General features: G+C 40.1%; 1 protein-coding gene across 1 annotated transcript; it reads right to left on the bottom strand.

The window, feature by feature from the left end:
- Positions 1 to 4,257: 4,257 nt before the first annotated feature.
- Positions 4,258 to 33,135, bottom strand: CDC7 (cell division cycle 7). The gene is made up of 12 exons (XM_081087766.1): positions 33,043 to 33,135; positions 32,144 to 32,321; positions 25,808 to 25,891; positions 23,581 to 23,716; positions 19,306 to 19,399; positions 19,079 to 19,221; positions 17,358 to 17,610; positions 16,393 to 16,488; positions 15,475 to 15,653; positions 14,701 to 14,783; positions 12,236 to 12,385; positions 4,258 to 6,579 (listed from the first exon to the last, which is right to left on the bottom strand). Exons 2-12 carry the CDS (start codon positions 32,256 to 32,258, stop codon positions 6,185 to 6,187), a joined length of 1,728 nt encoding a protein of 575 aa, XP_080943892.1. The 5' UTR covers positions 32,259 to 32,321; positions 33,043 to 33,135; the 3' UTR covers positions 4,258 to 6,184.
- Positions 33,136 to 72,089: the final 38,954 nt, after the last annotated feature.

The following is a 72,089-nucleotide window of genomic DNA, read 5'->3' on the forward strand; positions in this document are numbered from 1 at the left end:
GAGTATACATTTTTATGGACATCATTTATATATGGAGTTTTAAAATAAGAAATTACAAGGACACTCAGAATACTAGGCATTCATATCACAAACCTTGGGGGAAAGTGTGAAGGAGCATTCCACTACTGGCCTAACGATTTACTCACATACACACAAATATGGAGGGACTGGTTTTGTTTTCAATCAGAACATTTGAGTGTAGGAAGACCAGCAACATGCCAGGAGAAATAAACTTCTACTGGGTAAAAACATTGAGTGTCTAGAAAAATTCAGAGGTGGCTGAATTTCCCAGCCTCCTGCTCTCTTTGCTTATGGATGGAGTTAAAATAACAATGTGAGGCTACAGAGCCCTACATCTGTTTCTAATTACTGTCTTGGTCTTGTCCTAGTTGGAGTAATTTCTAGATCATATGCTACGTCCTTCAGAGAAGTTACAGAGGGAATTTACACAACAGGCAAATACATAATTAAACACACATAAAAACCCATCGAATGTAGATAAGAAACATATGCAAAAATTCTGATTACAAAGAAATTACTAAATGGCTCTTTTATTTTCTGATTTGTACTACTTACCCTCTCTCCCCAGCTGACAAAGCCCATCATCCCTGGTTCCGAAATAGGGTGAATGATATTGACCTCCTCTAAATTTGCATCTAGAGGTAAATCTAAAACAGTGGTTCTCAACCTTTGCTGCACATTAGAATCACCTGGGAATCTTTTTTAAATCCTTATTTCTGGGCCTCACCCTCCGGAAATTCTGTTTCTTTGTTACTACTGTTGTGGCCCCACCCCATAACAAACAGAATTTCTGGAGGATGAGGCCCAGAAATCAAGATTTTAAAAAGATTCCCAGGTGATTCTAATGTGCAGCCAAGGTTGAGAACCACTGATCTAGAAGCTATTTATTCTCAATTTGCCTTCATAAGATAGCATTAAATTTTCTTGTGCTATAAACCTGTTATTCTCCTCAAAGAACTGCTTCAGTAGGGTCCAAGATGGAATCTGCTTAAGGGCTCAGACAGCATTATTCGTTAAATTTATTGTTTTAAACGCTTTAAAAAAAAGTTTTTATTGATTTTAGAGAGGGAGAGGGTCAGGGTGAGGGAGAGGGAGAGAGATAGAAACACCAATGATGAGAATCATTGTTCGGCTGCCTCCTGCATGCCCCCTACTGGGGATGAAGCCTGCAATCCAGGCATGTGCCCTGACTGGAAATTAAACCGTGACCTCCTGGTTCATGGATCGACACTCAACCACTGAGACACACTGGCCTGGACGTAATAATGTATTAATTTAAAAGGACATTTTATCCATGGTGCATGCTTAAATTACAATTCTAAACCACTGACATGTTTTCTAGTCATCTTTCTTGCCTTATAAAAGCTATGTACACACTTGCCAAATAAGTTTTTGCTTATCCTCTTGAATTCTTTTCCATATATTATTCGTTAAAATTTTAAAGCATTCAAATTAGACATCAAAGACAGCATATTATTTTAGTTCACTTTCTTCTATTGAGGAAAAAAATGAGCATTTCAAACTGAGTTCAAACTATTTTGCAATCGCTTTTCTGAACTTCATCTTTATAATTTTCTCACCCAATTGCTTTCCTAAGATCATGCCTTTTCACTTTAGATATCTAAAATGTAATTATTTACTAAATACTTGCCTTAGCACTGACCTCTGTGGTTACTCTGTTGAAAATCTTGCTGTAATCTGACACAGCATTAACTACTTCCGATTACTTATCTGGTACGTGGGTGATAATAACCACCTTTCAAGAAAGGCAGGCAGTTCAAACACAACTTGACAAAATTACGATGCAGCTACATCAGTTCTAAAAACATAGGAAACAATGTGAACAGAGTTGATGTTTCTGCCTAGGATTGGTGTTCTTTAGACCACAGACAGCACACACAAATGTAGGCGGAAACAATATATCTGCAGACACTGCAGACAGCATTACCCGCCAAATTTGGCCACAGTTTAAAATACATAACTTTTCAGTGACAAGTAGAGCTGAAATTACATAAACAGCAGAAATTACGAAGATACGAGCCTATGAGTTTTGTGGGTTTCAAGATTTTATGCAATCGGTATGCTGACATCTGTAACACCATTTTATTCCCAAAATGAAGATGCCAGAAACATAAAAGATTAGCATCACTTGATGACTTTTGTTCTGATTTTGAAATAAACTAAGTTTACTTCTTTGGAATAACCATTCGTGAGCCACATTTTTATTCAGGTCATTAAGGACAACTATAATCATCTCCTTAAAAGGAAACGTTTCATTAAGAATGCAAAGTGGGGAACTGGAAATATCGAGGGGAACACTATAAAAAGTATATGATTGTCTAACCACTAAGCTGTACCCTCGAAACCAATTAATAATAATAATAGTTAATAAATAAGTGGGGGGGGGGAGCTAGAGCTGCAGCCCATTTTGAAAACCAATACCTGTTTTTTATTTTTTAAATAGATTCTTATTGATTTCATAGGGGGGAGGGAGATATAGAAATATCAGTGATGAGGATCATTGATCGGCAGCCTTCTGCACGCCCCATACTGAGGATCGAGCCCGCAACCTTGGGTATGTGCCTTGAATTGAACCATGACCTCCTAGTTCATAGGTCAAAGCTCAATCATTGAGCCACAGCAGCCAGGCTAAATGTCTAAGGTTTTTTAAATGAAAACACCCTTAATGGTTTTATCTTAAGTTTGAGCAATAAGAATTTTAAAAAGCTGAAAATGAAAAATAGCTGGATATTCTGGTAACTTCCATATTAGTAGGTAATGGCATTAACTACTTACATTCTCAATCTTTCCCTAAAAATAGCTATTTTACCTAATCAAAATATTTTAGAGCAATCTCTGTCATTATTATAAAATGGTGTTCAAGAGGCTGAAAAAACCTGAATAATATGCATATGGAAGCTCCTAATTTTTATCTATATAGCACCTCAAATTGAAGTAACATTCTCTAGTGAGACTGAAATTCCTCAAGAACCAATTTACAACACTGGATATTTTTTAAAGCACTAGATCCCTTTACCTCCCCTTGCACATGAACCAAGTTCTATTCTAAAAGTGAAATTAAAAAAAGTTGAAACAACCCTGAATATTAAACTTTCTTAAAGAATGTCTCCATCTCTGTCCTTCTGGCAGTTAAATTTTTCTTCTTAATTTTCTGAGGACATGTTAACTTTAATCACATTAAGAAACTTTTTTAGCTAAGACTTCATTTTAGTTATTGAGATGCTTTACAACTTGTGACAAATCTCTTTATATAAAAGCCTAAGCAACCATTATGACCAAACGACTGGAACGACCGGTCGACCAGTCGCTATGATGCGCACTGACACCAGGGGGCAGATGCTCAATGCAGGAGTTGCCCCCTGGTGGTCAGGTCAGTGTGCTCCCACAGCCAACCTCCCGTGGCTGGCCAGCTGCGGCAGCCAGGGGCTGTTCCTTTCACGCCTGGCCTGGTGACCACTGCCTCCTCTCCCAATCAGCCTGGGGCTTTCAGGCTCCGGGCTGGGATGGGGAACCGGGGGTGGGTGATGGCAAATGTCGCCCCTTTCCCAGAGGGCCTGAGGGCTGGCTTCCTCCTTGGGGTCGGCAGCCAACCTCCTGCACCCTATCTCTCCCCACAGCGGCAGGCCCTGATGATTGGCCCGCCACCCACCTGTCACGGTGGCAGCAAGGGAAGGAGGGGGGAGGCGGGAAACTGTGCAGTGGCGGGGTGCTGGCGTTGGCATGTTCCTTCTGCTCCCGGCCCAGCAACCATTGCCTCCTCTTCCAACTCCCTGGGGCCTTGGGGGCCCCGGGCTGGGATGGGGAACCGGGGGTAGGTGGTGGATGCAGCCCCTTTCCCAGGGGGGCCAAGGACCCGCTTCCTCCTTGGGGCTGGCAGGCAATCTCCCACGCCCCATCCCTCCCCTCCGCTGGCAGGCCTGACTGACCCGGCCCCAATTGGCCCTAATCGACAGCTAGGCTTAGAGGCCCACCCGTGCACGAATTCATGCACTGGGCCTCTAGTATCCTAAAAATGAAGTCAATGAGCACTTTTCTATTAAAGAAATAAACCCTCCTTCTATCTTTCATATAGTATTACTTGAGCCAGGGGCTTTTTTTTTTAAATCTACTATCTACTATTGGCTGGAGAGCATTCATAGATCTCAGAAAATACTCAGTGGTCAATACTGGGTTTTTTTTTAGGCATTTTTCAAATGAGTAGATTGGCATACAATTTATAAAAGGATAACTTTATTAAACATACCAAAAAAAAACACAAGTTTTTTTTAAGATTACAGAAGACGGAGCAGATCAATGATAATGGTTTAAATACACACTATACTTACCAAATAGAGTAGGTAGATGTACTACTAACTTCAGTGTTCAAAATAAAATGAATGTCATATGTCCCTAAGCTGGTTCTATACTCTATGACTTCTAATGATGGGAAACTTCTTAACACATCTGCATCCTGACTTATTTCCTATAGAAAGTTTGATATACTGTCATTGATAGATATCAGTTTAGAATGTAGTAATACATAAACCTCTCTTCGGTCCTTTTTTGCTTTGCCTACTTCATTATCTCTCTTCCCATCCATCAAGAATCAGTAATCAACCTTCTCTGAGCAGGACCAATTCAGTTAAAACAGGATATCGAGATTGGGACGGATCTAGGCAGATGAAAAATCTCCATAATAGTCTGTGTTCACTCTTCCTTTTAGCACCTATCTAATTATACCTAAGATCAGGGGTCCTCAAACTTTTTAAACAGGGGGCCAGTTCACTGTCCCTCAGACCGTTGGAGGGCCGGACTATAGTTTTTAAAAAAACTATGAACAAATTCCTATGCACACTGCAAAATCTTATTTTGAAGTAAAAAAAGAAAACTTAATGGCTCTCCTAACTTCAAAAAAAAAGGCCCTACTAACTGCAAAATAAAAAAAAAAATAGCCCTCCTAACTTCAAAAAAAAAAAAAAATCCTAACTTGTTCTTACCTCGGTCCTCAGGCAGCAGCAGGCTCTGCATAGGCAAGCTCGTGACTCCTCCGATCACACGGAGGAGTCAGAGACAGAGAGGAGGAGGGGAGTCGGAGGGTGCGGTGCACATTCCACACATGCGCACTGCGGCCCGGGACCAGTCGGCTGCTAAGCAACAGGCAGCGGGGGCAAAAACACCCAGCAGGCCTTTCGGTGGGCCGCATGTGGCCTGCGGGCTGTAGTTTGAGGACCCCTGCCTAAGATGGTTAAAAAGGGCATACACATTGAGAGAAAAAGAAAATACTTTTGCCTGAGGCGGGTGGTGGGTGTGGGCTAGAAGGGGTAGTCGGGGGGAAAAAAGGAGGACATATATAATACTTTCTACAATATTTAAAAAAAAGAAAAGCATGCTGGATTATCTTGGTCCTGTAGCTTGGACCTGTAGCTTCCATTTATCAACCAGTATATGCATTATTTTAAGTTTCTAACTGTAAACATATACAATATTTAACAATGCACCCAGAAACTTTGTGGAAATCACCATATAATTTTCAAGAAGAATGTGTAAGGTGGGCATAGAGAAGGCATAAAAATCAAGGGAGAAAACTTTTTTTTTTTAAAGGCAATTCATACAATAAATGCTTCCACAGAATACTTTAACAGATAAATTCAATTTTAAGTGATATCTCCCTTAAACATTTTCTCGTTATTTCTTTTAGTGTTCATAAAAGGCATAATATATGCCTCGAGGAGGAAACTGTCTTAACCTACAGGATGGAGAGAGCACCAGTGCCAGGCTGAGTTTTCCAAAAGGACACATGGCTCACAGTATGAAGACGCCCATTTAATCCCTAACACACCCACCAATTTTCAGACTTGCACCCTGAACTGCCAAGTACTATGCTCCTTCAGCATAAGTCAATGACAGTTACAGAAATTAAAAAACTGATTCTCCTGGGGGTAGATCCAACTCAAAGATCATGCTGTTTGTCCAAAAAAGTACCCCAGGCACCTTAAAGAATCTTAATCCTTATTTTAGAATTTCCAATAGAGGAAATACTAAAATTTTTAAATAAATTATTCATCCTGCCCTGGTCTCTAATCAAGAACTTACGGCTCTACAAAGATCTCTTTACCCCACCTCACAATCCACAACAGCAAATCGTAAGTGAAGAACTAAGTAATCATAAACTCAGATCTTTAAAAAAAGGATGCAACAAAGCTTCTTCTGCTGTTATCCTTGAAGCTGGGTTTAGATCCAGAAGTCTATCAAGCAGGTCATAAGCTTCATCAGGTACCGCGTCCCAGCCTTCTAGATCGGTAGTGTGCGCATCCAAACACCCCCAACAGCCACTCCTGTTCCCTTTACACAACAAGTTCCCCGAGTGCTGTGCTTGAGGTGTTTGTATGAAGTGAGCAGCTTTACGCTCAGTCTTCTCTGAAAAAGCTGGGTCATGAGAAGCAGGCCCTTGTATATCACTTGTTAATTTGGGAATGTTAGCCTCTGAGCCTCTGAGCTTCTCACAGAGTTTTCTCAAGTCTTGTGCTGGGACTTCTTTGCTACACAATATTGATTTGCCTGGAAGAGAAAAATGACACATATTTTATATTATCTGAGTAAACCAGAAGCCTCTCACAAGGAACATGCAGGTCCAACGATTGCTACTTGGATATATTTACACTGAGCATGACAAAGAGTGTAATTTACTTGTCATTGGCATATTTTAAGTTGTGTTTTGCACTACAGAGCTGAAGGTCAAATCATAAAGTGGGGGATCGTAAGTAGAAAGCAGTGACTTACTAGGCTAAGGACTCACTTGACTCTGCCAACATCTCCAGCTTCATCGTATCCTTCTGTAATCGTTAATCAGCTGCAGCATCTATATGAACTTGACTACGTGGTCCTGTCTTGGCCAGGATGCCCTGCACTCCCCCACATGCCCAGATAGTCCATTCAGCTCAAGAATTACCTCTGCGAAGCCTGACACTCTCAGAGAGCTGATCATTCTAAACTCTTATAGAATCCTGTGAAGATTTCTACTATTACTTTGCTATCTTGTGCTGTCACTGATAAAATATGTCTGTCTCACCTATTAGATTATAAGCTCTTTGAAAATAGGGACTATCTTATTTATCTGAATTCCCCAAATTCTAGACAATGTTTGGTACATACCAGATTCTCAATTAATACCTGCTGGACTGGACAAAAGGCATTATTCGGCCTCTCATGTCACTGTTCCTTACAGAGGCTGTCCTTGAACAACCTATCCAAAACAGCTGAGCCCTCTTTACTCCCCTTCCCCTTTTACCTTTCTCAATACTACTGAACTGTATGGCAGAATATATTTATTTTGTCTTCCCCTCTAGACTTTAAACTCTATGAGAACAGAGACTCAACAATAGTAGCTGGCACACATAAAGTACCAATAAATGTTTCTGAATGAATGAATGATCTTGTTGGTGATCTCAGTTTTTAAAAATATAAATGTCTTTAAAACAAATTCCCAACAGGATTATTATCAGCGAGGCCTGCACCCTCTCGCAGTCTGGGACCCCTTGGGGGATGTCCGCCTGCCAACTTAGGCCCAATCCGGCAGTCAGACATCCCTCTTGCAATCCAGGGCTCTCGCACTCCGGGACCCCTCACTCCTTGCCGCCTACAGCAGAGGCGGGAGAGGCTCCCGCCACTGCTGCAGCATTTGCCAGCCATGAGCCCAGCTTCTGGGAGCACATTGACCACCAGAGGGCAGCTCCTGCATTGAGTGTCTTCCCCCTGGTGGTCAGTGTGCATCAGAGTGACCAGTCGTTCTGCTGTTCAGTCGATTTGCATATTATGCTTTTATTATATAGAATAGGCAAAAATAAATTAAGCATACAAATGGGCAATAATTTATTCTTTTTGCTTTCTAGTTCCTTATTAGATAGAAATGTGATTAAACAATGAGTAGCACAGTATATAGATTGCTTTCTGGGGTATTTGTTAACAATGTGGATTACTAAAGCAATTAATTAATCTAGCTTTGGCTAATACAAAGTTATTTTTACATATTCTGATCTAACCTAGTCAGGAAAAAAGTAGGGTTGGCATGGCAGACAGGGAGAAGAAAAAGAAAACAAATTACTAAAAACTAAGTTGGTTGAGGATACAACATGCCAATCTCTTTTTACTTTTAATTCTATTTATCACTCCTATTCTCTCTAGAAAATTATAGCCAGATGAGAATAGTCATATAATTGTATTCCTTAATCTACAGGCTACTCTGAAGTTATGAAATAACGCTATGTGCTACAGCATCTCCCCAAGTTACACAATATGCCTAAATTATTTATATATACATATCCAAAGAGAGGACTTATTATTCAGATAAAATAATTTAAACTAATACATTCAGTAAGAAAATACTTTGTTGCTCTAGCTGTTTTGTCTCAGTGGATAGAGCATTGGCCCACGGACTGAAGTGTCCCAGGTTCGATTCCAGTCAAGGGCATGTACCTAAATTGTAAGCTCAATCCCTGGCCATGGTCGGGCGTGTGCAAGAGGCAACCAACTCTTTCACATAGATGTTTCTCTCTCTGTGTCTCCCCCTCTCTCCCACTCTTTCTAAAAAATCAATGGAGAAGTAACCTCGGGTGAAGATTAACAACAAAAGAATTTTTTTTTGTCTTTTGAATTTATTTGACACAACTCAACAGGTACTTAAATGAAAACTTATCATGGGGCCTGATCTAATGGTTGAGGACAGTGGGGCAGGTTACACACAAGGCAAGAGAATTAGAAGTATTCTCACTGATAATCTTAGGAAAGTCATTTCTTCAAATCATAAAGAATAACACAGCCATGGTTGCTAAAGTTTTGAGTACTGTATTCAAGTTACAGTAAGATTTGACTGACATATCTACAGAAATCATATTAACAAAACTGAAACAAGTGCTATCTATGTAACACTATTTTAGTAGTAAAAGCATTACAATAATAAATCTCTAAAAGCTCTTGCCTGCTATATGACACTTGCCCTGGAATGTTTTTGTGTCAGATGTTGTATTTCCATTGTTGGGCCTCATTATAACTGCGATTACAGATGGGGGAGATTTAACTCTTCAACAAAATGTTTTGGTTTTCTCTAATAAACACCATGTTCAAAAACTTCTCATGAAGTTGTTCAATAGTAGATGAACGTTTTATTAATCAGTTGAGAATAAACATACTTATGTAAGAATACAATTTTCAAGATATCAACCTTGCTTTCCATTCATGGTCACTCTTCTCTCGTATGTATGTATTGCGTCATCCTATTTTCCTTAGATAAAATTTTCTTTTACAATCCAATTAAAAAATGGACAAAGGATCTGAACAGACACTTCTCCAGAGAGGATATACAGAGAACCCTGGCTGGTGTGGCTAAGTGGTTGGAGGATCAGCCCAAGCACCAAAGGTTCTCGGGTTTAATTCCTGGTCAAGGGCATATACCTGGTTACAGTTTCCATCTTCAGTGGGGGCACGTGCGGGAGGCAACCAATCGATGTTTTTCTCACACATCGATGTTTCTCTTCTCTCTCCTTCCCTCCTACTCTAAAAATCAATGAGAAAAAATATCTTTGAGTGAGGATTAACCAGCAAAAATAAGATATACAGAAGGCCAACAGACATATGAAAAGATGCTCAACATCACAATCATCAGAGAAATGTAAATTAAAGATACAATGAGATATCACCTCACACTTGTCAGAATGGCTATCATCAATAAATCAACAAACAATAAGTGTTGGTAAGAACGTGGAGAAAAGGAAACCCTCATGCACTGTTGATGGCTGTATATTGGTGCAACCACTGTGAAAAGCAGTATGGAGTCACCTCAAAAAGTAAAAATCGAACAGCAATTCTACTTCTGGTATATATCCAAAGAAAACTGAAATGCTAATCCAAAAGAATATACGCATTTCTATTTCACTGCAGCATTATTTACACAAGAGCCAAGATTTGGAAGCAGCCCAAGTGTCCATCAGTAGATGAGTACATAAAAAAGCTGTGGAACATTCACACAATGGAATACTACTTAAAAAAGGAAATCTATCCTTTGCAACAGCATGGATGAACCTGGATAGTAGTATGCTAAGTGAAATAAGCCAGTCAGAGAAAGACAAGTACCATATGATTTCACTCATATGTGGAATGTAATGACCAAAATAAACTAAAAAACAAAATAGAAACCAACTCATAGATACAGAGAAGAGACTGACAACTGTCAGAGGGGAGGGAGTTGAGGGGCTGGGTAAAAAAGGTGAAGGGCTAAAAACAAAACAAAACTCATAGACAACAGTATGGTGATACTAGAGGGAAAAGGGGGAAGGGGAAGATAGAAGAGGAAAGAGGAAAATATTTTTTTATTTTGATAGATGCAAGAAAGGTACACATTGTGGACTGGATGGACTTTGCTACAAAAACAATGTTGATAAGCCTCTATCATAAGGCTTTCTTTTTAACCACCACTAAGTTTTTCTGGTGAATCAGAACATGGCACTAGTGCCTAAGCAAGGGACAATTATTTTCTTAAACAGAAGTAGGTCTTGGTCCAAACCACTTGTTGTTGTTTTTAACTAACAAGCCTGGACCCTTCCTATGAATATTTATCTGAATCATACTTTTCAGGAAGGTTGGGTGAGACAAGCGTATGTATTTTTTGAAGTTCCTCAGATAATTCTGATTGCACCCCTGATTAAGACCCAATTTATAAATTTCTCTTTAATGAAAATAAAATGGCAGTTTATTAAAATTCTGGTGTATTTTCATAGTAGCCATTGATAGATGTAACGAATATTAGTAGATGTGGTTGAAATAAGTCTTCAGAGACATATCTGAGATAGTATAGACAACTCATCACTGATTGAATAAAATTATTGTATATCCATGCTTACTAAATAATTAGCTTCTATTCTGAAAACCGAAATAGTGCAACTCTCAGATAATTATATCAGAAGAACAGGAATACTTCTTGAATGTCTGTCATGTGTATTTTGACAAATGGTCACACAGTGGGCTTGTCATGCTTTATTTAGGCTATGTTTGAACTTATTATTTTCATTAATAAAGCTGAATGAATTTGAATGTCCAAAACAAAACAAAAACCCCCCAAAATACAAAAGGCCCATTGATCCTTGGGCTGGGCACAAGGCAGCTAAGTGATTCTTTTTTTAAAAAAAAATATATTTTTATTGATTTCAGAGAGGAAGGGAGAATGAGAGATAGAAACATCAATGATGAGAGAGAATCATTGATAGGCTGCCTCCTGCATGCCCCCTACTGGGGATCGAGCCCACAACCCGGGCATGTGCCCTTGACTGGAATCGAACCCGGGACCCTTCAGTCCACAGGCTGACCCTCTATCCACTGAGCCAAACCAGCTAGAGCAGCTAAGTGATTCTTGAAGTAGTCTGACTGAAATTCTGTCACAAAGGGCTGTTTCATATTGTGTGGTAATAAATGGACTCAATCACATCCACCCACTTTGGAAAGTACTAACATAATTGTGCATGAAGAGCAAACACAAGGTAGGCATTGAGTTTGTGTTTGGCCAGAGCAAAGCTGAGATAATTCTCAGGTGGCCTATGATGTACAGTGTATCTCCCAGTCTAGAACTATAAGAACTAAGAACTTTGTGTAGCTAAAGAGATGATTTCCCATGTCCAATATATGCTTACAATAATACTACATCAGTAAAGGTGTTCTGTTCATTTTCTTCTCTGCTACAACAACCCTAAGAAACTTGACAACTAATACACATTCTATTCTCGTCCCTTCTGTTGTCCTCATTATCCCATATTATAATTAAATGATTACCTGTTAGTACAGACTAAAATCATTTAAAGAAGACCCAAATGCACAATAAACACAATTTTTAAATATTATTAAAAATATTTATGAAATAAAGTCAAACCACAACTATAGGGAATTCAATTTTGTTCCTTATTCTTATGTTTAACATTATAAACTTTAAATATTGGAGAAGTGTGGCATTTTGTGCTTGACAAGATTAAATAATATGTATAGAAGAGAAGTGATGAAACTTTTTCTTATACAATGCAATTAATTTTTAAGCATCTGAGAATATTTCTAACATGAGAGAACTTTATGAATACAGAATGTTTATATGCAAAGAGAATTTCATAATAATTTATAACATAATTTGTGGAAGAAAATCAAAGGCATTTGTTTTGTTCTATAATATAAAATTGCTTACCAAAAGTTTTAGCAGCCTGGATAGTTTCTCTGGATCCACGAATTGTCATAATTTGAGCCAAAGCAGTTAAATCATCACTTGCTTTATAAAATGGATATCGTCCACTGAGCAAAGAAATAAATATGACACCTGCAGACCACATGTCAATAGCTGTAACAGAAAACAAACTTTAAAAAAAATTCCCAAATCAATAATTTTATCATCTACACCAGTAATTCTCAACCTTTACTTAGATTTAAATCATCTTGAGAGCTTTAAACATTCTGATGCCCAGGCCCAATCCCTCAGATATCCTGATTTAATTGTTCTGGAGTAGGGCTCACGCATCAATGTTTTTAAATGTTCCCCAGATGCTTTTAATGTAATTTCAGATTGAGAATCTTTTGTCTAATATCTTTAATACACAATGCAATGTTATTTTTTTCTTTAGCAGCATTCTTGGTAAATTTAAAAGGAATTTCACCATTAGAAAATACTAAGTAAATGCACATTTTAGAAGGTCAAAATAAATCCAAAAATAGCTGTGTGGGGGAAATATCTAGATGTTCCTCAAAAACTATACCACAGTAGCAAAAGTGGTCCACTTTAGTGAAAAGTATCGAACAGTAGTAGCTCTTGTTCAGCCAGGTGCTAACCCTAACTTTCATTATAGAAACTTTATTCTCCAGAATTCTGGCAGTTAAAATTAAGACAAGCTCAGCCTCATGTCCAGAAACTTTTTTTTCTTTTAGGGACATCTCCAAATTGTGGACCTCTTAGTATCACCAAATTAGTTCTCTATTCCCTTGGCCACTGGATCATCTGCCTTTCTTGGTTCCCTTTGTAACTCTGCCTACTCCGTCAGTTTTCTCCAAGCCCTAAGTGCTGAGGTTCCCCAGAGCTCCAACCACTTCCCCGTTACACTTTCCCTTATTGGCCCATCCACTTCATGATTTCAACTACCATTTATATAACAATGACACTCAACTGAATTTCCAAACCAGACTTCCCCGAGCTTAAGGATGTACTTTTATTCTGTTAGCCATTTCTACCTGAATGTCCTAAAAATATCTCAAACCAATTAACACCCCTAACCTTATCCTTCCTTGTAAATCAGCTTCTTCATTCTCCACCTTGGTTACTGGTTCCCATCCCAATCCCCCAAGCTAGGAATCTGATAAACATCTCAGAGGCCTTCCCCACTTATCCACCAAGCTTTGCCTTTCCAATCCTCCACTTTTCCTTTCATGCCTATTACTAATGCTCTCATTCAGGTTTTCATCCTCTCTCACTTGTAGGCCACCACTCTCCAAAATCTATCTTTTCTGCACACATGCCAGAAAATTTATCTAAAAAAAAATTAATACCATCTCTTTCTTGACAACTTTCTAACACCTGAAGGATACAGTCCAAGTCATTTAACAAGTGTGATCTGACCTTGTCCCTCTTCACATGTTGATTTCTCATCATTCCTCAACTTCCATCTTATATTCTAGCTACACTAAATTTTTCTTTCCTGTATGACAAGATGATGCTGTTTGTTGAGTTCCTTTGCTCATGCCTCAATGTCAACCCTCACTCCAATTTACGATAAACCCTCTTAGAGGTTTTCTCTTCATAAAATTTCTTCCAAAATCCCTTCATGTAGGATAGTTTGGTATCCCTAAAATACCTTGTATAAAGTTTTATAACCATACTTACTGGGTTATTTTGTAATTATTTGAGAGTGTGTCCTCACTGGAGTATAAGCAAATAGTTTCGTTTTTTTTCTGTATCATTAGTAAGCACAGAATACACACAATGAATGAATGCATTTAACATGCATAATCCAAGTGTATGGCAGGATTCATCTATTCAAAAAGATGTTTCCAGGTTCCAGCTCCATAACAAGTTTCTTATTTCTCAAAACATCTTTTTAATGCTATTACATTGTTCTTGCAATAACAAAATATAATTTTAATGAAACACAATCACATGTGCATCACAGAAAACTTTTGAGGTATTCGGCAAACAGATAAAATTCTACAAGTCTTAAGTTATCAAAGACTACTAAGCACAATTTATTCCCCACAAAGATGATGTTAACAAAATTCCTGGCAGACCACCTACAATCACAGGTGAAAAAATAAGCAAAATGTGATCTATTAAAAAAATTGTGTATCAGCTGGTGTGGCTCAGTGGTTGAGCGTTGAGCATCAACCTATGAACCAGGAGGTCATAGTTTGATTCCCAGTCAGGGCACATGCCCAGGTTGTGGGCTCAATCCCCAGTGCGGGAGGTAGCCGATCAATGATTCTCATCATTAATGTTTCTCTCTCAAATCATTTTTTTTTTTTAAAAAATGGGAATACCACACTGCTAGAACTATTTACATAATTTAATTAAAAGCAAGAGCTCAAAAAAAGTCAGAAATAGATAAGATCACAAAATAAAAGATACCCGGGATGAAATTTTTAATTGGGTTCTATATTTCTAGTGCAACATACCTGTAGTTTGATTGGGGCACTTTGTCAAGACCTCTGGCGCTCTGAATCCTGGTGTACCTGCCCTAGGGGCAACCTGTTGCTGCCTTATGATGACAAAATAAGATTTTTCTAGTTAGAGTTTAATTATTGAAGACCAAAAAATAACACATCAATTTAGTTCACAATAAATTCCACCTTGATATCTATATAAATAAAAGTCATTATAAAGCAAATGATAATCCAATGTGATGAAAATTCTAAATTTACTTCTATGGATCCTTCTCCACCATCTCTACTAGTTCCCAGGCCTTATTCCAGAAAGGTTTTAGGGTAACTTCCAGATATAGAAAGAGGTAGTAGATGATAAGAGCTATAACAGAAAAACAGAATTCAATACGAATTCCTTATTCCAAATTTCCTTATTCAGTAATATATTTATTAATTATTTGATTCTGGTTATTCTACATTGGCAGGAGTAAAGAAAGAACACAAAAGATTAAATCAGCAAGCAAAAGGTGCAATTCTAAGATTCTGGAAAGGCTATTCCCCCACCAAAATTATTTGCAAATAAGAGCAAGTGTGTTTTCCAAAGTGCACATGATGTCAAATGAACAATATATGACAACAGTTATCATTTGCTCTTCAAGGTGTCACTCTGCATCAGTGCCCATATAGTTCACAGAACTGTGTTGCTCTCTTTCACTCACTAAATCAATTGACTCACAGAATCGATGCAATTTCTAATCTTGCCTAGCAGCATGCTGGTGATTTTATAACACTGTCAAAACACATTACCTTGAAAGGCAAATACTGCAAACTTTATCTGTTGCGTAACAGTCACAGGTCAGGTTAACTGGGCAAGAACTGGTAGTTTTCTTCATCACACCACTATTCATAACTTTGGCAGAAACAGCCTTCTTTTTTGTTGCTAACTTTCTGTAGAATACATCCACAGCCTTTGACTGCTTCACAGGCTGTAAAAGAAAAGTCAAATTTTCTATTTTCATGACATTTAACATGATGCTTCAAATGCTAGTATGGCAAAATGCATAACTTTTAAAACTGCTGAATGTACTATTGGATTATAAGCAAATAGTTGTCTATTAAGACATGTAACGTCTTTTAGATTTTTCTGTTGAATAAACTTATTAAAATTTACTAATTAGTCCTAGTTTGGTAAATAGTTAACTTCTACTTTATTTGAACTTTTTCTGATATGTTACAAAAATATAAAAGGTATGTTCTAGTGTCTAACTCCATTTCAGAACTGTAAACTGCACCATTACACTGGCTAAAATCAAAGTTTTAATTTGTTGCTCACTCTAGCTAGCTGTGGCAGGATAGCTTAAGTCACTCTAAAACCTTTTAACATTGGTGACAGTTTATAAACTTTACAAACATCTTTACGTTATCAACTGTGTCAGAAATGTGTTAGCTGCTGCAAGCTCACATTCCAGCCAGTGAGAGAAAAGGTCTTAACGATCCAAATGTTCTTTTAGAGAAAGAACAGTCAGCTAATGAAAAATTCCACCAGAAAAGTTCAGAAAAAAATGGAAAAAATAAAAGTGCTGACTAAATACTCAAAGCAAGTAATACCTTCTGCCAAAGCAAAATTCTGCTTTTAAAAAGTTCCTGACAATAAATGCTAATCTAACCATTCCCTAAATTCTCTTCAATGTACGACTGATTGCACTAATAAGCTACATTACTTACTTTCACTGTAGGGCTCTCATGTGAAATGGAGCTGTGTATATTGAAATTTCTTTCTCCAAAAACAGAGCGCTGGACAGAAAGGCCTACAGAGCCATCCTACAATACCAACAAAAACAAGGAAAATAAGGATTATATCTGTAACACTTTCTGCCAGCTGTACTCTGCCATAGTTTTGAAAGAGTTAAGTGACATGAAACAAAAACAGCTGCATCCAAGTCATTTTCAGGCACCAAAACACTTCTGTGAAAGGAGAAAATAGTCTAGACAGAACTCTTAACACCCATACAATGTTATCATAGTCCACAAATATACGTAACTAAAAAAATTCAAAAACCACCTGCATGGTTGTTACATTTGGCATTGCAGCTAAAATGGAGATAGACACTTCAGAATTTTCCTCCTGTAACTAATGCTTTCTTGTAAAAAGGCTAATTAATCTTAACTTTAAAACATGCAGGAAAAATTTATTATTTTCCATTTTTGCTATATAACGTAACTGTAATGACAGACATCATAAATCTACCACACAAACTTCAGTTTCAAAATGGGAAAACAAGTCATTACAAATCTTAGTAAAAATCTAATCAATTGGATATATAACAACTGTAAAAATTATTTTAAATTGCAAGTTATGCCGAAACCGGTTTGGCTCAGTGGATAGAGCGTCGGCCTGCGGACTGAGGGGTCCCAGGTTCGATTCCGGTCAAGGGCATGTACCTGGGTTGCGGGCATATCCCCAGTGGGGGATGTGCAGGAGGCAGCTGATCGATGTTTCTCTCTCATCGATGTTTCTAACTCTCTATCTCTCTCCCTTCTTCTCTGTAAAAAAATCAATAAAATATATTAAAAAAAAAATAAAATAAATAAATTGCAAGTTATTAGTCTAGTACTATATCTCCCTCTGTTGGATGAAGAAATACATTTCTAAAACTGTGTTAGTACTTAAGAAATAAAAGAGGTAGAACCTTTCCATCTTTTCCTTGTTTAATCTGAACCTGCGCATGTGTGTAGGGCCTTTTAACAGAAGTTCTTGTGGTAGGCTGCTGATCTAGCTCCCTAGGTGCTGCGGAGCCACCTAATGAAATCTTGTTTCCGGTGATTACATGGACTTTATTTTCTGAACGACTTTCCTGCTGAGCTTCAGACTGGACAAATTTGAGAAGTTCTATTTTCGTATCATGGGTTCCTTGGGCCAAACCAAAGTCTACCAAGGCATACCTACGAAACAAAAGCAGGTTTTTAGTTCTCTGTAACAATTAAAGCTTATTAACATCATAACTATAGTCATACAGAAACTGCAATTCTTTTGGTGACAAATTAAGAATGTATAACATTCTTGAAAAAAGAAACACAAGTTTTACAGACAAGGATTTAATAGCTAACTAGGACTGAAAACTAAGGAAAGATGTATCACACACCCCCCCACACACACAAATCTTTTATCCTCTTTTTCCAATGGCTTATACTGGCAAGAAAGACTAGGAATAAAGTGTATAAAAACAATTCTTTCTTCTCTAATTGTACCAGAAATGTCATCATAGCAAATAATTTTGTTGCTGTTGTTAATCCTCACCCAAGGATATTTTTTCCATTGATTCTTTGAGTGGAAGAGAGGGAGGGAGGGAGGAAAAGAAGAAGAAAGAGGAGAGAGGAGGAGAGAGAGAAATACTCATGTGAGAGAGACATCAATTGGTTGCCTCCTGCATGTGCCCCGACCAGGGCCGGGGATCTAACCTACAACCCAGCTACATGCCCTTGACTAGGAATTGAACCCACAACCCTTCTGTGCTTGGGCTGACACTCTAACCACTGGGAAACCCTGGCCAGGGCAGCAAATAATTTTTAACATATTGTGTACCGCATAGAAATCTCTAAGACATACGCCAGGGACTGCATGTTTCTGGGCAAACTGCACGTTATTTAAATCATCATAATGCACTTTAGGTGTTGTTTTTCAATAATTATAATTATTTACAAAAACAATTAAACAATTAAAGTTCCTAGTACTTTTTTAACATATGGTACTGCGTAAAACATTTTCCTCTATGAAGAGGGACCAAACAAAATTTACATAACTATCTAGATTTGCTCCTTTTTCCATGGGCGTGAAAAACGAGAACACTCGTGAGCGGTCCTTAACAGATGGCGGGCGAAACACGAGAAAACTCCTGAGCGGTATGAAATGTGTTAATTGAACAAATTTAAAAGATAAAAGTTACAGTCCTATTCTCCTTACCACACTTAATATGATCCATTGAATGTAGAGTAATATTTTAAGTTCCAATGCCTCTATGTATACGTATAATGAGCGCAAAATTATAAACACAATAATTAGTGTTGGAACAGGAAATGGCTATCATGTGGTCCAATCCCCTCATTTACTAGAAAAGAAAAATGAAGCTCAGAGATAAAAAGAAATGTGTAATGTCAAAAAGGACGAGACCCTTTCTAAGTTTTTTAGCTGAGTGCCATTTCCACTGAGCAATGGAACAGCTAATGATGCACATTGCTTTACTAATACAAATTTACCTTCTTCACTATATTTCCCTTCTCTGATCATAATGAAAATCTGAAACAGGCAAAATCTGTGCATGGCTGTTGCAGTATGTTCTAAGTTCTAGAAGATAGATCCCATAGCACAAATTCATTCAAGTGTAAATGTTTTCTGGTAACTTTCCATACTTACTTTTTCAGGCGCCTATTATATAAAAAATTGCTGGGCTTAACATCACGGTGAACAATACCAAACTGATGAATGCGTTTCAAAGCTTTGAACAGATTGAACATATATTCCCGTACTTCTTGAAAGGAAAGGGAATTCAAGATATCCTAAAATAAAGTTATAAATAAGGTCATAACATTTTTTAAATTAAACATTTAGTTAATAAAAATTCAAGAAATATTAAAACCTACCAAAAAGGATTCATGCTCCAGATATGGCATAGCAATAACCACATGATCATTTTTCCTAAAGCAGCATTTAACTCCCATGACATTGTCTTGCCCCCTAGTGGAAAAATGCACATTGAACTTTAGAGGAAAGGTCAAATAAACTGAAACTTTATGCCTATTTTTTTAATGCAATTTTAGCAATGCATAAATAATGCTAGAAAACTAACTTAAAACTATCATCATACAGGATAATATACACATTTAACTGACTTGTACAAGACAAAGTTTTTTAAAAAACAAAAATAGCACCAGTTATAAAATTACTATAATTCAAACATGAGATAATTATAGTTTTAATTGGATGGCAGAATGAAAAGAAAAAGATGAATAAGAATGAATTAACAAGATTAGTAGCAGATAAGATAATGGTGATAAATAAATTAAAAATAAATAAATTCAAAATAGCTAACATTTATTCACTATATGCCAAGCTCTGATTTAAGCACTTCACAACTATTAACAAATTCACTTAATGTCCACAACCCTATGAGGACGGTGATTTTATTTCCTCCCCCTTTCTACAGGTAAGGAAACTGAGGCACAGAGAGGTTAAGGAACTTCCCCATTAAACTAGGACGTCATGGGGCCAGGATTTGATTCCAGGCAGTCTGTCCTGATCTATGCTCTTAACCACTATGCTACCCTGCATCTCATAAAAGGGTAAAGATGATTTCCATGGCTATGAATCTAAGTGAGTAAAACAGCATAGATGCCAATAAAATACAAACAGAAATCAGGAAAAGAAGCTTCAAAACCAAGACCTCATTATGTTGATAAAGATATTGAGATATAGAACTAAATCTTAAGTGAACGGTCAGTAAGAGTTCTTGCAGAGAAGTGATACAGGCAGCAGTGAAAATTATTAGAGAGAAGAGAAAAGTAAACTTTGGAAAATTCTCAAGTTGGAGGTCAAAATAAGGAGGAAGGGGCAGAAAGCCCAGACAGAAATATCACCCAAGGGAGGAGCTTTGAAATAAGGGGTGGTCAGCATGGAGGTCAAAGAGAATAAATAAGAACAGAGGGAAGGCTTTTAGTTTGGCAAAGAGGAATTAACTGGTAATTTTTCAGAGAGCAATTTAAATGGAGAAGAAGAGGTAAAACAGGTTTTAGGGAAGGAAAATAGATGGAATTAGAACACAAAGACAATTTGCCTGAAATATCTGGCAAAGAAAAGAGAAACCAGTGTGGGAAGCTAGAAGGGAACCAAGATCAGGTACTTTTTTAGCATGCACTTTTGAAGTACAGGGAAAGAAAAGAAATTATCTTATTCAAGGAATAAGAATGCATACAATAAAAAAGCAAAAAACAAACAAGAAGAATGTATATCATCATGCCTTGGAGAGGCCATTTCATCCTCTTGTCTTCTATAATAAACAGAAGAAGGATGAAACAAAGAAATAAGCTTGTTCATTTATTCTATAAATATTTAGTAGGCACTGTTATTTGCTAGACACTATGTTAGACATTAGGGATGCAATGGTGAATTAAAGTTAACACCACTTCTGCCCTCATGGAGTTTATTATCAGATAATAAACAAGGTAACAAATAGTGACAGATTATGAGTTTTTAAAGAGATAAAAGGAGCTGTGACAATAAGAAACAGGAGAATCTAATTTAATTCAGGGAAGAACTTGAAATGGTGCCCCTCTTGCTGAGATGAGGAGTCAGCACTGTGAGGAGTCTTACTGAAGGAGCAAACACTATGGGTAGAGGCCCTGGTGAGGTAAGAAAGCTCTTGAGACAAATTTGAGGAACTAAAAAAACCAGAGCACAGTGAGGGAGGTGGGAAGATTGGCATGAGACAACGCTAGATTTTTTTTTTTCAAAGTACACTAGGAAACCACTGAAGGATTTTAAGTGGTAAAGTAACAGTACCCAATTTATAACACATACATACATATTTTTATATTTTAAAGATTACTCTGGCTGTTTTGCAACCATGGGATTAAAAGGGAAGGGGGACCCAAGTAGTGGTTGAGAAAACAGAAAGATGTTGGATGAGTTTTTAGATATATTGTGGAGGCAAAATGGCCAAGACTTGGTGATGACTGTGGTTCAGAAGAAAAATAGAGAAACTGTGGATGAGTACTAAGTTTCTGGCTTAAGCAACTGGATAGAGATGGTGGTACCATTCACTGCGATTGGTAGAGGAAAACCAGTTGTTGCAATACGATTTTTGTTTTTTGGCAGGCAAAGATGGATTAAAATTTAGTTTTTGGCATATTACGTTTGAGATGTTTATTAGGTACCCAAGTGGAAAATAAATGAATGGGACTATATAAAACTGAAGAGCTTCTGTACAGCAAAAGAAACGGACAACAAAACAGACAGCCAACCAGATAGGAGATGATATTTGCAAACAGTAGCTCCGACAAAGATTTAATTTCCAAAATATGTAAAGAACTCATAAAACTCAACACCAAACAAACAAATAATCCAATCAATTAGTGGGCAGAGGACCTGAAAATACACTTCTCCCAAGAAGACATACAAACAGCCAATAGATATATGAAAAGATTTTCAGCCTCACTAGCAATTAAGGAAATGCAAATTAAAACGACAATGAGACACTACCTTACACCTATTAGAGTGGCCATTATCAACAAGTCAAGCAATAACAAGTGTTGGAGAGGTTGTGGAAAAAAGGGAACCCTCACTCACTACTGGTGGGAATGTAGACAGGTACAACCACTATGGAAAGGAGTCTGACGATTCCTCAAAAAGTTAAGAATAGAGCTACCATATGACCCAGCAACCCTACTCCTGGGGATATACCCAAAAAACTCGAAATCATTTATTCACAAAGATATAAGCACCCTTATGTTCATTGCAACCAAAGTGTCCTGCTATAGAGGACCGGAAAAAGAAGGTGTGGTACATATACACAATGGAATACTACTCAGCCATAAGAAAGGATGAAATAGCGTCATCTGCAACAACACAGATGGACCTTGAGAACACTATGCTAAGTGAAATAAATCAGACAGAAAAAGCTAAGAACCATATTTCACTCATATGTGGGGTATAAAACTGAAACTTAAGAACACAAACAGCAGTGTGGCAGTTGCCAAAGGGAAGAGGGGAGAGAAGGGAGTCCTTATATGAGGTGACAAGAGAAGATGTGACTTTGGGTGGTGGGCACATGGTGATATATACAGAGGTTGTAACTTAGAAATCCACACATGAAACCTCTATGTTCATGTTGACCAATGTCACCCCAATAAAATGTAATAAAAAAAGAAAATTACAAATAGGCAGGTGGATATATACCAATCTGCAGTTAAGAGGTCTGAGGCTAGATATATACTTAAGGGAATCATTACAATGTATTTAAAGTCATGTGGAAATAACATGATCCTAGAGAGGAGGCAGATTCTAGAGAAAGCCCAGGATCAAGCACCGAGGAACTGCACCACATAGGGGTCAGGTAGAAGAGGAAGAGCTGGCAATGGACATTGAAACCGATAGGCCAAATAAAGCAGGAAGAAAAAAAAGAAATATGTAGCAGTATAGAAGTCAGAATATAGGTTCAAATCAATTATGTTAAACACTGCCTAGAATTCATGTGACCAGAAACAGGAATTGGCAAAATGAAGTTATGGGTGACTCATTTAAAGGAGTTTCAGTTTAGCATAGAGAAGAGCAGCCACACTTTATGTGTAGTGAATGGGGGTTGGAAGTGAAAATAGCACATGCAGATTAATTTTGGGGAAGTCTGACTATGAAGGGGAGCAAAGAAATGATGGAGCAGCTAGAAGTGAGATGGCAGTACAAGGGGGATAAGTGATACTATATCATGTCCATAAGTTGGTATGAATAACCTAGCATAGAGAGAGATCAATGAGAGAGACATGCCAGGTGATTCTGTTGCTCAAAATAAAATATGAGATGAGGCTGTCTATAGCAGGGGAGATGTGAAATATAAGTTCCCCACATTTCAAAAAATAACTAGATCCTGGATGCCAAGCTTTATGATTTGGCAAGAAGGTGAGAAAAAATGTGGTAAAAGAACTGGAAGTGAAGCTTACCTCAGGGAAATCCACTGCAAAAATTAGTATAAATGTAACTAACCATTCCAAGGTTAGAGGAAAAGTACTAGCAAATTGCAAACACCTGACTGAAGAATATGTTTATTAGTAATTAATGGACAATCTCACTATCCCCATTACACAGCTACTTAGAAATCTTAAAAATTTATACAGCCAGTTCAATTAAAATGTCTTTAAACTGCCTACCCAGCCACCGTTAGGCACTGAAGTTCAGCTGCAATTCTTATAGGATGACTTGTTGGAATTAAGTGTTTTAGAGCAATTTTCTCTTCAGGTCCTACTTGTAACTGTGCTGTGGCCAAATAAACAGTGCTGAAAGTGCCTGTAAAACAATTTATTAGGTTTTTCAATTTTGGTTTTAAAAAATGTTAATAAAGCAATGCTAAAATACATCATAAAACTACTTAGAATTATCATACTCATTAATATTTTTTTATATTTTATTGATTTTTTACAGAGAGGAAGGGAGAGGGATAGAGAGTTAGAAACATCGATGAAAGAGAACCATCGATCAGCTGCCTCCTGCACACTCCCTACGGGGGATGTGCCCGCAACCAAGGTACATGCCCTTGACTGGAATCGAACTTGGGACCCTTGAGTCCGCAGGCTGACGCTCTATCTGCTGAGCCAAACCGGTTAGGGCCCATTAATATTTTAATAACAATGAACACAAAGACCAGACACAACTGTGAACACAACTTATTTTCAATTTTTAATAAATTCTTAACGGTCCTCAGTTTTTTAGGGAATACTATATTAACTTTTAGGGGACACTATAGTCAGGGGTCCTCAAACTACGGCCCGCGGGCCACATGCAAATACAAATATTGTATTTGTTCCCGTTTTGTTTTTTTAACTTCAAAATAAGATATGTGCAGTGTGCATAGGAATTTGTTCATAGTTGTTTTTTTTAAACTATAGTCTGGCCCTCCAACGGTCTGAGGGACAGTGAACTGGCCCCCTGTTTAAAAAGTTTGAGGACCCCTGCTATAGTAAATCTGTTTGACTGGGTTAGCATAATGCCATAATCCATTCTAATAAGTATTTTTCTGTAATACTGTCATTTTAAACTACTTTCTTAAGATTTGGATACTGGTCTGTTAGAAGTAGAAATTATAATCATCTTAGGGGAAAAAACACACCTGGGCTTTTAAAGTTAGCATTAAACTAAAGAGAGGAAAAAAATTGGTGGCCAATTAATCTTGAGAAATACTGAGTTAAAACAAATTGATAGATTTTTTTACTAAAATGTTTTCCAGAGCTGTTAATGTATTCATCATGAACAATCAAAAGGGAACTATAGACACTGTATCTCTCAAACTTATTTAGTAGAAACAGCTATCTATCTGTGAGGACACTGTTGTTTTCCAGAACAAAGTTTTTGCACACTAAGCCAGTTTTCAAAAAAGACAAGGAAAAACATGTAAAGATCTTACATCCCAAATAATCTCATCTCATCTTCTAATTCCTCTGCCCCCAATGACCCAGACTTTTCTCTTCTGACATTTTTCCTTGTGAAAAGCAAGCAAGGAAATAAATACATGGAAGATTTTTAATGTTTAGGGATTTCTCTACATAATCACCAAAAAACTCCATTACCTTTTTATCCTCTCATTCCTCAATCTGTCTGCCAAATTCACCCTTCATTAAATAAAAATGATTGTCAGTTTTTCCTTTTTTTAAATTTTTAATTTAATCCTCACCTGAGGATATGGTTTTCATTGATTCTAGAGAGAGGAAGGGAGAGGGAGAGAGCAAGAGAGAGAAACATCGATCTGTTGCCTTCTGTACATGTCCCGAATAGGGATCAAACCCACAACCTGGGTATATGCCCTGACCAGGAACTGAACCCTTCAGTGCATGGGATGATGCTCCAACCAACTGAGCCACACTGGCCAGGGCAACTGTCAGTCTTTCAATATTTATGTTAATACTGACCATCCTATAAATATTGTATCATATTATTTCCATCTTATGTTTTCATCTTATTATTTTCATCTTATTTGCCATCTTATGTTTCATGTATGTTTCAATGTACAATTCTACCTAACTGCAAATGAGAAAGAGGATAAAGATTTGGCTTTTTGTATCAAATATCTCCATTTTTCATTTTTAGTAATTTTTCATTTTTAGTAATTATCACTAATAATATATTACTAATACAGCAATATTTTTAATAGCATAAAAGTTTTATAAAGTTTAAAATAGGGCTGTTCATTTTTCTGTCATTCTTTCAAGGGAAAAAAAAGCTGTTTCCTTTATATTACTACTAATAACATAGTAATATAAACATGGTCTTAATATTTTTTAAAGGAGTGTTTTTCAATAAGAAATAATAATGAACATCAAGATTAAACAAGGAAAACAGAAGAGGGTAAAAAAACTTAAAAAAATAAGTATATCCCCAAATTACCTTCTCCAATTTTGTCCTTTATCTTAAACACATTACGGAGCTGTGGTACAGCTTCATAAAGCTTCTCAATATCTTTTTTAACACCTATCAAGAAAAAAACAATTTACAGTTAAGATTAATGAGAGTATATTTTACACTTTTTTGTTTTTTAAAATGTCTTTATTATTTTCAGAGAAAGGACGGGAGAGAGAGAGAAACATCAATGATGAGAATCATCCACCAGCTGCCTCCTGCACATCCCCTACTGGGGATTGAGCCCACAACCTGGGCATGTGCCCTGAGCAGGAATCGAGCTGTGACCTCCTAGTTCACGGGTCAACACTATCACTGAGTCACACCAACTGGGCATACACTTTCTTAAGTTAAAAAACTCAAAATTCTAAAACATGAATTAAGTTACAAGTATATAGGTATAATAAGCCTTAAAAATCATAAGAATAATTATAATCCCATCCAGTTGTTGTAAATCACATACAATTCCATCAAGCTATGGTAGCTCACATACATCTCTTGAACAGACAAAATTGATAAGCCCCAATATCACACACATAGAATTTCTACTATTCTGGAATTACTACATACTAACAGATACACTGTCTCTGCCTACAGTACAACACAATGAAGAAGCTAAATTTAAAAAATAACAATTTTTTCTATGATCACTAGATGGCATGACAAGGATATAATGCAATCTCCTTGGAAACTACTTCCTTCCCCCAAAGATATAAAATCTTACAGACTTGGGAAAGTTTTGTGTATTATATATTCACAGTATTGCCTTAGAGAGAAAGTCTACTAAGGCTCTGGGGAATGTTAAAAAATATTTTTTAAAAATTATCCCATTAACAACGGTATCCTCTATCCTTAACAGCAGATAAATTGTTACTTTTAAATAAATACAAGTTCTTTACAAAAATATACATGATTAAAATAAGAGAAGCTATAATACAAAATGAGATAAACTACTGGATACAAAAAAGAACTACATACTTGAGTCATCAGATTTTATTCCAGTATCTACCAGTGATGGCGAACCTTTTGAGCTCGGCGTGTTAGCATTTTGAAAAACCCTAACTTAACTCTGGTGCCGTGTCACATATAGAAATTTTTTGATATTTGCAACCATAGTAAAACAAAGATTTATATTTTTGATATTTATATATTTAAATGCCATTTAACAAAGAAAAATCAACCAAAAAAATGAGTTCGCGTGTCATCTCTGGCACGCGTGTCATAAGTTCACCATCACTGAATTCTAGGCTAACCATCAGCTACTTTTTAAGTTATCATATTAATCCACAAAGTCTAACAGTTTAAGACATTCCAAAGCACTTTCACATGTATTATCTTTTCAGATTTTCACAATAGCCTTGTGATATTGGCAGAACAGGAATTATTTATAACCCTGACTTTTCAGATTAAGAAATCCTATTCAGGGAAGTTAAATCATATGCCCAATTTCACAGAGGTATTGCTAATAAGTCTCTAGACTAGACTCATTCATTTAACAAACACTGTGTTTTAACAAATGCTCAGCAATGGCTATATTTTTAAAAATGAACAAATTTGGTGCAGTCCGTTCTCTAAGAGCTTAATCTAGTGTAAGAGACCGATGTTAAAAACTCAATCTCAATACAAGATGATAATTGTAATAACAGAGGAATGCATATATTACTAAGTAGAAGCGGGGGGGAATAAATACTTCAGGAAGCTTAAGCTGTATTTTGAATTACTTACCAAGTAGCAAAAGTGGAAGAAGGTGTTTTAGGAAGAAGGAACTACGTATGCAAAGATGTGGAAAAGGAAAAAGACATAAATTATTAAAGGGGGAGGAGTAGGGTAGGGAGAGAATTAAACTAAATGTGGCCCAGGGAGGGAAAGGCAGAGAGTGCAAATGAAAGACATACAGTTTTTAAGGAGGAAGCTGACAAGTGGGTAATTTGAAGGGGAGGAAGAACAATAAGAGCTGGAGAATAAATAAGAGGGTTAGTTCAGTATTCTTTCCACTATATCAGCCCATTTAAGGAAATAGGAAACTTACTTAAATTACCCTCACCTTCCCATCTACTTCATAGGTGCAATGGAGAAGCTTCATAGTTCAATACAAGAGGCAGTAGTTAAGAGTACCAGTTTTGGAGATGGGAGGTCTAAGTTAAAATCCTGGCCCCACTATTTACCAGCTGGTGTGACCTTCCTTGAGCACACAGCTTATCTCTGAGGCTTAGTTTCCCCATCTATAAAAAAGGGGAGAATAACAGTACCCATGCCATTGGGATACTGTGAGGGTTAAATAAAATAGTATACATAATGTAAGAGAAGCTTTTAACACAATGCCTGGCACATAGTAAATAAATGATAGTGGTAATTCTTATGTTTAGTTGTTATTAACATTATTGCTTTAGGGCTTTTGCTCTTATTTTATTCCTTCTGCTTGAAATCCTCTTCCCTTATAACTTCATCTGGCTGGCTCAATTGTCAGTCTCCTCAGATATCTATTTAAATTAGCACCCCTCCATTATTCACACTATCCTGTTTATTATTTGTTTGCTGTCTGCCTCCTCCCACTAGAATATGAGTTCCACCAATACAAGTTCCCTGTCTGTATAATTCACCACAGCACACTCAGCTCTTAGTACAGTGCCTGGCATGGTTGTTCAACGAATGAATTATTACCATCATTAGGGCCTTTCAGAGGTAGCTGTAAACAAAACAAAACAAAACAAAACAAAAAGGTTTAGAAGTTACAAAAGAATGAAACCAAAGACAGAAGCAGCTACCTCACCGTCAGCTACCACTTCACTCTAGAAACCAAAACGAAGGCCCAGGCGGGAAGAGCAGGCTTTGTAAGTCTTGTTTGCCACAGTCCATTAGAATCTTTCCTGATGAGTATCAATTCCAACCAGCTTCAAATTCGTGTCACAGGAAAGGCACCATATGGGTGCCTTTCAATTTGATAGTACATTTCTTTGATTCTAAGACATATTTTAACAACTTTGAAATTAGTATGCAACTCATGGCTTCCCATTAGTTCCACATTTTGGAATTTCCTTTGCATAAGCATGAACTGGCAATAAGTAGTAGAGATGCTGGTCAACTGATAGAAATCACCAGGAAGAAAATAGTTGTAATAAGAAAACACTATAATGCACAAGCCATGTGAATGACTATGTAAGCTTAATGTACTTCCGTACCACTACTCACTATGGACTTACCTACCATTACAAAACTCTAAATATGTTTATATTAAGGTTTCCTGTCACAACAGAACAAATTTGACATTTTCAAACAATAGTAAAACTTCCTGACAACCACAGTGAATGCATAATCCTCAAATTCTGAAGGGGATGAGAGCAGGCAGCAGAAGAGAACATTCATCTCACGCTAGAAAATACTAGTAAAGGTAGAGACCTTGTTATATATAATTACATATTTACTTTGAGGATTGGAGGAAGACCCTGAAAAGTCCACAAGCTAAGAAAGCTATTTAAATGTCCATATTTTATAATGAAGATCTCGGCTTGTTTTTTCTGCCTCATAATATATCCAAGTTGGTTTTAATACAACAGCCTCCTTAACTGTGCTCCCTGCTTTCACCCTTGTTGGCCTATACTTGCTCTACATAAAACCCAGAGAACTACCTCCTCTCATACTTCACTTGCATCACCCACCCACTTCGTCAAAATAACCTCCTTGCTATTCCTAAAAGCTAGGCACACTCCCATCGGAGGGTCTTCCAGTTTGCTGTTTCCTCTGCCAGGAATGCTCTTGGATGATGACAAAGTTTCTTACCTAAATTGCCTTTTATTTTCTATCCTCCAGTGCATCTAATACACTGCTACTAAAATAGTCTTACAATGCCACTTTCATCCAGTTTCATGGATGCTGTCCCTCGTCTTTTTCATTCTGTTGCAATTACCTGTTTTTCATGGTCCAGCTTTCCCTTGTGTCACTGGACACATAATACGGTAATGCAATTACTGTATTATTTTTCTTGTAGTTTAGCACTCTGTATTTTGCCTCTTCAATTATACTATGAGCTCCTTGAAGGCAGTCTCTCGTATAGCTCCGAATATAGGGTGTACATTGAGTCATGAGATAGTTGTACGTGTGGAACCCATCAACTTTACTTTCCTTACTGAAGTTATATTTTCGATATAACCTTAGCTTTTATTCAGGTTCATAAAAAAAGAACCACATGTAAAACATTTCAACATGCCCTATAAATTACCAAAGGCACTGTTTATAATGTTCAATGTTCTGTTACATAAAAGCCACAAAACTTTAAATATTTAGAATAAAATTCGCCCTACTATTTATTTCTCAGATTTCCAGAAGATTAAAAGATTAGCTTTCACCTGAACATAATGCTAGAACCTGGTAGTTTAAAATTCTGCTCACATTTTTTACATCCATTCTGCCTTATGTATACCATATATTATGTCACACATTCTTAAAAAAGATAAGCCCAGCCAGCGTGGCTCGGTGGTTGAGCATCAACCTATGAATCAAGTGGTCACAGTTCAATTCCTGGTCAGGGCACATGCCCAGACTGTGGGCTCAATCCCCAGTGTGGGGCATGCAGGAGGCAGCTGATCAATGATTCTCCTTCATCATTGATGTTTCTATCTCTCTATCCCTCTCCCTTCCTCTCTGAAATAAATTAAAAAAAAAAAATCTTAAAAAGAAAAAGTAAAATATGCCCTAGCCAGTTTGGCTCAGCAGCTAGAGCTTTGGAGCTGGCTCCTCCCTGGCCAGGCCCTGGTCGGGGCACATGCAGGAGGCAACCAATCGATGTGTCTCTCTCACATAGATGTTTCTCTCTGTCTTTCCCTCTCTTCCACTCTCCCTAAAAATCAATGGAAAAATATCCTTGGGTGAGGATTAACAACAAAAAAAGTAAAATGAAGCTGGGTGACTGAATATGGGAAGCAAATATAAAGCCTAATTTGAAGACAACAACTCTAAAGTTTTAAGCATAAATATATAATAGTGGCTTTTATCACCAAAATAGGGACATCAGGAAGGGTACTCATTTTGACAGGGAAGTTTAGTTTGGGTCAGAAATTAACAGCATGTGATGTCAGCCCTGGCAGGTGGCTCAGTTGATTAGAGTGTCCTCCCAATATGCCAAGGTTGCAGGTTCTATCTCCAGTCAGGGCACATAAAAGAAGCAACCAATGAATGCATAAGTGAAAGAACAAGTCGATGTTTCTCTCTCTAAATTAATAAATAAATAAAATATTTTTAATTGCCCTATTTCAAATTTCGTATTTTGTTTTGTTTTTTAAAGCCTGTGATGGCCCTATCTGGTTTGGGTCAGTGGATAGAGTGTTGGCCTGTGAACTGAAGGGTACCAGGTTCAATTCCAGTCAAGGGCACATGCCCGGGTTTCGGGCTCAATCCCTAGTAGGGGGTGTACAGGTGGCAGCCGATCAATGATTCTCTCTCACCACTGATGTTTCTCTTTTTTAATATTTCTTTTTTCCTCTCACTGATGTTTCTATTTCTCAACCCCTCTCCTTTCCTCTCTGAAATCAATAAAAATATATATTTTTTTAAAAAGCATGTGATGACATTTTTCTAGGATGGGGTTAAAGTCTACTTTGTAGTATATAAGTATATATCATGGATGAATAGTCAAAACTAATATCTTTTGGACAAATACTAAATTGCTTAAGACAAAGAAGGAAAAGAAGATTTAGCTACCTCTTAGGGGAAAAAAATACAGTCCACTGGTACTCCTCTATTTAGCAAATATTTACTAAATGTCTACTATGACCCAAGCACTGTGCTAGAGCAGGAATGAAGGTGTGCATTTGTACAAGATCAGGAATCGTTAGACCCCTCTCCTCACTTCAAGGTCCGAGGCTTAGGGTCAAATAACGTTTCATGATGTACACTGAGATATAGTGCTTTATTTCTGCTACAAACATTTCACTGATTTTTATCACTGAATACTAATTTTTAATACTTAACTGAAAATCCCTCCCCTGTCAATTTTGAAATCCAAGTTTAATGTAATATGGTGAGTAGACATAAGAACACAGGCTTAGGAGAAGAGAACTTCTAGTTTGGGTATCAACAAACTTCATGTTCTTAGACAATCACTAATATTTAGAAGCAACTTCATCTGTAAAATGACACTGTTGGACTACAGTCCTCCTTCTAAAATGCAATTCAGTCCTAAACCTAGATCTTGGGAAACTTTACTGATTCGTAAAAATGTTTTCATTTATACATATAACTCACTTTAAGATTCAAGAAGTTGTGTGTGTGTTTATAAACAATTGAAATTACAGAACGGTTGCCTGTACATCTTTAAAATTACACACATACCTGGTAGTTTGAAATTCTGCTCACATTTTTTTAAAGAGCCGTCCACCTGTAACCGGTCCCGCAGGGGAGAGAAAGCCATAGGCTCGTCCACCTGAATCCCCAAAGACGCCTCCATCACAAAACAACTGGGGTGCAAAACGCCAGCTACGGGGTCATGTCCACAGGGGGAGCCCAGCAGCTGTGAAAATTAGAATCCCGGAGAAGACACAAGTTTAAATTACGCACTGAAAAATGACAAAGGGACAAACGTGCAAAAAACGAATCATGTGTTAACATCCCCGAAGGAAGAAAACTGTGGGCCATGTCTAAGGATCCCGTTTGCTTCCCTTTCCCGAAATACCGGCAGGGGGCCCGAGGGAAGTTTCCAGTCTGGAGAGCCTTGGCGGGTGGAGGGGGGGGGCGGGGGGGGAAGCACCCTGAGGGTGCTGGCCAGGACCGCCCCGGCTCGGCTCCAGGACCCCGGCGCATAGGGGTGGGGGAGGCATCAGCGGCGGCAGCGGTTTGACCCAAGAGGACAGGAGGAGGAGGAGGAGGAGGACAGAGGAAGTCGCTCCACTATTGAAAGGGAGCGCCAGGAGCTCGGCCACGGTCCCAAGCAAGTTGGCGGAGAACTGATACCACCCCGGGCACCAGCGCCAGCAGGAGTAGGGGAAAAGGAAAGAATGGATCCCCCTGGGGGCACGGACCGCGAGCTCAGCCAGGAAGGACTTTCCTCCCTCGGCCCGAGACCGCACGGGATGCTTGGTGCGCGCAGGCGCACGACTTCCCGCCGAGGGCCCGCGGGACCCCAGGGCGGGTGGGGGGGTTGCTGCTGCAGCGGCCGGACCGAAATCACGACCCGAAATTCGTTTCTAATCCTTCACAACCCCGCGCCGTGGAACAAACCGTTCGAAACTCACAGTTTAAGGGAATACGACTTCTGTGGCCCCCCAGATGCCTGGGTCGCCGCCTCCGAGAGCTCACGTCCTAGCGACTCTGCCAAACGCGCCTGCGCAACACTTCCCGCCTCGGCGCTTCCAGGTGCTCCTCGTCGCGCATGCGCAATGCAAAGCCCTCGGCGCCGCGGCTTCGGCTCCTGGGCGCTTGCGCGAAGGGGTTGGGTTACTGCCCCAGGCGGCGGCTGGCCCAAGGCGGTTACAGAAATAAAACCCGAGAATAATCCTTTCATAAAAAAATAGAGTGAACCATAAAGATAAGTATCCTACACAATTTTCAGGAAAGAAGATAATTCAGGGGCAGAAAAGTCTCAAGTTCTGGAGTCTTAATATGTCCCAATTTATGCCGAAACCGGTTTGGCTCAGCGGATAGAGCGTCAGCCTGCGGACAGAGAGGTCCCGGGTTCGATTCCGGTCAAGGGCATGCACTTGGGTTGCGGGCACAGGATGTGCAAGAGGCAGCTGATCGATGTTTCTCTCTCATCGATGTTTCTAACTCTCTCTATCTCTCTCCCTTCCTCTCTGTGAAAAATCAATAAAATATATTTAAAAAAAAATCCCAATTTATTGTGGTCACACAAAACATCGGTCGCTATAGACAAGACTCATTTTGACTCTCTGATTTTACTTCTTTTTGCGGACTGCCCTACTACTCCGTAAAAAAACACAAAAAGTGCAACTGCTGGTTGGTTATGGTTGTATTCGCAGAAAACAGCCCAGTGGCATTCAGGACAGTGCTTTTATTGAGCCTGTGGACAAATAAGGGCCACATACCAGCCCATAGGAGGCCTTCATAGCAGCCTTGCAAACTCAGAGACCTAAAGTAACCACAAAAGATGGTCTGAAATGAAAACTTTTAAAATTCAAATCAGTTTATGGCAGGTAGTCATGTCTTAGGCCAGGATCTTCCCTGGCAAAGGTCAATTTTTACCTTAACTGAGCCTGTCTGTCATCTTTTTTGCCTCAGTGACAACATACTTGGAATGTCAAAGTAAATTTTCTTTTTCCAGACCCCTTAAAGCACAGGCATTGTTCTGCAGATACCACAAATCCCCCTCATTGTCACTGAGTAAATTGTTGACTATCCTGCATCCATCTAAGTAAAAGAAGTATCTGTCAATCATTTTACTTTTTATCCAGTCTCAAGAGGCTTCCGGCTTTGCTTTCTCCCACCTCCCTAATCTATCACCAGTGGATTTCACATAACCCACTTGCGTTATCTCTTTTGATTGTAATGTATAAAATAAGGTGCAAAACCGCCATTCTCCAGAACATTGTCTCAATCTGTTGAGGTTTTGCCTCCCGGCAATTGTCAACAGTTTTGGCTCAAATAAACTCACAACAATTTGTCACAGGTTTGAATGTTTCTTACGTTGACAAGCACTTGACTATGAGGTGAGTTTCTAGAGGCTGAGGTTACAGCAATGACCATGACAGAAAAAATACTTTATGAAACGAAATCCCAGTGAGTTGGTGACAATAAACAAATGAGTGAATGGACAGCAGATATTGATTAGTGCTCCAAAGAAGGGTTGTGGTTGGCGTTGGTGGTATAGTGGTGAGCATAGCTGCCTTCCAAAGAAGGGTTGTGATAGCAAGTAGGAAGGAGGCATCATGATCAAAGCCAGGTAAAAAGATTACCAGATAAAGAATCGAGAAAGTGCAGAGTGAGGAATGATCCTAGTATGTTTGAGGGGGGCAAATTTTCATAGAACATCAACATCAGACAAGGCCACTCTGTGACCATAATGGACCAAGACAGAAATAAGATCACTCTGTAATCATGTATGAACATAGATAGACAAACATTGTCCAAGCCTCCCCAAAATGAGCAAACATTTCCCTACCCTGGCTAATATGAGTGACTGCTGTGTCTTCATCAATTACAGTTTTAGCCTCAGTCCTTCTAGATAATACGTATTAAAATACCAAATTATAGCCCTGGCCTGAGTGGCTCAGTTGGTTGAGCATCATCCCATGCACCAAAAGGTCTTGGGTTCAATTACTGGTTAGAGCACATGCCCAGGTTGAGGTTCCATCCCCACTATAGGGGTGCATAGGAGAGGTAATTGATTGATGTTTCTCTCTCTCACTCCCTTTTCCTCTTTCTTCATCTATCTCTCAAAAAAATGAATAAAAAATATTTTAAAAATATTATAGGATTACCCCTCCCTCCTTACAGCTTCCAACCCAGAGAAAAATCCCTCTTCCTTGAACCTTCCCCTAAATCATCTAACACAACCCCAAATTTTTAACACCTCTTACTGAGGTGCCCCATGGTTCTCCATAGTGTGCATTCTTACTGAAACAAGTCATAAACCCAACTTGTTCAACTATAGTTGTTTTCCTAGTGGTCTCTAGCTGGAGAGCATTGACAATAATTAAGTCTGAGATGCTTATTACATATCCAAGTGCTAATGTCAAGTAAACAGATGGATATATTGGTCTGAAATGGAGTTTAGGCTGAAGACATAAATTTAGCAGTTATGAATTTATACATGAAACTTAAAACCTTGGGACTAGAAGAGATTATCTAAGCAAAGATATATAGAGAGAACTGGGCTATGAGAATTTCCAACATTTCAAAGTTGGGCAGAGGAGGAAGAGCCAGCAAGAGACTGGCTGTTATTTTACAAGACAGTGATGTCATAGAAGTCAAGAGAAGAAAGTTTTACAATGGAAAGGAAGTGGTCAAAACAATGGCAAATGCTGCATGGAAGTCAAGTAGTGAGACACAGAAATGACCAATGGATTTGGCAACACTGCAATTATTAAAGCCTCTGGCAAGTGCAGTTTCAGCAGTGTAGTATGGCAGAAAGACAAAGTGTATTGAAGAGCAAAAAGATGTATGTATATGTAGGGACAAGTCTTGAGGTTTTGTTTCTTCTTTTTGTTAATTTCTTGGGGGGAAGGGTTGGAGTAGAGGGGAGGGAAGATGGCTAGAGTGGCTCAAGTAAAGAAGGGAAGTTTTTTCTTGTTGACATTGTTGTGTTGGTAGATAAAAAAAATGGAATGATCTAGTACAGAAAGAGAAATTGTTGATGTTGAAGAAAAAGGGAATATCTATAAGAATAAAATTATAGAGGAGGATGAAGGAATGGATCCAAAGCATGGGGAGGGGAAAGGGCTTTTGAAAAGGCCCCGGTTTCCCATTCTTTTAAGAGGAGGGAAAGACAAAAGGTTAATTCAGATGCAGATGGTTTGTGTGTGGGTGACAGGATAAGGTAGTTCCTACATGAACACATCAATTTTCTTAATAAAATGTGAGATGAGTTCTTTAGCTGAGAGTGAGGCAAAAAGTGGGTATTAGTGGACAAAGAAATGAGAAGAAGTTCAGAGGTATCTTCTGAGAATGAGAAAGTGAACTGAGGAAAGACTGTGGTATTGCCAACAGGATTAAGTGTTCATTTCCAATTTGTGTCATGAATTTAAAGTGTGTCCAAATGAGCTCTAGCCAGGTTTGCTCAGTGGATAGAGTGTCGGCCTGCAGACCAACGTCCTGGGTTTGATTCCAGCCAAGAGTGTGTACCTCAGTTGCAAGCTTGATCCAATCCTCAGTCCTGGTCTGGGCTTGTGTGGAATGCAACCAATTGAAATGTCTCTCTCACATTGATGTTTCTTTCTCTTTGTCTCTCCCCCTCCCTTCCACTCTCTCTAAAAATCAATGGGAAAATGTCCTCAGGTGAGGATTAACAAAATAACAATAACAATAATAATAATAATAATAATAAATTAAGTGTGTCCAAATGGCATAGTAGTATGATTTTTCTCAAGTAAACTTCAATCAAGAGAATGCACACATGGAAAAAAAGTAGTTGGATACAATAGTTGGAAAGATGAATATCACACAGAGAGAGGGGCAAATGAGGCTGTTTACAAGGAAGTGATTGTAATGATGCACAATGGAATCTTTGGGAGGCAAGAAGGAAAGTCTTTAGGAAGATGATAAATATTTATATAGATAGATAAATCAATAGATTAAAGAATGCTGGGAACAATGGATTGGAATTCTTTCTGTAATCTAAGAATTGGTATGGTGGAGGTATTTTGATTTGGAAAAATAGCGATAGTAGCTGGTACATAGAGTAGTAAAAATTGGGATTTCAGAGATAAGAACATTCCAGAGGGTACTTAAATTTGCTGGAGGGAAATATCTATTTTAGTGTGAAAAGAGATTATTTTGACTCTAAAACCTATTCCCAGGCCAGGGGAAAAAAATTTGCTTCATCAACTTCTCCCCAAGCAGTAAATAGTACCCCTTCTTTGGCCTCTGTTAGTATGCATTCCTCCATTTCAGCACACAGGCATAGGGAAGACATGCAGAATCTTGACCCCACCCCAGTCCTACTGAATCAGAATCTACAGTACAATAGGGTCCCCGGATGATCTGTATGAACTTTAAAGCCTCAGGAGCACTGTCCTAAAACCTTGGTTCCCAACTTCGCCTGAATATTAGAATCATCTGACAAGCTGTTAAAAATCTGAAACAATTACATTTCTGGGGATGGGATCCAATCATCAGATCCATTTAAAGTTCCCCCATTTAACTCTAATGTGAAACAAGGGTGAAAAACAGAAATTGGTCACATCTATATATATAAAAGCCTAAGCGACCATTATGACCGGTCAACTGAACTAGTCGACCAGTTGCTATGACACGCACTGACCACCAGGGGCAGACACTCAACACAGAAGCTGCCCCCTAGTGGTGAGTGTACTCCCACAACCAGCCTCCTGCAGCTGGCCAACCTCCTTTGGTCCCTCCCCCTGGCCAGCAGGCCCAGATCTCCCTGATCATCCACCAGGCCAAGGGACCCTACCTGTGCATGAGTTCGTGCACCGGGCCTGTAGTTAATTTATAAAGCCTATTATCTTTGCCAAAGTTATTTCCCCCATTTAATCATATATTTACTTGTAGATTTTTTAACTTCTTTGTATCTTTTTTAAAAATATATTTTTATTGATTTCAGAGAGGAAGGGAGAGGGAGAGACATAGAAACATCAATGATGAGAGAGAATCATTGATCAGCTGCCTCCTGCATGCCCCCTAACTGGGATTGAGTTTACAACCCAAGTATGTGCCCTGACTGGGAATTGAACCATGACCTCCTGGTTCATGGGTCAATGTTCAGCCACTGAGCCACACTGGCCGGGCTGTATCTTTTATATGAAGTGCACAGAAAAATGATGGTTCAGAGGCAAATTAAATTGATACAGATAAATAAATGGCAGCATTTTTTTTTTGAACAGCTGAATTGGAAGTTGAAATTTCTTGAAAGATTCACACAACAGTATATGAGCAAGGACTAGCAATTCTAGTCTTTAGGCCCCAATGCCTGTGGATTTTCCAATGAAGGAGGTAGTGAGTGAGAGGGACAATTAGCCATTCTCCACCTGTGCTGGGGTCTGCGTGTATCCAGTTGTGTTAAAAATCCCTAACTTGTGCTGAAGCAATTATCAGCAGTACTTTTCACCCCCTCTACCCGTTCACACAGCATCCTCAAAAAACGTTCTACACCCGATTGCTAAGTAAAGCAGAAATTTTCATTCAACAAAGAATTATTTAGTGCATTCCTCCAAGGTGGCCAAGAGTGAATTCTACAGTGGTAGAGGCACATAGTCTGGGTCAAAGAATAAACTTCATTGGGGAAAGTTATTAACTAAGGGTTAGCAAGAGGAGCCACAGACCTGTTGTTGCCAGTGAGATTGTGGGTCTGTGCTGTAGCCAAGGTTTCCCTGCCCTCCCATTGTTCTACTTTTTTATAGGGAATAATCTTACAAGTGGGCTCCAGACTACTTTGGGGCACCAGACAATCTGTATTTAGATGCCAAGTGATTATAGACAACTCATTTGGGGAAAACCAGGTGTCTAGCAAATGGAGACCTTGGGGCTGTGGAAATTTGACTTGGGTAGAGCTCAGAGAAGACTCCTAACATTTTAATTAACGTATTTATGCAATAAATACCTTCTCACACTTGGTGTGCCTCGCAATAGGATAGGTTCTGTCTATGGACATAACTAAGAAAAAGACTCCTCTCTCAAGTAGCTTGGAAGTTTAAGTGTTGAAATGGACAGTTTCTATGCTCATCCTTCACAACCCAGGTTTGAGTGCATCTTTCTCAGGGAAGCCTCACCAGTTGAATAGGTTAGGTCTCCAGGTGCCTGCTTTCATAGCATCCTTTATTCCTTCTTTTATCACATCTACACATATAAAACCCTAACATACAAATAGACCGAACAGGGGAACAACCTAAAAACTGGTTGCTATGACATGCGCTGACCACCAGGGGGCATGTGCGGAACATGGCAGGCATCAGCAGCAGGTGGCAGAGTGTGGAACATGGTAGGCGTTGGCCACGGTGGGATGGTGGAGCAGCTGAGCAGGTGCACCAGACCAAGGCGGGGCACTGGTCACTGTCATCAGGGCGAGCCTCTGGTGGTTACTGAAAATTCTTTGCTCCCATGTGCCACGGTCCCACCTGGCGCTCACACCTGCTTCTGGTGCCAGCCCCACTTGCACCTGCTGCTGGCACTGGCCCCAATCATTCCACCCTGTCAGCCAGTGAGAGCGGGGTGGCGCCCGCTGTCAGCATGGCAGTGGGAGTGGGGCTGCTGGCAGACAAGGGACTGGGGGCCACTGCGAGAGGTGCTGGGCAGGGGCACAGAGGATGGGCCGAGACCTGCCCCTGTGCCCACCGCAGCCTCGTGGCCCACAAGTGCTTTCACAATTCCCCTAGTTTTGTTATAATTGCTTGTTAATGTCAATCTTCCTCATTAGACTTGTTATTTCTACTATGATATGAATGAGGTCTGTATTGAGCATGCTTTTTAAAGCTGGACTGCCAGGGTGACCATGGGCAATTTAATCTTTCTGGATTCAATTGCTTCATTTATATAAGGGCGATAGTAAGAGTATCGACTTTATAGAGTTGTTGCTCAGGTCAATTAATTAATAAATGTATATTATTTAGAACAGTTTCTGGAACCTAGGAGGAGTACTAGCCAGGATGACAACAGTGATGATGAGATTCCCTAGCATAGCCATTGCTATATTATTAAGTTGGTCAGTAAATATTTGTTGAATGTTATTGAATTTGTCAAATACATGAATGAGTAAAATGGGAATAAGTGCACAAAAGAGGGAGTTCACTCTGAGTTAGGGAACATTTTCTGGGGAAATTGAAGTCCAAGCAGGGTTTTGAAAAATTAGTAGGACTTCACCAGGTGAAGAGGGGAAGGCAGAGGCATCCTCTTAGGCATAGGCAGTCAATGAGGACCGAGACAGACAAATGTGTTCAGGCAGCTGTAAGTTATTTGGTATTATTTCAGCACAAAGAGAGAAGATTGGTAGGAATTGAGCTAGAGCAGTGGTTCTCAACCTTCCTAATGCTGCGACCCTTTAATACAGTTCCTCATGTTGTGGTGACCCCAACCATAAAATTATTTTCGTTGCTACTTCATAACTGTAATTTTGCTACTGTTATGAATCGTAATGTAAATATCTGATATGCAGGATGTATTTTCATTGTTACAAATTGAACATAATTAAAGCATAGTGATTAATCACAAAAACAATATGTAATTATATAGGTGTTTTCCGATGGTCTTAGGCGACCCCTGTGAAAGGGTCATTCGACTCCCAAAAGGGTCCAGACCCAGAGGTTGAGAACCGCTGAGCTAGAGAGTAGACAGGGACCTCGTCATGAATCTTATTGTGTTCCATTCTAAAATGAGCATGATAGAGAGCTAATAAAGGGCATTAAGTGGGGAAGAGAGAGAAATAAACTTGAGTTTTATTAAGATCACTTTGAGGAGCGTGTAGAAAATAAACTGTAGGAGGAAGAGGCTCTAAACTGGGCGAGCTATTCAATAAATGTTGGGCAAGAGCGAGAACTTGAAATAGGTGACCTGAAAAGTCTCTTTGGAAAAGATTCCATTGTTGAGTTTACTCCTACATGAGGCTTGACACTGCCTGCAAGGCATTTCTACTTTGTTTGTGTTTCTCTTTGAGAGATGTTGAAAGGAGAGCAAGCTTCTAGTTTGTTTATGAACTACAAGATTTACAAGAAAGCAAAAGTAGCAACCCTGTTCATATCGCTGATGTGACCACAAGAATGTTGTTTCTAGTGTTGCCAAATGTGGTCTCCTTTGCAAAAGAAAGTAGTTGGAGCACTAATAACTAGGTCAGTGATTCTAAAGAGTGGATGTAGAAACAAATTAGCCAATGAAAACTGCATCCCTTCTTCTGATGTAACCATTATGGGGAGAGGTGCTGTTACTGAGCAGTGGGGTCCCTGTTAGGGGTGGGGGTCGGGGAGAGGACAGCCTGAACCTTGGACACAGGAACTTCCTATGTGTATCTATCTTGCTTATCTGGGTGATGGATTGAGACTTGATTCTGTCTTTTTTGGCTTTCCTCCCAAGGACAAGAATCAGTAGTAGTCAAAGTCGTGGTCCAAGAAGGGTCACTAACATGGCACTTTGCTCCAGACACATCCCAACACAAGACAGTATGCTGCTCTGGGTCAATGTGGGGAGAATACGAACAAACAGAACAGGGACTCCCTGTATACAAGGTGTGGACTCACATCTAGAGTCTGACAGCTGGTGGCACTACTTGCTTTTTGGCCTTTTGCTCCCCGAAAAAATGGGCCTGTTTGTTTTTAAGAATGTGGTGGACAATTGAGACAGAATTGGAATAAGTTGTTCCAACTTCCAGCCCTTTCCTCAGGGTTCTGCTGCAGGTGAAGTAGGTAGATGATGTTTAAGCCTAGTCTTGCATTAGAATAGTGGGGCAAATGGGCATTTATAGGCAAAAGAGCATAGTACTGGCATTGAGGGGCATACATTCCAGCAACTAAACTAGGGGACTTCCTTCCCTTCCAAGCATGCTGAAAGAAATTAGGCAAGTTCAATAGCAGAGCTATAAGGGAAAGCCTCCAAGAATTCCCTCTCAATCCCATTTTATCTATATATGAATTAATGGTGTAATGAGAGGAAGAGAAGGGGATATATTTAATGGGCACTGTTATAGACATTGGCTCATAGTAAAATCTTAATGTGTTATCTCATTAATTCTTTTCTTTATTGGATCTATTTTATGGACCAGGAAAATGAGCTTTAGAAAAGGATAAATTGCTGATAATGTTTGAGCCCAGGACTCTTTGATTGCAAAAGTCTTGATTTATATTAGACCTGAGCTACATTAAAAAATTTTTTTTTATTGTGGTAAAGTATATATAACCTTAAATAACTTAATCATTTTTAAGTGTTCATTTTAGTGGTATTAAGTATATTCATATTGTCGTGTAGCAGTCACCACCATCCATCTCCAGAACTCTTTTCATTTTGCAAAACTGAAACTCTACCCTTACTAAACAGTAACTCCCCTCCCTGCTTCTCCCAACTCCTTGCAACCATCATTTTTTTATCTGTTTCTATGAATTTGATTCTAGGGACTACATATAAGTGGAATCATACAGTATTTGTTTTTAGTGTTTGGCTTATTTCATTTACATAATGACCTCAAGGTTCATTCATATCAGACAGTCAGAATTTCCTTCCTTTTTGAGGCTGAATAATACAGTAGTCGCCCTTATTCATGGGAGATATGTTCCAAGTTCCCCAGTGGGTACCTAAAACTGCATAGCACCAACCCCTATATACATTAATAGTATGTGGTGTTTTTGTACATACATATACTTTATGGCTTCTCTCTGGCATATCTGAATTGCCAGTATCACTACTCTTGTGCTTTGGGGCCATTATTAAGTAAAATAAGGGTTATTTAAATACAAGCACTGTGATACCACAGCAGTTGATCTGATAACCTAGGTGGCTGCTAAGAGACTAATGGTCAGGTAGCATGTACTGTGGAGATGCTGGACAAAGGAAGGATTCACATCCTGAGTGGGACGGACCAGGATGGTATGAGACTTCATCCTGCTACTCAGAAAGGCACACACTTTATTTATTTATTTATTTTTAATTACTTTTTATTTATTGGTTTTAGAGAAAGAGGGAGGAAGGGAGAGAGAAAGTAAGAGAAACACTGATTTGTTGTTCCACTTATTTATGCACTCACTGGTTGATTCTTGTATGTGCCCAGACTGGGGATTGAACCTGAAACCTTGGCAAACGGGGAGGATGCTCTAACCAGCTGAGCTACCTGGCCAGGGCTAGAAAGGCATGCACTTTAAAATATATACTTGTTTATTTCTGAAAATTTCCATTCAATATTTTCAGGCTGCTATTGACCAAGGGTAACTGAAAGCAGGGAAATTGAAACAGCAGATAGCGGGGTGCTACTGTATTTCATTGTATACATATACCACATTTGTAAATTTTACTTTAGAGGACATTTATTAAAGCTTGGGATAGTGAAACAAGGAATGCCTAGGTCAGTGATGGTGAACCCTTTGAGCTCGGCAGGTCAGCATTTTGAAAAACCCTAACTTAACTCTGATGCCATGTCACATATAGAAATTTTTTGATATTTGCAACCATAGTAAAACAAAGATTTATATTTTTGATATTTATTTTATATATTTAAATGCCATATAACAAAGAAAAATCAACCCAAAAAATGAGTTTGCGTGTCACCTCTGACACACGTGTCATAGGTTCGCCATCACTGCCATATATTATGGATATTGATCCCTTATCAGATATATGATTTGCAAATATTTTCTTCTATTCTATAGCTGTCTTTTTACTCTATTGAGAGTGTCTTTTGATACCCCAAAGTTTTTCCTTTTCATAAAATCCAGTTTGTCTATTTTTTTCTTTTGTTGTCTGTACCTTTGGTGTCAAATTCAAGAAATTATTGCCAAATCTAATGTCGTGAAACGTTACCCTTTGTTTTCCTTTAAGAGATACATATTATTTGCAATGTTTCCTATGCAAAAGGGAATCTAGCAGCCTGTGCCGTGTAGTAGTTTGTTGAAAGAGAGAGAGAGAGAGAGAGAGAGAGAGAGAGAGAGAGAGAGAGAGAGAGAAATGTATATCATTTTAGCTCATATGTTTAGGTTTTTTATCCATTTCGAGTTAATTTTTATAAATGATGTTAGGTAAGCATCCAACTTTACTTTTTTGCATGTGGAAATCCAGCTTTTCCAATAGACCTCAGCAATATATATATATGGTTTTATTCAACATAACTAGCAAATAAATGGCTTAGATTACATTAAATTTAAAATTCATTTTGAAAGTATAAGTAATTGTATACTCTTTTATTGGAAAGAAGATACCACTTTTTGTGTTATTGCTTTGTAGCATAGTCTAAAGAGATAAAAATCTCACAGGATTAGATAACAACAAACAAGTACATACAGATTTCAAGCACTCTGAAATAAACCCTGTTATTATTACTAAAATTTAGAGTCACTCATAGAACCAAATTCATATTTAAAAACTTTCAGAACAAACTTATGAAAGCTGAGGCATTCTTTACATGAACTGGGCTTTAATATAAAGTAAAATACTGTTAAGACTGGGGGGTCAAGGAGCAAGCACTGTGATGCGTCAAGTTTCAACTCCAGAAACTGAAACTTGCTCGCATCTGGTACCACTCTGAAATGGGCTGACAAGTCCAGTTCAGCCATTAATGGGAAAATATCAATTACAATGATGTTATAATGATTTGACTTTCAATTGCTTATTATCGTTAAAGAAGATGATTTAAGGTTTTGAAAAATCCCTAGAAATTTTAGGTTCAGGGCCTTTGTGTTAGTGCCCTTTGTCTGGAAAAGAAAAATGCTGGAGAGTGCATTTTTAAAGTGACACATCAATATTGTTTGAAACTTTCAATATTCCTGTATGTTTTCAAATTACAAGGTAGGATTATAGATAGTCAAATATTTTAAAATATATTTTTATTGATTTCAGAGAGGAAGGGAGAAGGAGAGAGAGAGATAGAAACATCAATGATGAGAGAGAATCATTGATCAGTTGCCTCCTACACGCCACTACTGGAGATCGAGCCCACAACCAGGCATGTGCCCTTGACCGGAATCCAACCTGGGACCCTTCAGTCTGCAGGCCAACGCTCCATCCACTGAGCCAAACCAACCAGGGCTAAATAGTCAAACTTTATTTTAAAAACTTTAAAAATGTAAATGCCCGTTATTTTAAAGACAGTTTACCAAGATACATTTTAATACAGCAATATAACTTATGTTTAGTGCTAGTGGTTTTTCATATTTAGAACAGTTGTCTTCTATGTTTTATGTTTTAAATACCAAATCTTGTCTTAAAGAAGAATTGTACAATTAGGTTGTAAATCCCTGCCCCTCCACCCACCAAATACTAAAATAGAATTTAAAATGGAGGCACAGGCACAATTTATTCTGAAGTTTTAAACACAATGGTAAACTTAACTCTCAAAAATTTGATATTGGAGCATCAGGGGACTGTGAAATAGTCTGTGAGCCAAATCTACCTTGCTGCCTGTTTTTGTATACATGGCAAGCTAAGAATAAATTTTACATTTTTAAATTATTGAAAAAAAATTAATAATATTTTGTGACACATGAAAAGCAAATTTCAGTGTCCACAAAGAAAGATTTATTGGAACACACCTATGCTCATTTGTCTATGTATTGTCTATGGATGCTTTTGCTGTACAATGACAGGGTTGAGTAGTTGCCGTAGGGATGTGTAGCCCCAAAGTCTACAATATTTACTATTGGGCCCTTTATGGAAAAATTTTGCCAACCTCTGGAGGATCAACAAAGCAACTTGCATTGTAGTATGACCATACAAATTAAATGTCATTAAGGGGTGCAGAAGAAATCTCTACCATGCACAAATCAGCTATTTAAGAGGAGAAAGAAAGGACACAAATACTTACTGTAGATTTATCCTATCTAATAAAAGAGAAACATGGTAATTAGTGTACGACCGCTACCCTTCCCATTGGCTAATCAGGACGATATGCAAATTAACTGCCAGCCAAGATGGCAGCTGGCAGCCAGGCAGCTTGAAACTAACATGAGGCTTGCTTGCTTCAGTGACGGAGGACTCCAACGTTCCCCGCCTGCCTTGCTGGCCTCTGAGCCTGCAGTTTGAAACATAGTTACAAATATAGAAGCTAAACAAAATCCCAGAAACCTGCTTTCAGCGAGCTGGGATCTCAGAGCTGGAGTTATACATTGTTTCAATTATAGAACACAAACAAACCAGATACCTGCTTTCAGCAGCAGAGGCCTCAGAGCTGGAGCCAGAGCTAAAGCTGGCCCAGAATAAAAAGAAAAAAAAGGAGCAGTTGGGAGCTTCAGCCTTCAGCCCCTCACCCAGGCTGGCCAGGCACCCCAGTGGGGACCCCCACCCTGATCCAGGACACCCTTCAGGGCAAACCAGCCAACCCCACCCATGCACCAGGCCTCTATCCTATATAGTAAAAGGGTAATATGCCACCCAGCACCGGGATCAGTGGAGCCGAGAGACTTCCTGGCACTGGGATCAACGTGACAGGGGGCAGCGCCCAAACCCCCTGATCGCCCTGCGGCTCTGTGTGTGACAGGGGTGGGGCCACAACCTCCCTATCTGCCCTGCTCTGTTCGTGACGGGGAAGGCACCCCAACCTCCTGATCAGCCCTGCTCTGTGCCTGATACGGGGGAGCTCCCCAACCCCCTGATCACCCTGCGGCTCTATGTGTGACAGGGTAGAGCCATAACCTCCCCATCGGCCCTGCCTTGAGTGTGACACTGGTGGTGCCCCAACCCCCTGGTCCACCCTGCTCTCTGTGTGACAGGGGGTGGTGCCCCAACTCCCCTATCGGCCCTACTCTGTGAGTGACAGTGGGGAGCTCCTCAACCCCCTGATGGGCCCTGCTCTGTGAGTAACAGGGGGGAGCTCCCCAACCCCCTGATGGGCCCTGCTCTGTGAGTAACAGGGGGGAGCTCCCCAACCCCCTGATTGACCCTGCTCTGTGTGTGACAGGGTAAGGATCCCCAACCCCCCTGATTGGCCCTGCTCTGTGCATGACAGGTGGCAGCGCCCCAACCCCCTGATTGGCCCTGCTCTGTGCGTGACAGGAAGTGGCGCTGCAACCTCCCCATCGACCCTGCTCTGAGCCCGACCAGGGGCTGCACCTAGGGATTGGGCCTGCCCTCTGCCACCCAGGAGCAGGCCTAAGCCAGCAGGTCGTTATCTCCTGAGGGGTCCCAGACTGCGAGAGGGCACAGGCTGGGCTGAAGGACCCCCCTCCCCCCCGAGTGCATAAATTTTTGTGCACCAGGCCTCTAGTCTATATATATAAAATCTCTCTATATAAAAGGCTAATATGCAAAGTGTCCCCTCGGGAGCTCTACCGAGAGACCAGGAATTCAATTGTTCACTATGACATGCACTGATCACCAGGGGGTGGCACAGAACATGGCGGGCAACCAGGGGTGGTGTCAGGGCACTGAGGGAGCAAGGGAAGGAGGAGGTGGGAGGCAGGGAGGCAAGGAGGTGGGGGAACCTGATCAGCCCTGATCTTCGGCCATGCATAGGGACCCTACCCATGTATTAATTTCATGCACCGGGCCTCTAGTTAATTATAACAGTAAACAATTTTGACTAGTACTTTGCAATGGTGGGGTTTTTTTCCCCTTGACAGGAGAGCTTCACCCACTCCAGGTAAAAAACTACGGAAGGCAGAGATGGAGGAACTGTGGCACGAATCATATGCCGACATCTTTGTAACAATAGATGAACTGCCTTTGGTGTTTAATTTTGACATAAGGAGGGAGAAGTCAGCAAATACTCAGCGCCTCTTTAAAATGAAAGCAAAGATGCAGTGAGTCTTTCCTTCCTATGCTTGTATAGGGGGAACGGGTTGTGGTAAAGCCAGTAAAGTTACCTGGACATTCTTCAACAACAATGATTCTAATCTTTCTTAATGGTTTAAGTCCTACTTATGTGTTACTCATACATTCTAAAACTTTCTCACTAACCACATGAAATGGATAGAATAATTTTATAATTGGAGCAAATTTTAAAAAGATACATCATAAACTTTTTTGGAGAATTTTATGACAGCTCTTTAGGAAGCTGGAAGCTCCTCTGGGTGTTCTGATACCACGGTTATATCCTCACTGTCTAAAATACCCACTGCAGTTTTCCTTCAAAATGAGGCAACTATGACTTCAGATTATGTTATAGGGAGCTAAAGAGCATCTATTACCTACTAGCCACCCCTGAAGATGGGGAGCTATATGCTTTGAAAATGTAGAGCCAACATCTCTTTTGGCCATTACATGGCTAAGAAAATGGCAGAAAGTGACAACCAAAAGCAAAAGAGAAGGGAAAATAGAGGCCCAGAAATAAGGATGACTGATACCTTCTGACATGTGCTATAATAAAGCATACATCCCCAATAAACAGCAATGTTACACCAAAAATTAAGATAAAAAACTAATATATTCTAATTTTTAGATCACATATGTAGAAAATAATTGATTCTATAAACACTCCTTTTCTATATAGCAAGAAATCATACTCCGTGATCTATGCTAGGCTCCACTATCTCAATATTTCTGGGCAGATGAAGCACATCTGGAACTTGTCAAAGTAAATTAACTTTACAAGATAGTTCCTTGTAGCAAGACCCCTGGCCCATGCGTTCTTTCCACCATATTTCCACTGCAGTTTACCCATGGATAGTCACCATAAATATTGAAAATGAAGAATAATTTCCCTTAAACTTTACATTTTGCTTGAACACAGGGAACACTTCATTGTAAAAATTGGTCTAATAACCAGCATTCCAATTTTCTTTTCCTATTTATTTATTTTTGGTAAACCTTGAGTAGGCAGTTATAGAATTGAATGTGTTCATGAGATATGCCCACTTCCCTCTTCCATGCCATTTTGTAGTTATCATTTTACACTTGCTCTTTTTCACTAGGAGATTAGGAGGTCTGATGAAACACACTAACAGAGACTAACCATTCTACTTAAGGCCACTGAAAAGCAGAGGTATTCTGTTGGAACCCAGGATCCCAGACTCTGCCATACACCTTAGTCCCAACACTGATGCAGTAATAACTCTTAATGTACAGTAAATATTCTGTACATTAACTTATGGGAAAATAACATTTGTTAAAGCCAAGACGTATAAAATGGTGTCTTTGTCTGGGTTCTCCTTAGGCCAGTAATGTTTATTAAACAGTATGACTCCAAGGAGCAGGCATACAAGGCAGGAAGGAGGAGAAGCCATGACAAGGATGTGTTAAGTGGTTGGTGATGCTATGGGTGGTTGGTTCATGATATCTTCTGAGGATGCTTTTGAAATGTTATAGAACTTTCCACCTGGGTTTAAAAGCAGCATCAAGTATTTATCCATTGCTAAATACTGTTCCCCATTGGTCAACTCCCAGTACCATTCCAGGTGGCACCTATCAGTTCTGATGAGGTCTTATGGGTGTTCCACAGGTAAGTGTCAGAGTCACTAGATGCTTAGTGACACTTCGTAGGTTGAAGCAAAGGTATTATCCAGTTACTTCAGCACATGCTCTGGCTGGGTGGCTCAATGGGTTGAAGCGTTCTGCTGTACACCAAAGGGTTGTGGGTTCGATTTCTGGTCAGGGCGCATGAGTTGTGGGGGTAGGGGGAGAGCAACCCATTGGTGTTTCTCACATCAATGTTTCCCTCTCTCTTTAAAATCAATAAACATATCCTCAGGTGAGGATTAAAAAAATTGCTTTGGCAAAAAAATTAGTTGAGGTCTGCTTGGAACAAGTTACAAAAGCAGGAAAGAAAAGAGAAAATGATTAAAAACAACTTCCTATGAGTGATAAAAAGAGGGTTGTTTTTTTGTTTTGTTTTGTTTTTTTTGTACACAGGGGCATTGAGCAGGGAAGCAAATAGTATGAAAAAGAAGAAATAAAACTATGCCTAACATGAACCAGGCAGGCATTGGGTTCTTTTTCCCAGAAATGTTTTACTGTAACTGTCCAATAATCCTGCTAGGCAGGTAGTAATGTAGGTTTTTCTTTTTTCAAACATAGTGTGATGGTTAATTTTATGTGTCAACCTGACTGAGCTAAGGAATGGCCAGATAGCTGGTAAAACATTATTTCTGGTATGTCTGTGAAGGTGTTTCCAGAAAAGACTAGCATTTGAATCAGTAGATCGAGTAAAGATCACCCTCACCAAATTTGGTGGGCACGATTCAATCCATCGAACAAGAAATGAGTAGAACAAAAAGGTGGAAGAAGGTGAACTTGCATTCTCTGCTTGAGCTGGGATGTCCATCTTCTCCTGCGCGTGGACACCAGTGCTCCTGGTCCTCTTCCTCCTACTTCCCACGTCACACATCTGGTACCAGCTTGGACTCTGAGTTTACGGTCTGGTTGTATAGCCTTGCTGTTCAATATGTGCTCCGGGAACCAGCTGCATCAGCCTCGCACGGGAACTGGTTAGAGAGGCGGGCTCTCAGGCCCCATCCCAGACCTACTGAGTCAGAATCCACATTTTAAAAAAGAGGATCCCTGTGCACATCGAGGTTTGAGAAACGCTGCCCCCAGGGCCCTCATTTCATAGGATTGGCCCAAGTGATTTGCAGACTCACCCACACAAGTCTGATCAGCAAAAGGAGCCACTGCTTAGACTGTGCTCCCTGGTTCTCCAATTAAAAAAACAAAAACATAACTTTATAATATTACCAAACCTTGGAAACTAAAGGCAGAAATTTCTGTTTTATAATAGAAAGGAAGTCACTATGTTTTCTCACTTGCTTTCCCATTTCCTGATGCGGCTTATCACTTTTCCATTCAGTGGCACCTCCCAAATGTTTACATTTTCTTGACACATTTGGAGGGGTGCTGTTTTATATTTTTATCCATTGAGAACTGTCCTGCTTACAAATGTGGGGAGAGACAAGAAACGTAGGAAAGAGGTCATCTGGGCTTTCTTTGGACTTACGGTGGCTTGAGCCTTTGGAGCTGGCGAGACACTCCTTTAGAAAGCCATTGCCCATTTGCGCTGCGGGAGGCCCAGTTGCCCTGCCTTTCAGAGAACTGCCGTTGTGGTTGGACAGCATCAACCGTATTTGGCAAGCGGTGTGGGGCAGGTGAGGACAGGAGGCTGTTTTCCAGCAGGGCATGGCAGCCCTCACTCATCACCTCCCAGCAGGATTTTAAGAAAGGAGAATACAAATGTTTAAACAGCAGCTCTGAGGATGAGACTGAGCAAGAAGTATCGTGCTGGATGTTCTCTTCCTTCCACATCCACTACCCACCCTTCTCTGCTCTGCTCTGTGCCCTGGGCGGCTGCTCTCTGCTGACTGGGCCACATCACCCAGACTCCCTGGCCCTCCAGCCCCTGGGCAAGGTGGGTTGACAGGCAGGGGAGAGGTGGGGAGGAGAGGGAGGTTGGAGTTTCATTTCCCCAGGTCCCTCCCTGCTGGGCTATGTTCCTAAGGCCACAGGTTTCCCAAATAGCTCCTCTTCCACAGTTTCCATTCTTACCAGCTTCCAAGAACAGCTCCTTCATTCAGCCTTCTCATCTAGAAAGTGGAAAAGGTACCCTGTCCCCCCTCACCCCACCCCTCCTGCTGTTGTTAGTGACCCAGCAGGTTCATTAGCCCTCAATTCTCATCACAGTCCAATGGATGCAGACACAGGGGAATGAGGGCATGAGCGGGGGGATGGGGGACAGTAGGGGGATAAGGACACATTTGTAATGTCTTAATCAATAAAGGAAAAAAAACTCCCCAAACACCCTTTCAAGTATGCTTTTCTCCCCTGCTCCCCCCACCCCCAACCCCACCCAGGACATTAAGCCTTAAAAATATTTGGTACTTTTTCTTTTTGAAGTAATTCTACCTCTAAGACTCTCACAATAATCAGAGTGACAGAGATTTATGACTTCACTTGTAGAGGTGCTCCCCACCCCCATCCTTCACTGTATTATGTTCTGCTCACAGTGATTGTTTCAAACGTAGCCACATGACTTAAGCAGATGCAATTATGATGAATTTCAGGTCTCAGGCTTATTGCTTGGAAATCCCCTGTCAATGAGGGGGATGCTCTCTGTCTTCCAAATCAGGAGGCACAATGGAGAAAGGGAAAGAAATCGCATCTCTGATGACAGTCACTGGCTTCATTGAAGCCCATTCCCGTCTACCCCCCCGCCCCCTTTTAAGACAGCTTTATTGAGGTATAATGACATACTACATGTTATAAATATTTGAAGTGTGTAATTGGATGAGTATTGACATATGTATATCCCATTAAAGCCACCACCACAAAGATTCCTCCTGCCCCTTCTCAACCCCAGGCAACATCTGATGTGTTTTCTTTCACTGTAGATTAGTTGCGTTTTCTGAATTTCATGTAAATAGAATCATACAAATGTACTTTTCTTGGCCAGGCTTCTTTCAATGAGCATAATTATTTTTAAAACCTATATCAAAAGTGTGTATATCAAAAGCTTATTCCTTTTTATTGTTGAGTAGTATGCCATTGTGTGGAGAGGTTGGAGGTTTGTTTTTCCATTTTCCATTTAGTTGATGGACATTTGGGTTGTTTCAGTTTGGGGCTATTCCCAATAAAACTGCTACGATCATTTGTGTCCAAGTCTTTGAATGAGCATATATCCCTTTTTTCTCGGGTAAATACCTAAGAGTAGAATGGCTGGGTACAAGGTAGGTTTTACTTAACCTTTTAAGAAGCTACCAAACTGTTTTCCAAAGTGGTTGACCATTTTACACCAGCAGTTATGAGAGTTCCAGTTGCTCTACATCCTCACCAGTACTAGGTATGATTACTCTTTCTCATTTTAGCCATTCTAATAGGTGTATCGTAGTATCACTTTGTGCATTTCCTTAACGACTGATGATGCTGAGCATATTTTCATGTGTTTTTATGCCAAATGTATATCTTTTTTTATAAAGTATTTGTTTCAATCTTTTTTCATTTTTTAAAAATTAGGTCGTTTTCTTTTTCTTTTTTTAAGAGTTTATTTGAGCCAAACTGGTGACATATGCTGGGGAGTAAGATCTCAAATGTTCCTGTTTTCTTATTATTAAGTTTTGAGAGTCCTTTATGTATTTTAGACCCAAACAACAACAACAACAACAAAACGGGGACTTCATCAGGTATTTAATATGCAAATATTTTCTCCAGTCTGTGACTGGTCTTTTCATTTCTTTGACATGTGAGTTACAGGAGCCAGTAAATCTCCTTTAGTGTTTAAGGCACTTTGAGGCCTAAAATTACAGGCTTATTTGTAATATTTATAATTTGGAAACAACCTATATGTTTAATTGAAAGAGAATAGTTAAAGAATGAAACATCAAATGGGTGATTATACAAACTACATAAAAAATGAGAAAGATAAAAGCAGCCCCGACATCAGAGAGCTGGCCTGGAACCATTGGCTAGGCCTACTGTTCCCTGTGGAACATAAACAATTTCATAAAATAGCAACGTTAGACAAGGGCACTCTGCAACTGGGATGGATCAAGGCAAAAAAAAAAAAAAAGACCACTCCATCCTTATGTCAGAACAAAATATGGACCTTGTCCAGGTCACAAAAATATCAAACATTCACTGATGCTGGTTAACATGAGTGACTGCTTGAACTCCCCTCCCTCCTCCCATCCCTTCCCGCACCCCTCTCTTCCCTTCACCCCCCCTTATCCTCCCTCTTCTTCACCTCTGCTTCCATTCTCACACCTTCTCTGACTCTTCTGCCTCCCTCTCATAAAAACCCGTGTGATTACATTGAACCCACATGGATAGCCTAGGGCAGTGATGGCGAACCTATGATACGCGTGTCAGAGGTGACACGCGAACTCATTTTTTTTGGTTGATTTTTCTTTGTTAAATGGCATTTAAATATATAAAATAAATATCAAAAATATAAGTCTTTGTTTTACTATGGTTGCAAATATCAAAAAATTTCTATATGTGACACGGCACCAGAGTTAAGGTAGGGTTTTTCAAAATGCTGACACGCCGAGCTCAAAAGGTTCACCATCACTGGCCTAGGGCCTAGGCTAATTTTCCCATCTGCAGACCCTTAATCACACCTGCAACATTTCCTTTGCCATGTAAGGTAACGTTCACATGCTTCAGGGATTAGGAAATAGAGATCTTTGAGGGAGCATTATTCTGTTTATCACACCGCATAGTAGGGTTATTGTGGAGATTAAACAAGAGAATACATGTAAAATGCTTAGCTTCATGCAATTTTAAGCCTATAGTCTAGGCTTCTGAAATTCATAAGCTGAGAAGTATTATTTGCAGCCTGCTGTCATCTTTTTTTTAAATTTTTTATTTATTTATTATTTTTTTAAAATGTTTATTTTATTTTTTTAAAAATATATTTTATTGATTTTTTACAGAGAAGAAGGGAGAGAGATAGAGAGTTAGAAACATCGATGAGAGAGAAACATCGATCAGCTGCCTCCTGCACATCTCCTACTGGGGATATGCCCGCAACCCAGGTACATGCCCTTGACCGGAATCGAACCTGGGACCTTTCAGTCCACAGGCCGACGCTCTATCCACTGAGCCAAACCGGTTTCGGCTGTCATCTTTTTTTTAAAATACATTTTTATCGATTTCAGAAGGGAAGGGAGAGGGAGAGAGAGAAAGAAACATCAATGATGCGAGAGAATCATCAAGCGACTGCCTCCTGCATGCCCCCTACTAAGGATCAAGCCAGCAACCCAGGCATGTGTCCTTGACTGGAATTGAACCCGGGACTCTTCAGTCCGCAGGCCAACGCTCTATCCACTGAACCAAACAGCTAGGGCCATCTTATCTTTGAGGCAATATCTCATATTCTACCTGCCACCTGAGAAAAGAGAAGGGTTGTGAGGTTATGAGGAAATGTGGAGTAAAATGTGTCTGTTAAATTGCAAAGATCCATTCCTTCCAAGCCTATAAACATTTCCCTTTTTCCTGAATTGGTCCACATGCTAAGAAATTTACTCATTATTGGATTAATTGGCTTTAAGGTCCGTGCTTACTCTATTTTTCACTAAAGCTAGGATCTTCAAATTTAGGTCATCTTTTCTGAGTGAGTGTGAACTCATCTGGGACCCCCTCTCTTTTCCTCTCTTTCCACTTTTTTCCTTTCTTCCTCTCCCTTCTCACTAAAATCCCTGGGGAGTCACGTAAACGCCAGGAAGGGGAGCATGCAGCGTGGGTTGGAGCACAGCTGGAACTGGCATCCTAGAAGGGACTGCTCATTTGTGTTGGGCAGCGCCAACCCCACACCCCACAGTGAAAAGTAAATATCTCATGGCACTGCATTAACACTCGAGAGTATGAGCACTTCCAGGTGCCAGTTGAGGGGGTCTGGAAAGTGAAACTGAAGTTTGAGGGAGTCTTGCCTGGTTCATCTGAGTAGAGCCAGCTGGTTCTCGTGCTGTCCTCCATAGCTGTCCTGGCTTCACTGTGCTTAGGCAAGGCTGCAACTCATCATCTCTAAAAATGACAACAAACGGGCAGCATTCTGTTTTTTTAAAGCCAGGGAGGAAATTCTTTTACAATGCTGGGAAAATGGAAGAATGTATTCCCCAAAGTGGGGTCAGGAAGTCCCAAGAGGAGAGGAGCTGTGTCTCATTTTGTGAAATGATCTCTGGAAATTAAAGATGTGAACCTTGTGGGAACTGAGGGATAGCACCAAGGGGAAGGCTGAGCACTGAAGACAGGAAGTAATTATCTCAAGAAAAAAAGATGAGCCATTAATCTTAAATTGTAAGCAGCTGTGGTGTATCTGGACCATCACTGACAAATTGTTAGGAGACAGTAATAAGCCTTGGCACTTAACCACTAACCAATAATTGTAAGGATCACCAGTTACTGAGTTGCTGATATGTTCAGGACCCAGTGCTTGGTACTTATTTATGTTATCTTTAATTCTCAAAAAATCCTGAAAGACATTATATTATTATCTTCTTTATGCATTCCTCAGCTTCAGTTTTTTTTTTATCTTTAAAACTGAAGTAACATTTGTCTTATAATATTGCTGGGAACTGAGTTTAAAAGTATATATCAAACTGTATAGCAGGTTTGTATAGCAGGTTTATATAGCAGGTTTCACAAATTTATATTTGTGAAATTATTGATGAATCAGGCAGAAAAGATGAAAATGTGCAGGATATTTTGATTGAATATCTGATTTGACAATTGTCCCAGGCCTGCTACATTATGCCCCAATACAAACAGAATTGAATTATGACCTTGACTTTAGGATGGCTTTAGTGTAGTGGAGAAGACAGAAAAGAAAAATCACTGATTAAACAAAAAAGTTACTGATTAAAATTTAATACTATATATTTTAGGACAGGATGCTAAAAAAAAAGTATTTCCAAAACCAAGAAGCACATAAGTGGACTTTTAAAAGGAGCAAGTGGAAATTGGTGTGTGTGTGTGTGTGTGTGTGCGTGTGTGTGTGTGTTTTGTCCTTTCCATTTATTTGGGGCAAAAATAACCACCACTAGTTTTATACTGCAGGGAAATTCCTATGTGGATATAGCTGAACAAGTAGGCAGGAGCTGAATCATGTTGGCTCTTGTACACCTTTCTAAGAAGTTTAATTTTTATGCTGAAAGTACTGGGGCATAAAAGATTTTTTAAAATCTATATTTCTGTGTTGTTTTTTAAATTTAATTTTAGAGAGACAGGTAGGTAAAGAGAGAAAATCATCGATTTGTTGCTCCACCTATTTATGCATTCATTGGCTGAGTCTTGTATGTGACCTGACGAGGATCTAACCCACAACCTTGGGGTACTGGGATGACACTCTAACCAACTGAGCTACCCTGCCAGGGCCAAGTCATTAAGGATTTTGAAAAAGATATGTTCTGTTCAGATTCATGTCTACAAAGATTAGGTAACAGTATGGAGGGGAAAGGCACAATACTAGATGCAGGGAGAGTTAGGAAACTAAGAAGAGGCAGTATAGTATAGTGGTTTAAAATATGAGCTCTGGCCCTGACCGGTTTGGCTCAGTGGATAGAGCGTCGGCCTGTGGACTGAAGGGTCCCAGGTTCGATTCTGGTCAAGGGCATGTACCTTGGTTGCGGGCACATCCCCAGTGTGGGGTGTGCAGGAGGCAGCTGAATCTATGTTTCTCTCTCATCGATGTTTCTAATTCTCTATCTCTCTCCCGCTCCCTTCCTCTCTGTAAAAAATCAATAAAATATATTTTAAAAAATAAAATAAAATAAAATATGAGCTCTGGCCTGGCTGGGTGGCTCAGTTGGTTGGAGAGTCATCCCTTGCACCATAAGGGTGTGGGTTTGATCCCTGGTTGGGGCATGTACAGGAAGTAATTGCTAGATGTTTCCCTCTCTCTCTCCCATCCTCTCTCTCTCTCAAAGAGTATATAAAATTTATATATATATATATATATATATATATATATATATATATATATATGCCCAGTGACCAGAATGGCGGAACAACTAGAACAATCAGAATGACCTGTGGCTATTAGGCACACTATGGCAGCCAATCAGCCTGATTGGCACCCACCCCTCGCCCCCTTGGCCCAGCCTGGCCCCTGATTGGCCCCCAACATCCCAATCAGGGATGGGGCCGGCCATCCAACTGCCCATGGCCCCTTCCCCTGGTTGGCCCTGCCCCCAATTGGCTCCCACCCTGATTGGGGGCGGGGCCTCTCGGCCAACCACCCACAACCCCTCCCCCAGGCTGGCCCTGCCCCCAATTGGCCCCCCTCAATGGGCAGTGGGGCCAGCCACCTGTGGCCCCTCCCCCCTGATGGCCCACCCCAATGGACCCCCCATCAGGGCAGGCTGGCCAGACTCCACCCATGCACGAATTTGTGCACTGGGCCTCTAGTCTTATATAATAAGAGAGAAACATGTAAATTGACCATCCCTCCGCTACACTCACCAGCCATCAGGACTGAGTATGCAAATTAACCCAACAAAGATGGCAGGTTAATTTGCATACACAGGCACCAGGAGAAGAGCAGAGTGGGAGAGCCAGTGGCTTGGGGGGACATGGCTCCCTTGGTCGCTCCCCACAAGCTGCTGGGCGGAGAGCAGAGTGGGAGAGCTGGCGGCTTGGAGGACTTGGCAGAGTGGGAGGCCATGGGATGGAGACAGAGCAGGAAAGGAAAACCAAGAGCACGGGGAGCACCAGGAATTCTGAGAATAGTAGTTCTGGTGGCAGCCCCAGGACCAGAAGTGGAAGCCCAGAGTGCAGGGAGCACCAGGAATGCTGGGAATCGTAGTTCTGGTGGCAGATGGATCTTCTAGACCAGCAGTTCTCAACCTGTGGGGCGCGACCCCTTTGGCGGTTGAACAACCCTTTCACAGGGGTCGCCTAAGACCATCCTGCATATCAGATATTTACATTACGATTCATAACAGTAGCAACATTACAGTTATGAAGTAGCAACAAAAATAATTTTATGGTTGGGTCACAACATGAGGTACTATATTTAAAGGGCCAGAAGGTTGAGAACCACTGTTAGACACTAGTGCAGGGGTGGGCAAACTTTTTGACTCGAGGGCCACAATGGGTTCTTAAACTAGACCGGAGGGCCAGAACAAAAGCATGGATGAAGTATTTGTGTGAACTAATATAAATTCAAAGTAAACATCATTACATAAAAGGGTACGGTCTTTTTTTTTTAGTTTTATTCATTTCAAACGGGGCGGATCCGGCCCACGGGCCATAGTTTGCCCACGGCTGGTCTAGAGCAAAGTGAGCCTGGAGCAAGTTACTGTTGTGGTGGGGGATGGAGGAAAAGCAAAGGTGAGAGACATAAGTAAAATCAGAGTGTCTAGGAAAAATTAAAGGGAGGATATCCTAAAACTTTCAGGAAATCTTCACCAATGAAGCAAAGAAAAAAAAAACCTCTATTATTCTGTGAGCAACAAACCAAACTGAGTTGGGGGTCTCAGACAATTCGCTCATATGATTGCAAAGACAGACAGAAACTCCCGGATTAGAGAGGGCTCCCCTGAGGGCTCCCAGATTGGAGAGGGTGCAGGTCGGGCCGAGGGATCCCCATACCCCCAGTGCACAAATGTCGTGCACCAGATAATATATATATATATATATATATATATATATATATATATATATATATGCCTAAGCGATCAAATGACCAAACACCTGGTCGCTATGATGTGCACTGACCACCAGGGGTCAGACACTCAATACAGGAGCTGCCTCCTGGTGGTCAATGTGCTCCCACAGTGGGAGCGCCACTCAGCTGACCAATGGGCACCAGATGCAGGGCTCACAGCTGGCAAGCACAACTGTGGTGGTGTGAGGCTCTGCCAATCAGGACTGACTGGGCACAAGCCCACAGCAGGTGCAGTGGGGCCAGGATGAGCAGGAGCGGCAGGCAGAAGTGGCAGGATGAGTTGGACTACCGGTTTCAGCCCAATCCCAGCAGGCCATGTCGAGGGATCCCACCGATGCATGAATTTATGCACCGGGCCTCTAGTTATTATACTGTATATTAGTACAAAGAAGAAATGATGAGGGCTATGGGAAACTGCCCATTGTCTTCACTAGCAGAGAAGTACAAACAAGGATCCTGGAACAATGGTGAACCTTGAACCCATGGCAAGGGCATGAGTTATGCACTGATTGTCTAGTCCTGACAATGGGGGCTCAAGCTATTTCCTGATCAAATAGTCTCAGAGTAAATCCTTCTAATATTTACTGACCTTTAAGATAGCCTGTCTGTTACCGCAATTGCCTGCCTGACTAAGGGCTTTATGTTTAACCAAAGTTGAATAAAGGGCTGGCAAGGCCTGGGCACCGGTGAAGTCCTTCCCCTTGAGTTAGACTTGCCCATCTGGCCCCCCAATATTTCCAAATTATCTCTTGTCTCTTCTCTTTCATTTGTGTGTGGCTCCTCTTCCAGATCCTGAACCCTGAACCACACGGGACGTGGGGGAACACACATACACAGAGGGCCTAGGCTAAGGCAGTGACAATGGAGAAAGAAGAGGTTGATGTCAAGGAAGTAGAATCGGAAGGACTCATTAATGGGGTATATGTATTGAGGTGGCTTTAGAAGGAATTGAAGGAGAGGGGAGATATTTTAATTCATTGAGTGAATGGAGGAGGTCTGGATTCAAAGCTGTATTCGTTTACATTCTTCTTCCATTATTCTTTTTCAGTTGATGGCACTATGATTCAGTCATCTTGTATATCTTTGTCTATAGGTACTGGGTTCAAATGTCATCCACAAACACAGATGTAAAAAAATATATAAATGTCTTTATTTTTTTCTAGCTCAAATTAAGTTTTATTTTGAGTCTCCCCATGGACAGCATAACCATAATTTCAGTGAAATCAGGGTTTCTCCTCTCTTTTCCCATGGTTGTACCTATGTTCTAGGAATGCCAGGGTGTGAGGTTGGGGTTGGATCTTAGATCCTTGGTATCATCTGGCCAAGCTGACATCCTCTGGGGCTACCATCACCTCAGAGGGTCCTCAGTCCATGCTCTATGTGGCTCTTATTGAGTCACCTCTGAAGCTCATTCCTAAAGCCCTTACTGGTCCCTCTTCTTGGGAAGCAGCAATTGTTCTGCTGTTCAGTCAGGTGTCCCCACAACATACTGGGCAGTGGAAACCCTGTAATCTGTTAGGGTCTTTCATCAGTTCTGGGCCCTCCGGGGCACATAGAAGGCATTCCATGGTTTCTGCACCACACTGGGGTATGTCGGGGAGACTACCTAAGGTGCTAGTTCTCCAGGGTATTGCCACCTGCAGGGCCTTACCTCTGCTGTTGACTCTCTTGAAGCTATCCACAGTTTCTGTAATAGATCACCACAGGATTCAATTCCACCTGAAGGATGTGCGAGGATGTGTGCGAGTATGTGCAGAGTCCTTTTCTCAAGGACTAACCAGCAGTTCTCAACCTGTGGGTCGCGACCCCTTTGGCGGTTGAACGACCCTTTCACAGGTGTCACCTAAGACCATCTTGCATATCAGATATTTACATTACGATTCATAACAGTAGCCACATTACAGTTATGAAGTAGCAACGGAAATAATTTTATGGTTGGGTCACAACATGATGAACTGTATTTAAAGGGCCAGAAGGGTGAGAACCAGAGGAAGGGAGAGGGATAGGGAGTTAGAAACATCAATCAGCTACTTCCTGCACACCCCCTACTGGGTTGGGGATGTGCCCGCAACCAAGGTACATGCCCTTGACCAGAATCGAACTTGGGACCCTTCAGTCCACAGGCCAATGCTCTATCCACAGAGCCAAACCGGTTAAGGCACATTCCTTAATTCTTGTCTTCTTCCATCTCCTTCCACCCTCCAGGACTGAAATCAGGCTCTTATCTTTGTTTCTTTTCTTCTTTTTCTTTAAAAACAAAAATAAAACCAAAAAGCAAAACCTGCCCTGAATCTGTTCAATTCACCTCAGGGCCTAGGTTTTGAAACTCAAAAGCTAAGAAGAGACTCTTTCAAAATCTACTTTCTTCTGTAATTCCCCTTCCCTGAGGCAAAAGGAGGCAAAGTGTCAGAGAAAAATCTTCTATTACTATTCCATACGTATCACCCCGCCACATTTAAACAGAGTCACTAGGCCATAACCTACCATCTCCTTTGTCTTTAGTCTTTGAAAGTCTCTCATCGTTTCCCTAGTAGTTGACGAACATGTTGTATGTAATGTTGGAAGGCAGATAGATGATTTATTGATGTTGGACATGCCAGCAGTGCTGAAGGTTACCAGTGCAGAAATCTCAAGGAGAAGATGAAGCCAGCCTCTTTGAATTAGGAGGAAAATTAGTGTAGGAATAAAATATGGATTTCTCCTTCAGTACCACCTCAGTGCCATGGGGGTGTGACAGGGCTGAAATTGGGAAATGTCCATGTGAAGCTGAAATGGGAGAAGGGGGTTGTCTCCAGCTAGACTAGAAGCAGCACCCACTGGTTTGCCTGAGATGGCCCTACTTTATGCCTCATTTATTTCTCCTTTTCTCACATGCCATCTAGTTAGTGCTCCCTTTCTCTCTCCAAACTCTCATGGCTTGGACAATAAATTATGTGGTCACCCTATTTCTAGATTACATGTAAGTCTGTTCAGATGTTCCCATTTAGAACTAAGCTGTAGACACCAGAAGCCTTAATTATCAGGGTTTTTCCTCATGTAATGCAATCGATGAAATCACCCAAGACTCTGGGATCAAGGAAGATCTTTGTTTAAAATTCTAAGGCTGTATACGTTAATAGCATTATAAAAATACAAACATCATAATTTCAATATTAAGGGTATATGCTACTTAGCCATTTCCTCTTTGTTCACTATCCACATCTATCACTGTGGTTTCAGAACCCTTTACCCATTCAATTTGGAGTGCCAAAGATAATCTCAAATCACCTGATGTTCTAATGAAGTATGGTACCTATTTGCTTTGTTTAACAATGGACAGGTTACTTTGATTTTCTAAATTGTATAAGTCATCCCATTTGATTGAATGCCTTATTGATTGTAACTTGACTATCCCATTGATTGTGATCTTACTGGTTATCGAAGCACATTCTTCTGTACCTGGGAAACAGGACAGCACAATTATCCGAAGACCCGAGGGTTCCAGATAACGTGTTCCAGTTGACTCAGTGGTCCCGAGACCAGGACAGCACAATTACTCTAAATTGTCCTGACAACTCAGTGTTCGGGAGACCCGAGGGCTCTAGATAATGTGTTTCTACCAACTCAGTGATCCGGAGACCCAAAACTGTAATTTAGATAACATGCCTAAGTTTAACCCAGGTTACCCAAGGGCTCTAGATAATGTATTTCTGTCAATTCAGCGACCCCGAGACCCGAAACTGTAATTAACATGCTTAATTCTGCTTCCGTAATCTGCTTTTTTGCGAGCCAGGTTCCTCATTCCAAACCCTGGGATGTAATAAATATCTTTGTGATTTTTGCCTATATAAGTCTGGTTTTGCCACCATCTTATGGCTATGAGATTTGGGAATGGCCCCTCATAGTCCCAGACTGCAGTAAATGTGACTCTTTAATTAGACTTCTTGAGGCGTCCTTCTGTGATTCGCAGGCTACATTACAACACTATGTTTCATACCAACATTTTTAGACTTCTTAATTATCCATGAATAAAATATATACCACCTAGGTAAAATCCTCTTTTTCAACCATTGATGTGATCTTTCATTAGGATAGTTTTTAGCAAAATGATCAAATTTGTGTTTGTTAGCCATAGATAGCACATCTGTATGTGTTTTTGGTGTCTTGTGAAGCTGATTAGATTCTGAAGACCAAAAATAAGAAATCTGAAGCCAAGATAATTCCTAGTAAATACCAATTTTCTGCTGCAGTCCACTACCCTGGTCCCTGAAACTCCTCTTGCTTTCTTCAGAATTAGGAGATCAGGTCCTAGAATGATCAGAGTAGAGTCAGCAGGCTAACTAGGCATCTAGAACCTGATGAGCTAACTCTAAAGTTTAGAACAACTCTCTACCTTCTTGTTACTAGAGGATTTCATTGGTTGTCCTCATTGGAAACTGTTAGTTTTATGGAAGAAATATTGTGTTATTAGAAAATGTAGTTCTATTATTGTATTAATTTAAATAAGAATTTTATGTGCATGCATTACAGCTCCTCTTTTAAATATATACCACTCTACCTTTATAATATATTTATAGGTCACTTTTGAAGAAAACATATATTGACTCTGCAAATTTATGGAGGCCTATTATTCAAGCGATTTTAAGAGATCCCATAAGCATTGTAAAATAACTCTTAAAATATTTTTCAATATTTCAAAATAAAATTTAATTGTTCTTTCCTTTGAGAACCTTGTAGAACATGGTAAAGTTGATATTTTAAAATTGTGAATATTTACATTAAAACTGGATAATATAATTTATAATCAAATTGTTATCAAGATAAGAATATAAAAATAATTTGAGTAGTTTTTTAAATTAAATGATGCATATTCTTATAATTTGTTCTCTTTTGTTTATTGAGTGAGAAAGTTATCATTAGAGACCATTAGAAGCATGAAGGATCTCAACTATTCCTTCAGGTCAAACGTGGAGTAGATGAAATACTCCAGTTCCTAGTGAAGAGACAGGAAAGCTGAAGATCCTGCTGGGCCCTCATTAAATGTCTGTTGTCAATATTTCAAATATTTGGAGGGAAATCTCAAGACAAAGCAGATTCTGCACATTTTGCAATGCAAATAAGACCAGAAAGTAGGTTTTATTGGCTAAGAGAAGTGAAATCTTTCTTTTGGACTTTTCTGACACTTTGCAACATTGAAATCCAAGTTGGAGAAAAGAATAAAGTAGGAAGTAAATGGGCAAGCAGCTAAGCAGGTATGCAGAAGAAACCTGTTTTTAAATATATTTATTTCAGAGAGGAAGGGAGAGGGGAGACAAGTAGAAACATTAATGATGTGAGAAAATTATTGATTGGCTGCCTCCTGCATGCCTCCCACTGAGGATTGAGCCCACAACCCAGGCATATGCCCTGACCAAGAATTGAACCATGGAGAGAACCAAGATGGCGGCATAGGTTAACGCCGGAGTTTGCTGCCTTGAAAACTACTTCAAAAGTGAAACTAAAAAACGGAACGGACATCACCCAGAACCACAGGAACGCTGGCTGAGTGGAAGTCCTACAACTAGGAGGAAAGAGAAATGCACACGGTCACTCAGAGGAGGCGCAATGCTGAAGTCAAATTCTGAGGTGCGGAGTGTGCGGAGCGGGCTGGCAGCGGAGGGCGCGGTTGGCGTTTCAATCGGGAGGGAGTCACAGACTCTGAGCTCCAGATACAGGCGAGTCTTTAGGGACCCAGACTCAAACGGGAGAAGCAGGACTGTCTGGCTTCGGTCAGAGCGAGTGCAGCTTTCTCTCCGAGGTGTGCAGCCATTGCTGGGACTCAGGGAGGCAGAGCCCCTGGGGACAGGACTGAGAGCCGCCATAACTGCTCTCTCCTGCCCACCCTGTTGATCCTGTGCGACCCGCCCTGCCCAAGCCCTGCACAGAGGCATTTGCCGGATAGCCTCAGGCAAAGGCTAGATTAGCACCTCCCTAGAGGACAGAAGTTCTCTCACTGCAGACACAGCTGATTCTCATAGCCACTTGGCCTGGAGGTCAAACCCTCCCTGGTATTAGCTACAACAATCAAGGTTTAACTATAAGACTGTGCACAAAGACCACTAGGGGGTGCACCAAGGAAGCATAACAAAATGCGGAGACAAAGAAACAGGACAAAATTGTCAATGGAAGATATAGAGTTCAGAACCACACTTTTAAGGTCTCTCAAGAACTGTTTAGAAGCCGCTGATAAACTTAATGAGATCTACAAGAAAACTAATGAGACCCTCGATGTTATATTGGGGAACCAACTAGAAATTAAGCATACACCGACTGAAATAACGAATATTATACAGACTCCCGACAGCAGACAAGAGGAGCGCAAGAATCAAGTCAATGATTTGAAATGCGAGGAAGCAAAAAACACCCAACCGGAAAAGCAAAATGAAAAAAGAATCCAAAAATGCGAGGATAGTGTAAGGAGCCTCTGGGACAGCTTCAAGCGTACAAACATCAGAATTATAGGGGTACCAGAAGATGAGAGAGAGCAAGATATTGAAAACCTATTTGAAGAAATAATGACAGAAAACTTCCCCCACCTGGTGAAAGAAATGGACTTACAGGTCCAAGAAGTGCGGAGAACCCCAAACAAAAGGAATCCAAAGAGGACCACACCAAGACACATCATAATTAAAATGCCAAGAGCAAAAGATAAAGAGGGAATCTTAAAAACAGCAAGAGAAAGAGACTCAGTTACCTACAAGGGAATACCCATACGACTGTCAGCTGATTTCTCAACAGAAACTTTGCAGGCCAGAAGGGAGTGGCAAGAAATATTCAAAGTGATGAATACCAAGAACCTACAACCAAGATTACTTTATCCAGCAAAGCTATCATTCAGAATTGAAGGTCAGATAAAGAGCTTCACAGATAAGGAAAAGCTAAAGGAGTTCATCACCACCAAACCAGGATTATATGAAATGCTGAAAGGTATCCTTTAAGAAGAGGAAGAGGAAGAAAAAGGTAAAGATACAAATTATGAACAACAAATATGCATCTATCAACAAGTGAATCTAAGAATCAAGTGAATAAATAATCTGATGAACAGAATGAACTGGTGATTATAATAGAATCAGGGACATAGAAAGGGAATGGACTGACTATTCTTGGGGGGGAAAGGGGTGTGGGAGATGCGGGAAGAGACTGGACAAAAATGTGCACCTATGGATGAGGACAGTGGGTGGGGAGTGAGGGCGGAGGGTGGGGTGGGAACTGGGAGGAGGGGAGTTATGGGGGGGAAAAAAGAGAAACAAATGTAATAATCTGAACAATAAAGATTTAATTAAAAAAAAAAAAGAATTGAACCATGACCTCCTGATTCATGGTCGATGCTCAACCACTGAGCCACACCAGCCTGGCAAAAAACCTGTTTTGGCCCTAACCGGTTTGGCTCAGTGGATAGAGTGTCGGCCTGCAGACTCAAGGGTCCCAGGTTCGATTCCGGTCAAGGGCATGTACTTTGGTTGTGGGCACATCCCCAGTTAGGGGGTGTGCAGGAGGCAGCTGATGGATGTTTCTCTCTCATCGATGTTTCTAACTCTCTATCCCTCTCCCTTCCACTCTGTAAACAAAATCAATAAAGTATACTTTAAAAAAAACAAAACAAAAAAACCCCTGTTTTGTTATTTTGTTGAATTGTTTAAAACTAAGTAAACATAGGCACAAAAAAGGTGACACACTGCTTCTGAAAAGCAAGTGGAAAGCAGATTATGTGACCAGTTTCTTTGTGATGATAAGCTCTTCTCATAATGAGAGCAGCAATGCACAGCATCTTTTCTGAAGTCCCTATAAAGTGCCCACAAAGTGCCAGGTGCTCTGCCAGGTGCTTGTTTATACATTACCTTGAGTCCATGGTAATATGACCTAAATTTTGCTGGCTCTTTCTCTTACCACCTAATGCTCTTCAAAACTTCCTCCTTGCCCTAAGGATTTCTGGGAGTCCACAGATGGGGCCTCATATGCATGCACAGACCAATTCAACTAGTGAGCATCTGTGCAGAGTTCCTCTGTGTCGGCCATGCACATGCTGCTGCAGATGGCCAGACACTAGTACCGCTTTCTCAGGGCTTTGGTGCAATCATTGTCCTCCACTGCCTTTCCTACTGGGTACCATTGTTTCTGCTGGGCATCACTGTCAATTCCATTGGCTACCATTGTCCATGGCCTGAAGTCTGGAAGGTTTCAATGGTACATGCTGTTCAATGGAGAAGTGGGAGAGAATGAATCTCTTACACACTGATAAAGGAGTACCAATGTCTTACAGTATTTTCAATGTGAACAGTTTTCTTGTTTTGACTTCCTGTCTCTATTCCCTCCCTGCCACAGGAGGTTCTATTTGACAAATTAGGAAACAGAGTCTCAAAGAAGTTAAGTAACTTGAGTTATGTAAATTTCTAGAACTGACACAGGTAGAAAGTGGTGAAACTGAGGGTTGGACTTCTGGTATGTTGAAAGCCTGGTCTTTCTCAGTACCCTTGCTGCTCCTCAGACCTTGGTATTTCTAGGGCTTTGATGGCTCTGCATATCCCTTCTTTGGAACTTGAAACTTTTCTCTCTTTGCCTCTAAGACAGTGTATAACTTAAATTCTCATCCCAATTGGTTCTTTTGGTTTCCTTCCCCAAGTTCTCTTTTCACTTATTAACTGTTTTTCCCGATGCACCCTTTCCCCATTTTTCTTTATACTCTTCTTTATACTGTCTAGCTTTGCCTGACACCTCTAAACAATCTTTTTCAACAACATTCACTTAACAAATATTTATTCACCTCTTATTATATGCCAGACACTGTGCTAAATAATGGAAATGCAAATTTATCAAGGAATTTATTGTCTTGTGTGGAAAATATACTAATTAACTACAGCACAATATGATAGGTACTGTTAAAGGGCAGGCATGGAGTGTGATGGGGGCAATAAAAGTAAGAGTATAAGAGTTGAGAACTACAGAAAATGGGCAAAATAATCAGTGTGGGAACTAAGGGAAAGTTAGAGAAGGAGCCCCTTCTACTGAGTCTTGAAGGAAAAGTTGGTGTTAAACGGGTAAAGAGTGTGTTGGGGTAAAGGAAGACTGTCCTAAACAGAGGAAGCAATATTCATGAAGCTACACAGTTTTGAAGCTATAAAAACTATTGAAGGAACTGTCAGTGGTTCATTAAATTAAGGCTGCGTAGGAAGAAGTAATAAGAAATGATATGAGGATATCCACAGGCCACAAACAAAAATGCTTACAGAGGCTAAGCAGATGAGATCAATGAGTGAAGCATGCTGGGAAAAATACAACATGGGAGTGGAGACTGATAAGCCAAAGAGCACATACCATGTCCAAATGCGCGATGCATTCCTAGCCGGTTGTTGCTACTGTGGATGCAGGCCTAATATTGCCATATATTTTTTGTTTGTTATTTTTCAAAAGAAGCCTGATATGCATTTTCCCAAATGTATTAAAATGCTATGTGACTAAACAAACTACATCTGCCTGCAACATCTGGACCAAATCATGATAACCTTTGTATGTTAAGATAAAGGAATTGAACTTCCTCCTAAATGTATTTATTAGGAAATCACTGAATATTTTAAAGTGGGATTGACATCATCAGACTTGTGTTTTACAAAATTTATCAGTTCATTGCTAGAAACATGGAGGATGGATTGGAAAGGGGAAAGACTAGACAATGTCAACGGTAGGAACCCAAATGTAGTAATGAACCCTGGCCGGGTAGCTCAGTTGGTTAGAGCATCATCCTGATATGCCAAGGTTGTGGGTTGGATCCCAGGTCAGGGCACATACAAGAATCAACCAGTGAATGTATAAATAGGTGGAACAATAAATCAATCTCTCTCTCTCTCTCTCTTTCTCCCTCTCTCCCTCGTCAATTTTTTTTTAAAGTAAAGCCAAGTGTAGCAGTGAGAACAGAGGCAGTGAACATGGAGAAAAGGGGCAGATACAAGGAGGATTGGGATCTGCAGGTTTGGTGACTAATTAATATAAAGGATAGGGACAGGGCAAGAGCCAGGATAATTTCTTAGCCCCCTTGGCCAATTATTTTCTAGAAGCCTAGAAATCTTTCTCCTTTTGCAAAAAGTTCTTCAGCTTAGATAAGGAACAGCAAAATGTTCCAGAATTTTGAATCAAATCTGTGTGATGAAATGAAACCCAAGGTAGGTATTTATGAATGTTTTATGGACCCCACCGAGAGACTCATGGCGTGAGGCCCTACACTCTCTTCTGCATGATGCTGATTATAACTATGATTGGGTTATTTTCCACTGTAGCATTTTCCATTCAGCCTCTCTTTCTTACAGCAACCAATTTAGTTCACATCCTTAGTTAGACTCTGGTAATCACAGTAGTCACTGTTGGTCTTCCTGGTTCTTGGTCTCCGTTCTCCAACCTGTCCTCCAGATGCGACCTCTTTCCAACCCCAACGAGGTTAAACACCTTTTCCTGGCTGTCAGGCCTTCCACAATCTGTCACTCACCCTCCATTTGAAAATTCCCAACTATGGCCTGATTTGTACCCTCTGCTCTTTGCATCTGGTCTCCTTAAAACTCATTTTTGCTTTTAATGCTTGTCTGTTTCTGGGATGCCCTGCCTTCACCCCTCACACTCAGGGAATGTGGTTTCTTCCTCAAAGTCCTTCATTTTGGCCTCATTACTTCTTATCTAAGTTCCCAACGCAATTGTGGTTTCTACTGGATGCCATAGGAGAGTCCTTGAAGCCTTACTAGTAAAATGCCTGCCACACACAGGGAGTGGTCAGTTCTTTGCTGTGCAAGCCGCAATGATCCTAGCAGGTTGCTCTCAGTGAGCCCAGCGTGGTGTTCTGGCCATGATGGACTGGACTGAACAGGCACTGCGTGTGCCGGAGCCAACTGTATCTGGACCAGTCTCTTAGGTGACTTGCTATAAACCTGACCACAAAAGCATGTTTCATTTGGGGGTTAGTCCTCTCTAGGGGGAGGATAAAATGTTAGATGAACAAAGGCATTTTTTTTTATTGCTTAAAGTATTACAAAAAGTATTGAACAAAGTCATTTGTAATCAGGTTGCTCTTATGAGGAAAACCACATTCTTAACTCCCCGTGTAGTCACTACCTGCACTGGCGTAGGAATACCAGATCCAGGTGCTCTGAATGGCTGGTGAAGCAATTCCCTTTGTTATCAGAGATTCCAGCATATTTTTATAAATAATCCCCATCACTAAGAGAAGTCCATGCATGTCTTATACTAAATCAAGCAGTATTTTTTGAAAAAACAACAACTAATGTTTCAAGAGCTTTAGGCATCTTCCCAAGAAGACCTCAGAGACATTTCAAATGGAAAGCACATGGGTATCTCCAGGCAAGATCAATTGGCTACCTTTCAAGGGGCCCCACAGGATGGATTATCTTGGTGAATTTACCACAGCCTATGATCTGGCTCTCAGCCCTGTAGATGTAGAAACTGGAGTTTATCAACACTTACAACATAGACCTATTTGTCATCAGTGGCTCACATTAACCAGCCCGCAAAGGCTGATGGAAAAAACTATATATTAGTAAATGTTCCAAGGATTGAAATACTTGCTTAGACTATGAAATCTGAGGAAGGACTTGAGTAAGGAGCGTTCCATGTGTCATACATCTGTGAGAGGGAAAACATGGAGTTGGTGTTAGTGCCAGGAACTGCACAGAACCTGCAACTGATCTTATTATTGCTGGGTCAGCCGCTGGTTAACTATCATCACTAGGTGGGTGTTTGTCACAGATGCGATGATCTTTCTTCAGTTCAGTGTTTGGTAATAGATAACCCATAAGAGAGGTATTCTTGTCCCAGGGACTAAGATGTTTGCATCTGTGGGCAAGGCCACTTTCTCTACTGGGAACTTGATTGAGTTTTTGATTGGATGTGAGGGATGAGGGAGAAGTAAGAGTCAAGGATGACTCCCAGGTTTAAGACTTGAGTAATTTGATAAATAATAGAGCCATATACTGTCATAAGGAATCAGATCATGAGATCAGTCTCAGACATCTGAATGATTTGGAGATGCCTTTGAGACATCCAAGTGAAATGTCCTATAGACAGTTCCATATTCAGATCCCATCTATTACTCAGAAACATGATCTTCACCAGAAATACAAATTTGGGATTTTTCAGTGTATAGATAATTCAAGTGATAATTTCTCAGGGGAAAGTGTAGAGAGCAAAGAGTGCAGGCCCACGGCAGAATTCTGAGAAAGACCAACATTTAATTGTTGGGTAGACTAAGAGAAGCTGACATAAGAGACCAACAAAGAACAGCCAAAAAAAGTTGAAAGACTATCAGGAGTGTTCTGACATAGAAACAAAAGCCAGAGACAGTTTAAAGAAAGGTGTATAGGTGCTTGCTAAATGGTGATGTAAGTTCTAAATATAAAATGACTTGACACTGCACAGAGTTAAGCGTCTCGAATTTAGCAAGATTTCAGTGGTGCAGACACTCGCTGGCATCAATACGCCTGTTAGGGACTTTGAGGACTCGGAAAAATCCTCCGCCTTGTGCTGCGTCTGTCCTGCCATGGTGGGGAGCACCTCATTTGGCTGAAATTTCTGTATGTTTTGCTTTATACATAAGGGGATGAGAAACTTAATTGAATTCATAAAGGGATAAGAACCATAACAACAAGTATCTGAAAAAAAAGGTCTTGGTTTTTAACAATATGAATTTTCTGGTGACTTTAACAAAGCAGTTTCAGCATAATGCTGGAGATGGAATAACAAGAGAGGGCTAAGGAATCAAAGGCTTGTTCCTAGGAGAGAGAGAGAGAGAGAGAGAGAGAGAGAGAGAGAGAGAGAGAGAGAGCAATATATATTACTTAACATGAGAGGAAGAACTGGATCAGAGTATTGCAAAATACCTTTTTAAAAGTCATTTAAAAGTCATAATCAGCCTTAGACATTACACTT

The sequence above is a fragment of the Myotis nattereri genome, assembly GCF_964212035.1.
Source record: "Myotis nattereri genome assembly, chromosome: 3".
Lineage (NCBI taxonomy): Eukaryota > Metazoa > Chordata > Mammalia > Chiroptera > Vespertilionidae > Myotis > Myotis nattereri.

Bases quoted from the DNA above. Each gene is read 5' to 3' on its own strand.
- CDC7 (XM_081087766.1), bottom strand. From the start codon at position 32,258: ATGGAGGCGTCTTTGGGGATTCAGGTGGACGAGCCTATGGCTTTCTCT. The intron at 19,222-19,305 runs GTAGGTTTTAAT...ACTTTATTTTAG, and splicing joins TGGAGCATGAATCCTTTTTG to GATATCTTGAATTCCCTTTC. The intron at 14,784-15,474 runs GTAATGTGTTTT...TGTCATCATAAG, and splicing joins TGCAGTATTTGCCTTTCAAG to GCAGCAACAGGTTGCCCCTA.